The 72,089-nt window shown below is 36.5% G+C and overlaps 1 protein-coding gene and 2 long non-coding RNA genes across 9 annotated transcripts in view; 2 read left to right on the forward strand and 1 right to left on the reverse strand.

Moving 5' to 3' along the window:
• Positions 1–32,321: 32,321 nt before the first annotated feature.
• LOC113350007 lies at positions 32,322–35,414 on the forward strand. The gene is made up of 2 exons (XR_003360545.1): positions 32,322–32,632; positions 32,932–35,414. It is a non-coding gene; the product is annotated as an uncharacterized LOC113350007 (long non-coding RNA).
• Positions 35,415–38,988: 3,574 nt separating this feature from the next.
• Positions 38,989–43,103, reverse strand: LOC113350008. Of its 7 annotated transcripts, none has more exons than XR_003360547.1 (12): positions 42,885–43,103; positions 42,654–42,728; positions 42,467–42,540; positions 42,097–42,199; positions 41,666–41,721; positions 41,371–41,495; positions 41,118–41,250; positions 40,853–40,986; positions 39,811–39,901; positions 39,644–39,686; positions 39,417–39,429; positions 38,989–39,209 (listed from the first exon to the last, which is right to left on the reverse strand). It is a non-coding gene; the product is annotated as an uncharacterized LOC113350008 (long non-coding RNA). The 7 variants fall into 7 exon arrangements; XR_003360551.1 differs by adding an exon at positions 40,184–40,232 and having other exon boundaries at positions 40,853–41,250; XR_003360549.1 differs by lacking the exon at positions 41,118–41,250.
• A 26,278-nt stretch (positions 43,104–69,381) lies between these two features.
• Positions 69,382–72,089, forward strand: part of LOC113352503 (uncharacterized mitochondrial protein AtMg00860-like) — a 6,202-nt gene continuing 3,494 nt past the window's right edge. Inside the window, exon 1 of the mRNA XM_026596315.1 lies at positions 69,382–69,571. Within this exon, the coding sequence (XP_026452100.1) occupies positions 69,382–69,571 (190 nt within the window). The remainder of the gene's footprint in view (positions 69,572–72,089) is intronic.

Raw genomic sequence — 72,089 nt, forward strand, 5'->3', positions numbered from 1 at the left:
ATAAGTACACAAATAATCGTCTTTAGATATAACTAACTCAAGTTCGCGGACTTGAGTTCCCGGAAGGAATTCACAAACTCCAGCAGATATTTTCGGGATGAGAACCTCCGCCAGTTCGCAGACTGATCTCACATCTCTTGTTCCGGTTTTCCTGATCAACAAAGTATGCATACTTTAGTTAAAGGAATAAGGACTTATACATATATGTATTTCCACATAATGCTTATATCCAACAATGGTTATATTATCTAAACTCTCATTTCAATCATTGAAACATTCTTGGAGGATGTTATATAGTTGTTATTCACAAACGGTTTTTCGTCAAAGTGATTGAAAGATAACATGACTTTCGTCACTAGGTAAGGATGAACTTGGACAAAGCGAAAGCTTACCAACACATATTTCGAGAAATAGATAGGCGAGATAAACTCGGCTCGAAATAGCAAATGTGTATAATCAAAGTCTATATAGCAAAACGTCTTTTGTCTCAAGATAGGAGATAGAGTAGATAGAATTTGGAGTGATAGATAAGTTCAAGTCTCCACATACCTTTTAGTCGATGAAGTTCCACAAGTTCCTTGAATAGTCCTTCGTCTTGTATGATGATCGCCATGGAATTCTTGAGCTCAACTACACTTTCTATCCTAGTCCGAGACTTATCTATAGTAGACTATAAATCAAGACTTATAGTTTTGATCACTAACATTGACAAACATGATTGAGATAGAAACGCATGCGAGTTCGACCGAGTAGTGCTTTAAAAATCTCCTCTTTTGTCAATTTTAGTGAGAAAACTATCAATGCATATGGAATACAAAAATAAGTAAATAAACTTTTGTAGCTCCTATTCCACATGCCTAATCTTCAACATTACTCGAAATATTCGTCACTTCCAAGTACTCCAATGATCCCAAAGGTTGTAAGTTCAGCAACATCGTTGTTGAAAATCTGTAGCTATAACAATGAGAAAACATAATTCTCAATCATTGTTATACAGTGTCATAGTATCCTTATGCAGCATCAAAGTTCAACTGTATCACAACTTCGACAACAATACTATGGTGATATGTATCACTCCCCCCTTAGTCAATACTCCATCTCACATGGAAACCACTCCCCCTTACATAATGAATCCGAAAACCATATGTATTTGTAGTGTGAACTACATATTGATTCTCCCCCTTTTTGTCAATAAAATTGGCAAAGGTACGAAAACGGGATCCTAATGAAATTTCCAAAAGAGACATTTCATAACCAAAAGAAAGCACATATCAACTTGTTTATATGCAATCATAAAGCCGAAGCTAAATAAATTCATCAAGGAGTTTATAAAGATACAAGATAACCCCTATAATATTCCACAGCCGCACTCTCCACAAAGATTTGGCAATTAAGCACAAGTTCAATTAAGAACTGTCCCCCATATAATGTCATTCCTGAAAGAACAACAAGAGCGACCTTAATTTCAAAAGAAAAGAAGGATTTATTTGGATATAACAAATCACATACGAATATGAATTTGAATCCAAAAGTACTCAATTAGATTAGTCACAAGAGAACCCATAATTAATCTAATTGGAAATATACAACCAAATTAACCACAAAAAGTGATGAATTTAATTGATCTTGCTCGACATAAGAGAACTTACGGAGCCTCACAGTAATACATAAAAAATATGGATCAGGGAAGATCAATACTGCGGAATATACAAGGATTCATTCTATTTTCTATCACTATTCGCACAATGACATACAATAGACATAATCCTTGTCAACAAAATTTCATCCTATCTACCATCAATAATGACATCATAGGCTTCAAACTTTTGTGATGTCAAAAGAACATTCATTATTTTATCAATACATGCATATCGACTTACGAAAGACTTAACTTTTGACAAGGTATGGGACAATCACAGTTCACGGACGCAAACACACATATCCCATAACAAATTGCAATGTATGAAACCATAAATATTAATACTACAAAAATCATATTCCAAACAATTTTAGAATTTAAACAAATAAAATTAAAAACATGAAGATGAAAACGTTGGACATAGCTATGTGAAATCACAATAATGGCTATTCCAAACTCTAGTTATTCTTATAAATAAAACAAGAAAATAGAAGATTTACTAGGCAAATTAAGAATCAAATTTCATTGAGAACTTCATACCTTTCAATGAATCCATCAAAGAAGGTGTCACTGATTTCCTTTATTCTTTTGGCCGTAGTCACACCATGTTCGTGAGTTAGAACATTGACTTTGCGATCAACAACCCTAGAAAGTTGTCTAGCCTTGACGCAATCCATGATGAGCTTCTTTTTATTCCGTATTAGAATATTCTGATTAGCAAGGATTCTGACCTGACCATCTAAGAGTTGGTTTATCTGCAGTTGAAGATTTGCAAACTCGACCTTTGAATCGTTCTGAAAACGAGTTAAATCCTTGACGGAATCATCAATCCAGGAGTTGTGATCCTTTATTTCAAGCATCTTCTTAAGAACTAGCTCTTGATTCACGTCGTTGAGTGTCTTCCTCCATATCAAGATGCACAATCTCTTGAGATTTTGCAGAGTTCTCCATATAATTTTTTGTTAGGGAAGGAAAAACACAATATATAGTAATATATATATATATATATATGTTTATGTAAACAGGAGAAGGAAACTCTTGTTTTGGTAACCCTATCAACTCACAAGAGGAGGACACAAATTTTTGTGGACCAGTTAGCATAAAAACACAAACAGAAAATAATATACAACATACTTGAGCATTTCTCAACCATTATCCTTGCACCTCTCAAGCTATAAACAAGGAAAAGAATACTTGATATCAGGTGGTAGAGTGAGAGATAATCTCACTATTGAGAAAGGAGTTGTACATATCATCTGACAACTTGATCTTTGTGTTCTTCGCCTTTCTTCGGTTGACACTCATCCCAGAAGAGTAAGACACAACTTGTTTAACATATCCGTCAGAAGGCTTTCTCTGAGGACTAAGTCTAGGACCTCTCGAAATTGGTTCAAGGGGATCAAAATAGACAGGGTCCATTTTCTAGGCTTAGATTTACCAGAATCATTCTTATAAACACAGGGAATGTACTCATTATTGGCACAAAAATTTATACCATTGAGATGATCTTGTACCCTATGATGATTTCTAGAGTGGAGATCACTTTTATAAGATTTCTGGTTTTCTATGGGAACGAGATTCACTGCTGAAGTCGGCAAACTATTTACTCCATTGATAGTGGAAAGAAGCAAATTATAAAGTTTCGAGATTTGTTTCCTTCTGACAAAACAATGAATAGCATAGTGATTCTTTTTCCCGCAGAAGGTATAGGTTCGTGAAAGAGAAACAATGACTGGCACCTGTTTTAACTTCATATCCAAATGAGAAGATTGTAAGTCACGTAAATCCTTCTTGACACAACCTTCTTCTGGAGGACATTTCTTCATGTGTTGTAATTCATGAGAATTAGTTGGTACAGAAGAATTTCTCCTTGAGACAAAGTTTTCATTTTCCAAGGATCTGCACTGTTCATGGGCTAGAATAAGAGATGCATCTAGTTTCTCTTTTTTGACACGAAGTCTGTTAAGATCTGATGAATGCGTCTCGATCAAAAGTGTTTATCTGATTGAGTCTTTCTTGACAATATCCTCAGGAACACTAATCTTTTCACGCTGCAGAGTAGTTTCTTAGAGAAGTTTTTCAATATTGTTAGAGAAGGACTCAATGATGTTATAGAGTTCACGTTCTCGATCAAGAGACTTTTAAAATTCATCAATAAGCTGAGCATGATTCTGAAAATAAATAGCCTCAATATAATTTTTTGAAATTCTGGTGATCTCCATTTCAGCTTTTTCCATAGTGTCAAATGTCTCATCGGAAGGAGATATGTCAACATCTGATGAAACAACCTTTCTACCTCGGGATTCGGAAGAATCAGCTAAGGAGTAATCCATTGAGGTATTACCAAGACATTTGGAACAATTAAAATCTTTAAAAGACATCTTGGTATGTGTATATGTCAGAGAAGAGATTCTGTACTCCGACTCAGATTGCCACAAACACAGACTTCTAAGGTCTTCAAACGTGTTTGCCTGCTCTGATACCAATTGAAAAAGCGGGGGTACAACAACCACACCCAATATTTCGATTAGCAATCTGTATAGACTAACTCCAATATACTTTCAAGAGAATCAACTAGACTCAATCTTAATAAAGTATATCAAAGAGTTATATCTCTCTCTTTCTCGATTCAATTCTTACTCAAGAAAATAGAAATCTGCGAGTCTAATTGAATACAAGAGAAATCACTTGAACGACACCAAATACAAATGTTCAAGTATCAATCAATTTCAATCAACAACCCAAAGGTCGGATTTCCAATTGATTGATTCAAACGCACAACCTGTGATATTTCAATTATATAAAAAAATATAATGCGGAAAAGAAATAACACAGACACCATAATTTTGTTATCGAGGAAACCGCAAATGCAGAAAAACCCCAGGACCTAGTCCAGATTGAACACACACTGTATTAAGCCGCTACAGACACTATCTTACTACAAACTAACTTCGGTCTGGACTGTAGTTGAACCCCAATCAATCTCACACTGATCCAAGGTACAGTTGCGCTCCTTACGTCTCTGAACCCAACAGGATACTACTGTTAGAGCATTGCTCGGTCGAACTCGCATGCGTTGCTCTCTCAAGCATGTTTTTCAATGTTAGTGATCAAAACTATAAGTCTTGATTTCTAGTCTATTATAGCTAACTCTCGGACTAGGATAGAAAGTGTAGTTGAGCTCAAGGACTTCATGGAGATTCATCATACAAGTAGAAGAACTACTCAAGGAACCGGTGGAACTTCTCGACAAAAAGGTATGTGAAGACTTGAACTTATCTGTCACTCAAAAGTCTACCTACTCTATCTCATACTCTTTGAGACAAGAAGTCGTATGCTATATATATAGACTTGGATTATACACATTTGGTATTTCGAGCCGAGTATACCTTGCCTATCTATATCACGAAATATGTGTTGGTAAACTTTTCGCTTCTATCAAATTTATCTTTACCTAATATGTTTCAGTCATCTTGAAAATTGCTTTGACGAGAAATGGTGTAACAACTATATAACTTCCTCTAAGAATGTTTCAATGATTGGAATGAGAGTTTAGATTACATAACCAATGATGGACATAAGTATTGTTGTGGAAACAGATATGTGCATAAGTCCTATTCCTTGAACCAAAGTTTGCGAAATTTGTTGATCAAGAGAAACCGGAAGAATGGCTTGTTGCCAAGTCCGCGAACTCAGTCCGCGGACTGCAGAACTTCTCATTCCGAGAAATTCTGCTGGAGTTGACAAATTAGTCGCGTGAGTACCAGTCCGCGAACCGGCGGAAGGTCTTTTGCCGATATTTTCTGCTAGAGTTTGTAAACTCTGCCCGGTTGCTTATATCCGCGAACCTAGTGTGCGAACTTAAGAAGATTATATATCTAAAGATGATTTCTGAACTTAACCTTAAAAATACTAAGGAATGCAGTTTGCAAACCGTGGCTATAAAAGTTCATGAACTGATTCAAGTGAATCAAATCATCTTTGCTTCAATTGTGTCTTGTGTAGTACATGAGATTTCCTTGCAACTGAAAAACTCTCTAACTAGTTCATTTGAAGTCACTTGAACTATTTATGGTGAAGAAGAACATGGTTGATATGAAATGCTCATATGGATAACCAATTAGTGAGTTATTATTGAACCAACTAGTGCATACGTTTGGGTATGGTTACAAACATAGAAACGTGCATTGTCAAGTGTGTATAACAAGCTAAGTTTTTGATCTAACGATTGAGAAATATTATCTTGAATCTAAATCAGGTTTTCATCTGTGGATATTGATTGCTTTGTTACCAAGGACAAATCCTGATTTGAAATACTATATAAAGGAGACATCTAGTATTGTGCAAAACTAATCCCCACACCTTACGTGTGATACTAGTTTGCGTGCTAGAGTCGTTTCTCTTTTAACCTTTGGTTTTCTTTTTCTAAAACCAGGTTAACGACTTAAAGACTTCATTGGGATTGTGAAGCCATACTGATACTACTTTTATCGTAGTTGTGTGATCTGATATTGCATCTTCTATCGTACGAGTACAATCAGATTGATTGGCTTGAGATTAATATCTTCGATAGGCAAGATATAAAAAGTAATCACAAACATCTTCGTCTCATTGTTTTTGATTCCTCAACATCTTGTTTCCCTACCATACGATTAAGATTGTTGTGAGGTGATTGATAACTCTAGGATGTTCTTCGGGAATATAAGACCGGATTATCAATTGGTTCCTGTTCACATTATTATTAAAAGATAGAAGAAAACCTTTAGGGTTTATCTGTGAGAGACAGATTGATCCTTTGATAGACTTGTCTGTGTGAGACAGATTTATTTATTGTTAAAGCCTGCGATTTTGGGTCGTAGCAACTCTTAGTTGTGGGTGAGATCAGCTAAGGGAATCAAATACGCAGTATCCTGCTGGGATCAGAGGCGTATGGAGTACAACTGTACCTTGGATCAGTGGGAGACTGATTGGGGTTAAACTATAGTCCAGTCCAAAGTTAACTTGGAGTAGTCTAGTGTCTGTAGCGGTTTAATATAGTGTGTGTTCAATCTGGACTAGGTCCCAGGGTTTTTCTGCATTTGCGGTTTCCTCGTTAACAAAATTTCTGGTGTTTGTGTTATTTCTATTTCTGCAATATATTTGTTTATATAATTGAAATAATACAGGTTGTGCGTTTGAATCAATCTATTGGAAATCCGACATTTGGTTGTTGATTGATATTGATTGATCCATGGATATTGGTCTTTGGTACCATCCAAGTTATTCCTTGTATTTGATTAGAAATTGTAGTTTTTGCTTGAGTAAATAAAATCAAAAAGAGAGATATAAACTCGTTGATATACTTTTAATTGATTGAGTCTTGTTGATTCTGTTAAAAGTATATTCGAGGTTGTCCATACAAATTTCTAAGTGAAATATTGGGTGGTGTTGTTAGACCCCCGCCTTTTCAATTGGTATCAGAGCAGGCAAACACGTTCAAGACCTTACAAGTCTGTGTTTGTAGTGATCTGATTATGGACGAGTCTATCTCTAATAATGTACCAGTTCAGAAATTACCGGATGATTCTAAAAGCTTGGATTCACCTGAGAGAACTATCACATCTAAGTCAATATCTAAACATTCTCTTGATGTAAAACCTGTTGATTGGGAAACTCTCCTAGAAGAACAATTGGATGAACTTTCTGATGAAGGTGATTCAGATATTGATAGAGATGTTGATAAGGAAGTCTCAGAGTATGTTAAGTTTTTGGATTCGTGGAATATGAAGAAGATTACAACTTCTCATGTCTCACCTCTTCTGACTCCTCTTTGTCGAGAAAACAAGAAATTGAGAAGATGTTACGCAGGTGTTTATTTTGCGAATCGTTCTAACGAATCGATCCTCAAGGATTCTGAGGAAAACCTACGTATAAAGTCACTTGAATGTGATAATCTTTATCAAAAGTACTTTTTGTTGGAAGAGAAACTTGCAGAATCTGAAGCAAGGTTTAACTCTCAACAAATTAGTTTTGATGACAGAGAAAGTGCTTGTCTCGCTCGAGAAAAACACCTTGAGGCTGATTTAGCTGCTGCTCTTGATAAAATCAAGATGTTGGAAGATGACTTGAAAAAGTTCAATACTAGTTCAAGCAAATTAACCACTATGCTAGGAGCAAGTAAAAATCTGATACACGAGGACTGGGCTATAAGGGAATAGATGCTCCAAGTATTAGCAAAGAGGTAAAATTTGTCAAGGCTAATGATTCTTCTCAACAAAAGGTTTCCCACTGATGGCAAAAGTGAAACACCTTCACCGGCAATTAAGTTCCAAAGAGAAAATAATATCAACCTCCAAAGTCAGCACATACGGATCGAGGTAAGAACATTCCTTATGTTTGCCACTATTGCGGAAATAAAGGTCACCTGGAAAGGAGATGTCGTTTTCGTATAAGGAATAAGAAACTTCATGATGTTCTTGTTTGGGCATCACAAGAAGTTGTGAAACCAAGATCATATGCTAAGGCTAATCCCCTTAACATTACAGGTTGTAACTTTCCAACCTTTAGGCAAAGGAATCGTTGCTGTGATAAACCTAGATTTGCCTATAAACGTTATACGAAGCCTTTTCACAATCGTAATGGTTATCAAAAGGATAACTTCGTAAAGACGAAGACAAGATCCGATGTTCGCAATTGGATAAAGACTAACTTGCAAAAGAATAGTCAACCAAATTCTCTTTCGAGAAATCTTGAAGAGAGTAATGGGAAGAAAGTTCCGGTTTTTCCTAAACGCACTCAGAAGTGGGTACCAAAGAAAGCTAATGATTCTTTGAGCGTTAAAAGAAATGATCTTCCAGAAAATTCCATGACTATGGAGAAGGCAGTATCCATGATGTTGGAACTTAACAAGTTTTTTGGGGAAATGGAATTGGATGTGAAAGGCTCTAAAAGTAATCCCTTTCATGATAATCCAAAGGTCAATTATGGTGAACAAGACATTGTTCACCCCAATACAACTTTATTGTGTTGTAAGTGCATCCTCACCAAGGAATGCCCTGTTATGTATACGGTGAGGGAAGCACGAAAAGTGGGGCGCACAGATTATGTTCGGTAAGGCTGTAAAATTCAATTGGATTCATCTAAAAAGGTATGTCTATAAACTTGAGCAATATTTGTGCTTTATTTGTTTAGAGAACTTATAATGATTCACGTACCTTTCTTATCGTTCTTTTCTACCTAACTTGATATGTGTTTAAGGTTCTTAAACGTTTAGGTTTGAAAATAGTAGTTTGGGATGTTTGGAATTCATGGTACACCTACCAGGTACGCATAACATCTTTTAAAATCAAAATCCAGGGTTTAAGTTCGCGGACTTGAAAATTCGTTTGCAAACCCGTATGCATACTTGACATCGATATTCGGTAAACTTGTTTTGGCCATAACTTCTTCGTCCGAACTCGGAATGACCTCATTCTTTTTGCATTCTCTTCCTCTTTAAATTATATTCAAAATGGATATGATAATTATTGAATTTGTATGAGTTAAGATTGGTTTTTTTCCTGTCTCTTGTTTTTGAGTGTTTTGCTCCGTTTCGTTGCACTTGTTCCACTTCTCTTGGACTTGGGAACTTGTATTCCTGGAGTACTAATCTTCTAATATCATTGTAGATTTTACAAGAATGTTGTTGGTGAATCACAAAGAAGGAAGTTCAAGAATGGGCAGTAGTACGCATCACTATGGGATTCTTGAATGTTCACAATCATTTTATGTGAACTATGGTGCATGGTACTTAATGACTTTGTATGTTCTTCTTTGTTAAGAAAATATTTTTATACGCCTTTGGTAGCTATTCCTGGTGTAAATCTGGGCGAAAAAGATTGATTCGACCCTCTAAGGACAAATCATCTAATATGTGCATTACGAGTTTATCTTGATTCCTAAGAAACTTCTTATGAGAATTTATTCTTGTTTTTTGAGAAGAATTACTAGAGTTTGGAATAGAAATTATTGTGATTACACATAGCTATTGTCAAACGTATTCATCTTCATGTTTTTAGGTTTATTTGTTTAAATTCTAAAAATTGTTTGAAAGATGATTTTTGCAGTATTAATCTTTATGATTTTGTATATTGCAATTTTTTATGGGATATTAGGGTTTACGACTGTGAACTATGTTCGTCCCATAATTTGTCAAAAATAAAGTCGTTCGTGATCGGTATTCACGTATTGATAAAAGAATGAATGGACTTTTGAAAAATACAAAAATTAAGCCTATATTTTCAAATATTTGATGGAAGATAGGTTAAAATCTTTTGTTTTCAAGGATTATGTCTATTAAAAATCGTTACGCAAATAGTGATGGAAGATAGAATGAATCCTTGTGTATTTCACAGTATTGATCATCCCTGATCCATATTTTATGTATTACTATGAGGCTCCGTAATGTGTCTTATGTTGATCACGATACAACCAAGTTGATTAATTGTTGCTTAGCTTTGTTGGTTGCTCTGTAAGTTTTCTTATGTCGAGCAAAACATATATCAATTAAATTGGTTACTTTTGTAATTAGTTTGGTTGTGTATTCCAATTAGATTAATTATGGGCTCTCTTGTAATTAATCTAGTTGAGTATTTTCGTGTCTCCGTAAGTTCTCTTGTGTTGAGCACAATCAATTGAATTGATCACTTTTTGTGTTTAATTTGATTGCGTATTCCGATTAAATTAATCATAGGTTTACTTGTGATTAATTTGATTGAGTTTTTGGATATAGGAAATCATTCTCATGGTTTTTGGTGTCCAATAAAAATCCTTCTTTTCTTTCGAAATTAAGGTCGCTCTTGTTGTTCTTTCGGGAATGACATCAAATGGGGGAGAGTTCTTTTGAACTTGTGCTTAATGGTCATATATTTAGGGGTGTGCGGCTGTGGAATTTTAGAGGAGTTATCTTGTATCTTTAAACTCCTTGATGAATGCATTTAGCTTCGGATTTATTATTGCATCTAAATTAGTTGGTATGTATTTTCTCATTTAGTCATGAAATGTCTCTTTCGGAAATTTCATTATGATTTCGTTCTTGTACCTTTGCCAATTTTATTGACAAAAAGGGGGAGAATTAATATGTAGTTCACACTACAAATACATATGGTTTTCGGATTATTGTGTAACGGGGAGTGGTTTCCATGTGAGATGGAGTATTGACTAAGAGGGAGTGATACATATCACCATAGTATTATTGTTGAAGTTGTGATACAATTGAACTTTAAAGCCGTGTAATAATACTATGACACTGTATAACAATGATTGAGACCGATGCTTTCTCATTGTTATAGCTACGGATCTTCAACAACGGTGATGCTAAACTTACACACTTTGGGATCATTGGAGTACTTGGAAGTGACGAAGATTTCGAGGAATGTTGAAGATTAGACATGTGGAATAGGAGCTACTAAAGTTTCTTTATCTTTTTTGTATTTCATATGTATTAATAGTTTTGTCACTAAAATTGACAAAGGGGGAGATTGTTAGAGCATTTCTCGGTCGAACTCGCATGCGTTGCTATCTCAAGCATGTTTGTCAATGTTAGTGATCAAAACTATAAGTCTTGATTTCTAGTCTATTATAGCTAAGTCTCAGACTAGGATAGAAAGTGTAGTTGAGCTCAAGGACTTCATGGCGATTCATCATACAAGTAGAAGAACTACTCAAGGAACCGGTGGAACTTCTCGAAAAAAGGTATGTGAAGACTTGAACTTATCTGTCACTCAAAATTCTATCTACTCTATCTCCTACTCTTTTAGACAAGAAGTCGTAAGCTATATATATAGACTTGGATTATACACATTTGGTATTTCGAGCCGAATATACATCGCCTATCTATATCTCGAAATATGTGTTGGTAAGCTTTTCGCTTCTATCAAGTTTATCTTTAACTAGTATGTTTCAATCATCTTGAAAATTGCTTTGACGAGAAATGGTGTAACAACTATATAACGTCCTCTAAGAATGTTTCAATAATTGGAATGAGAGTTTAGATTACATAACCAATGATGGACATAAGTATTGTTGTGGAAAAACATATGTGCATAAGTCCTATTCCTTGAACCAAAGTTTGTGAACTTTGTTGATCAAGAGAAACCGGAAGAATGGCTTGTCGCCAAGTCCGCGAACTGCCGAACTTATCATCCCGAGAAATTCTGCTTGAGTTGATAAACTAGTTGCGTGAGTACCAGTCCGCGAACCCAGTCCGCGAACCGTTGGAAGGTCTTTTGCCGAGATTTACTGCTAGAGTTTGTAAACTCTACCCGGTTGCTTAAGTTCGCGAACCTAGTGTGCGAACTTAAGAAGATTATATATCTAAAGATGATTTCTGAACTTAAACTTAAAAAGACTAAGGAATGCAGTTTGCAAACCGTGGCTATAAAAGTTCATGAACCGATTCAAGTTAATCAAATCATTTTTGCTTCAATTGTGTCTTGTGTAGTACAAGATATTTCCTTGCCATTGAACAACTCTATAACTAGTTCATTTGAAGTCACTTGAACTAGTTAGGGTGGGTTGATATGAAATGCTCATATGGCTAACCAATTGGTTAACTATTGTTGAACCAACAAGTGCATACGTTTGGGTACATTTAACAAACCTAGAAACGTGCATTGTCAAGTGTGGATAACAAGCTAAGTTTTAGATCTAATGGTTGAGAAATATTAGCTTGAATGTAAATCAGGTTTTCATCTAACGGTGGATATTGATTGCTTTGTTACCAAGGCCAAACCCTGATTTGAAAGACTATATAAAGGAGACATCTAGTATTGTGCAAAACTAATCCCCACACATTACGTGTGATACTAGTTTGCGTGCTAGAGTCCTTTATCCTTTAACCTTTGGTTTTCTTATTCTAAAACCAGGTTAACGACTTAAAGACTTCATTGGGATTGTGAAGCCAGACCGATACTACTTTTATCGTAGTTGTGTGATCTGATCTTGCATCTTCTATCGTACGAGTATAATCAGATTGATTGGCTTGAGATTAATATTTCTGATAGGCAAGATATAAAAAGTAATCACAAACATCTTCGTCTCATTGTTTGTGATTCCGCAACATTTTGTTTCGCTACCATACGATTAAGATTGTTGTGAGGTGATTGATAACTCTAGGCTATTCTTCGGGAATATAAGACCGGATGGTCAATTGGTTCCTGTTCACTTTGATTATTATCAAAAGACGGAACAAAACCTTTAGGGTTAATCTGTGGGAGACAGATTGATCCTTTGATAGACTTGTCTGTGTGAGACAGATTTGTTTATTGTTAAAGCCTGCGATTTTGGGTCGTAGCAACTCTTAGTTGTGGGTGAGATCAGCTAAGGGAATCAAGTGCGTAGTATCCTGCTGGGATCAGAGGTGTAGGGAGTACAACTGTACCTTGGATCAGTGGGATACTGATTGGGGTTCAACTATAGTCCAGTCCGAAGTTATCTTGGAGTAGGATAGTGTCTGTAGCGGCTTAATACAGTGTGTGTTCAATCTGGACTAGGTTCCGTGGTTTTTCTGTATTTGCGGTTTCCTCTGTAACAAAATTTCTGGTGTCCGTGTTATTTCTATTTCTGTATTGTATTTGTTTATATAATTGAAATAATACAGGTTGTGCGTTTGAATCAATCAATTGGAAATCCGACCTTTGGTTGTTGATTGATATTGATTGATCCTTGGATATTGGTCTTTGGTACCATCCAAGTTATTCCTTGTATTTGATTAGAACTCGCAGTTCTTGCTTGAGTAAATCAAATCAAGAAGAGAGATATAAACTCGTTGTTATACTTTTAATTGATTGAGTCTTGCTGATTCTCTGAAAAGTATATTCGAGGTTGTCCATACAGATTGCTGAGAAAAATATACCTCGCTTTTTCAACTACGTACTTGATTCCCTTAGTTGATCTCACCCACAACTAAGAGTTGCTACGACCCAAAGTCGAAGAATTTAATAAAAATATTTGTATCACAAATTTTTGTTCCGTCTTTTGATAAATCAAGGTGAACAAGAACCAATTGATAACTCAGACTTATATTCACGAAGAACAACCTAGTATTATCAATCACCTCACAATAATCTTAATCGACGCGGCAAAAGAAGATATCGTGGAATCACAAACGATGAGACGAAGATGTTTGTGACTACTTTTATATCTTGCCTATCGGAGATATTAATCTCAAGGCAATCGTTACGATTGTACTCAACACGATAGAATACGCAAGATCAGATCACACAACTACGAGAAAGTAGTATCGGTCCGGCTTCACAATCCCAATGAAGTCGTTAAGTTGTTAACCTAGTTTACAAGAAGAAACCTAAGGTTAAAGGAAAATCGACTCTAGATAATACAAATAGTATCACACAGGAGGTGTGGGGATTAGGTTTCCCAGTTGCTAGAGTTCTCCCTCAAATCAGGGTTTGCAATCAATGTTAGCTTGGTAACAAAGTATTAAATATTCACCGTTAGATGAAAACCTAATTAGATTCAATATAATATTTTTCAACCGTTAGATCGAAAACTTAGCTTGTTACACACAAATGAAATGCACGATTTAAGGTTTGTGTAACCGTACCCAAACATATACATCTGTTGGTTCAACAGTAGTTAACCAAATGGTTAGCCATATGAGCACTTTCATATCAACCATATTCTTCTTCACCATAACTAGTTCAAATGACTCAAATGAACTAGTTAGAGAGTTGTTCAATTGTATAAATCCTATATAACTATACAAGACACAATCGAAGCAAAAACTATTTGATTCACTCGAATCGATTCATGAACTTTATAGCTACGGTTTGCAATTTACATTCCTTACTTAATATAAATATAAGTTCACAAATAATCTTCTTTAGATATAACCAACTCAAGTTCCCGGACTTAAGTTCACGAAAGGAGTTCACAAACTCCAGCAGATATTCTCGGGATGAGAACCTCCGCCAGTTCGTAGACTGGGTTCGCGGACTGAGCTCACAGCTCTTGTTCCGGTTTTCCTGATCAACAAAGTACGCATACTTTGGTTCAAGGAATAAGGAATTATACATATATGTGTTGCCACACAATGCTTATATCCAACAATGGTTATATAATCTAAACTCTCATTTCAATCATTGAAACATTCTTAGAGGACGTTATATAGTTGTTATTCACAAACTATTTTTCGTCAAAGCCATTTTCAAAGTGATTGAAACATAACATGACTTTGGTCACCAGGTAAGGATGAATTTGGCCAAAGCGAAAGCTTACCAACACATATTTCGAGAAATAGATAGGCGAGATAAACTCGGCTCGAAGTAGAAAATGTGTATAATCAAAGTCTGTATATCAAAACGACTTTTGTCTCAAGATAGGAGATAGAGTAGATAGAATTTTGAGTGATAGATAAGTTCAAGTCTCCACATACCTTTTAATCGAAGAAGTTCCATCAGTTCCCTGAATAGTCTTTCGCCTTGTATGATGATCGCCATGGAGTTCTTAAACTAAACTACACTTTCTATCCTATTCCGAGACTTAGGTATAGTATACTAGAAATTAAGACTTATAGTTTTTATCACTAACATTGACAAACATGCTTGAGATAGCAACGCATGCGAGTTCGACCGAGCAGTGCTCTAACACTTTGGTTTGTTGGTGAGGCTTGGTATTTATAGCCCCTTCTGTTCCAGGTATACCTTTGCTATATTTAGATCCATCGTTCACTGATATACCTTCCGTACAAATGGTACCTTCGTTCACCGCGTGCTTTCTCCAGTCGAACACTGCCACCTCAGCTGACCCACGTTCCTTCGGGAACTTCCCAGCCTTAGTACAGATTGTACCTTCGATCACCGCTAACCTTTGCCAGTCATATTCCTCCACATCATCTCTCTTCACGTGCTTTGGTTATGCGTGTAGATAAGAGATTTGTGCATTTAATGCTGATTAGATGGGTCATCTACCTTTGTCCCTTCGCCAGCTTCCTTTCTCTAGACTAGGCTTTGACTTTCTCCATCTTGGCCGTCGAGGTATCCCTTCTTGGGTTGAGATAAAGTAGATATACAAAGGTATCTTCTGCTACTCTGGTTTCTCTGTATAGCGAGGGATACACAGTTATCCTGTACGCGACCACTAAGATCGTGACACGTGCTCCGCGGAATATTGGTATTGAGATGTTTTATTGAAAGACTCTGCAAGAGCATGCAACTCTATTTAGCTTGAACACGGAATTGAGTCATTATCTCAACATATTGATCTTTCTTCAGCAATCTTTTCTTTTCCTTATTGCTATGACAATCTCTCTTTTTGATCTTGTTTTTAGAATTATTAGCATCAAGAGATTGTGCAGATTTATTCAAAAATAATTCCTTCAGATCAAGCACCTTTGCAAGAGACGACACCATATCCTGATTCATAGTTTAGTTCAATGAGTAATAGTGAATCAGAAATGTCCTATATATATCTCCGAAAAATATATTTCGATGATACCATACTTCCGAAAATATAACATTTCCTAAAAATACGAATACTTCCAGGATATATTTTCTTTAACTAGATTTATTCCCATAATCTACACATATAGTGACTTATTTTTCTTCCTCACACATAACTGTCACACTTAGAGATGATGCACTTCTAATACCGATTAAGTGGTATTAGTGTGAGAATTTCTCTCATAATGGGTTTCAGAACACCCGCGACATTCTAGATCTAGTGGAATATGTCTCTTAGGACTTGTGATACAACCTCGATACACATAAGATCTTAATTTATTTATTTTTCAGATGATCAGAAGCATAATTCTTTATCATGTTCATGACATGCTCAACTCTTTCTCTTAGAAGAAAAAATTCTCTTTTGAACATGACCCAGTGATCATCTTGATTACCTAAATTGCATGATCGATTCTCAGCAATTTTTGGATTTTTGACAGTTGATCACTTCGTCATTCTCTCTCTTATTGCATTGGTAAGATTCCCAAAATGGTTAGATTCTTAATTGTACAGGAGGGAAATAATTCAATAACTAGTACAATATTAGCTGTATTTTCTTCTACCGGGGTTATATGAGTCTGAGGTCTCATCAAGAGTTACATAAAGTTCCTTACTTGCAGTGTATTTTATCATATTTACAGTCTCTAGCCAAATGACCGAAACCTTTACACTTGAAGCGTGGAGGTTGATATTCATCATCTTTCTCTTGATCATTTATCTTCTTGATCGGAGCTCGATCAAGATGCCAAGTTGGATGATGATTATCCTCTACAAATCCCTTATTTAATTTTTTTAATAGATCTCGAAATTGTCGGATAATGAATGAAACCGTTGAATCAAAATCATCATCTGAATCTCCTGCAATAAATTCATTGAACTGTCCACCAATCTAACCTTTTCCTCTGACATCTTTGTATTTATTTCAACTTTAAAAGCAATACCCTTGGGCTGATTAGATTGGGACTTATGATCAAAGATTTTTAGCTCTCTAACAAGTGTGTTGAAAATCATTTGCTTCCATGATTGCATGTTTCTTAGACTCATATCTTGATGGTAACAATCTGAGAATCTTGCATACTATATTTTCTTAAGAAATAATCTTTCCAAGGGAGAAAGAAGCATTGAAAATATCAGAGAGCTTAACATGAAACTCTTCGAAAGTATCGTTATCATCCATACGAATTTTTTCCTAATCAGAAGTGAGGGTCATAAGTCTAGCTTTCTTTGCTGATTTCTTACCTTCGAAAGCATTCTAAAGATTATTCCAAGCTTCCTGGGAAGTTTGGCACGTGGAGACATGATATTGAAGATATCGGCATACAACATGGATTATAGCATTTAAACTATCTGAATTTTGCTTTGCAAGAGCCTTTTCTACACTAGAGTAGTCAGCTAAGCATTTAAACTCAGTTTCTGAATTTTCCACTTACGGACGAACAGACCCATCAACGACTAATAACCAAGTATTAAAGTCGCGTGATTGAAGAAAAAATCTCATAGCAGATTTCCACCACCAATAATCGGGCAGTACGTTAACTGAACTCGATTCATGTGATCCCGAACTCATCTTCTTATAGGTTGGATCGCACCAAACACAAATTGTTAAATATTTTCGTATTTTCCCGCTCTGATACCAATTAAAATTACAAGGGTTCCAAGTACACCACAATCTTTTCGATATCAACCCATAAGTCTGATACCTTGCATGGTCTAATATTGACAGAGACCGTCAATAAGATAGCAAACCACGAGGTATACACTTGGTATATAATATATGTCCAAAACCGAACTTTAAACTATAGGGATCAACCCAAGTGTTTGGGATTGGGATAAACGTTCAATGTATTTAATTTTAATTATAAATAAAACAATAATTATAATTGTGGAAAGTAAAAGTAAAGACACAACAAGATTTTATTACCGAGGAAACAACAATTGCAATAAAACCTCGGGACCTAGTCTAGTTTTGAATACTCTAAGAATTAAGCCGCTATACAAAGATCACTACCAACTTCGTATAGTTGAGACCAAATAAACTACCTCTAGTTACTTAGTTTCTCGTTATCCTTGCGCCTACAACCAATCTGGCCGACGCACGTGAATCCTAAGATAGAGTCCACTATCTTAAGTTTCTTCAGCAGTTGTGAAGACTCCAAGCACTCAACTCCCTTTGATCATCTTCCAAACATTAAAGGACTAATCTGTTTGGTTAACCACTCTTCTTATATCAAAAAGTAAATCAGAGATATCATAGTTAAGTTCCAACAAAGGCTCTTATGTTTATATCAATAAACTCCTTTCTTAGGTAAGATCTACAGAGATCCAGATTAACAATTTAATCAGATTTAGGTATACAAACTATCAGATTCAGATACTGAAGAATATCACTTAATGGTAGTTTTCCGATCTAATACGACTAGTCAATTAATCGTTTATCAAAGATAAAAAAGATCCAGTCGAATCCCATCCGATCAAGTTTGTGCACGAAGTAAATCACAAAGATACTAAACCAATAAGAAATATTCTTGCCTTTAAATATTCAATCTTCTTCAGTACTTGCACAATAAAAAACTTGATTCCAACTAATGATCGATCACGCGGAGAACGAAGTCTGTTAACGATAGATGATCATAAGTCAATGTCAGATCTGAACTACCACTAATCCCTTGATCTAGTTTGAGTGAACTTATGTCATAAGAGAAGGCTCTCAAGAATAATCAAACCAAGTGCAACCAAGATTTGACAATTGTTAGTCAACTAAATCAATAATCAAAAACTAAAATAACAATACAATTATAGTTTCCCACCAACGGTACTAGCAGACGCTTCTTAATCTCAAAGAAGTCTTTAAACTAGCGTACGTAAGATATGTCGCCTAATTAGGTTAATGTCCTCTCCAAGATACCTAGTATTGCGAATAATACTTTTAGTCGGCTACAACAGTAACTATGAAATGAAGTTCCTGCCTATATGAAGAACAAACTTCAGTATTTATAGACCAAGGTAGATTGGACATTAAGGAATTTCTGTAACAGAAAATATTCTCAAGATATTCAATAAACGCCTAGATTCGGTTTTGTATAATCTAACCAATATCCAACTGTATAATCGAAATCCCTCTTGGACAACTCAATATTAGCTAACACTTAAGCAATATATCTTTTCAAAGATATATTTTGTTTGTTGGTAAAACAAAAAATATATAAATCTCAAAAAGATTCTCAAGTATTTCGGTTTGGGATCTCACCTTGAGTATCGAGGAATATCTTTGAACAATAAATAAATAAGATTTCAGCTTCCGTTCAAATTACTCATTATGTCCACATCTTGAGCTTTCCTATTTTGCAAACCCAATTTCTAAAATCACACAAACCCTAAAGCATATGTGACTATAAAAATCAGTTTTGCATATGAGATCTTTTCTACCATGACTCCCAATGTAGGTAGGTGATATGTTTTCAAAGTTGTTGTAGAAAGTGATAAAAGGGTTGTTTTAAGACTTGTGAGGGCAATGAATTTTAGACTTAATAAAAATAAAGAAAATTAATTTTCAAAGAGTGATGTCAACATTTAAAATGGACTAAGGCTCCGGATTCACTATTACTTCAAGTTGATTGGTTACAAAAATATTTCATAATTATTATCTAGCTCTTTTTCCATTAAATCACTTATTAATCTATAAGGTGTCCAAATATTAAATTGTAATCCTTAAGCATGATTTATCAAAGAATTGATTTTAAGCATAAAACATCAAACTGATTCACAACTAATTAAGAAAACCATTTTTATCTCTTTTTTTATTGATCCAAGTGAATTAAATAAAATAAATAATTAAGAAATTATAAAAATAATTTACCAATCAAACATGAGTGAATAGCTCCTCCGTCGCCTTAGTCACCGGGTATTTTAGCCGCTCATCATGTTGGAAAACCTCTCAAAATATTTCATTGATGCTCACAAGTGTTTTAAAAATGATGAAAAGGAAAATAATTGAGTAAATCGGGTGTTTGCAACACTTAAAATTGTTGCAGAACACTGTTAAAGAAACAATAGAAATAAACTGCTGCTGACGGTAATTCTAAGACCCTCACGTGTTAGTCGTTATCACTGTTGAAGAACGACTGTCCTGGTCTGTCCGTTCTTCGTGTTCTTCAATGGTAGCAGCATCAGACACTTTCCTGTAACTTGATTTTCTCGCTCTGTTAATGCTCTATACTTCTCCCAAACTCTCCCTAAACTTGCTATCCCCTCCTTCTCGACATTAGGGACCTATTTATACAAAACAGGTCACTCAAATCCTCGTAATAATTCCAAGAATATCCGTCCATTAAAGAAAATATTCCGAAATATTTTTTCTTTAATTCTCTGATTTGTTACGGATTGTTCCCTGTTTTATCTCTTCTCACGCGTCATCCCTGAGCTGTAAGGATTGTTTCCAGCCAATAGAATCAACCCATGCACGTCTCTTCCATCCAAGAATTCCAAGAATAGAATATTTTCCCTATTTTAGAATATTTTCCTTGATTTGATTCCCACCGGTTATCTAACCAATTTTGACCGAATCCAACACCCATACCAGCTCTATCTAGGCCCTAGGAACAAACCCATTTAATTTGGGCCATTGAATCTCACTGGAACACCTTCAAATCCTCAACCCTAGTCACGGCAGTTCAAGAACAATTTTTCCCGCCAAAATTTGAAATTCAAAAAGGTTGAAGATGATATGCCCCCTATCCTGAACTGGGGTGCGAATAGCAGATGCCTTGAGGGTGACCTGGGGCTGACCCTTAGTAATTAGGTTACCCCTTATCCAAAAGTGAGAGTCCGAATAACACTTGTCCTTCGGGTGCCAAAATCAACTTTTCGAGCCGAATTTTCCAAAAATGTTTATTTCCTAAAAATACATAAAAACACAATATTAGTACAAAAATAGAGTTCCAACAATACAGACATTGAGGACAAAGTAGACACAATAATGTGTTTATCAAATACCCCCAAACCTATTATTTGCTAGTCCTCGAGCAAATCTAATCTAAAATAAAATGACTACACTTAGCACGTGCAGTAAGCCGTTAAACCACTAGGTGGTCCTAGTGGAGGAGTGTTGTCTCCTGAGGGTTTACCAGAGGTGTACCCACAAAACATTTATTCCAGACCCTAGCTATCTACAACGAACCTTGGAAGGCACTAAAGAATCTCTTTGGTTGGTATACAATCATTGACTATAGGAGGAAGTACCCTGATGCAAAATTCCAATTGTTGTACACGAGTTTGCACTCAAGCATACTAAAATTCATATAAAGTGACAGAGCTCTACTCAGATAGTTGCACTATGGACATCATATTCGGAGTCAAACTAATCATATAAATAGAAAAAGGAGATGGAAATAGAAAAATGTAGATGGTTTTGATGTTAACCAAATGATCGATGTTTCACATATCTGTTTGAAGGCCACTGCCAGAATGAACCTATCCTAATGGACTGAGATACCGGTCTGACTAATATCAACACAACTGGCATATACAAGGGAACCAGTGGTCAATAACTTAAATCTAGATCAACAAACTGGCAAATACAAGGGAACCAGCAGTTGACTACACAGAACAATAACCTTTTTTTTTTGTAACTTAACGGCATGAATAGATCTTTTTGATCCAAGCGCATGCTTCTTGTCAGCAGATTACACGATAGTTCCCACGGGTCCTGCATTCCACGCTTGCTTAGGCGACGGAAACAGGGAGAACACACGCATATTGCTATCCAAGTGTTAATACTTATTCCGATTGATCTAACTGGTCCGGTCTCTTTTTTTTTTTTAGTAACTCAGTCACTCTAATTCATCCTAGCAGTGGTAACAACTTGAATCGTGTGCCCCACCTAATCACTTAGAGAAACATAGTTTAAAATGAAAAATAAAATAAAATAAAAAAAAAAGAAATGAAAAGGACTCAACGAGATATGGTGCAACTATCATGTTATTTCTAACACCTGAGCTCTGTGCTTTTATGAATAGACTCTATAGATGTTTCCATCTAATCAGATTGGTTCCTCAATTCCTACAACCAAGATGCTTCCATCCACTTAGATTAGTTAGTGTCATCCTGAATACGCATAAATTTCTAGGCTCTGGAGTTTATTTATTGCAACTAAAAGCTAACAAAAAGTTTCTTCCCCACCCCCAAACTTAAATCTAACATTGTCCTCAATGTTTCTAATTAAAGAGCAGTACCAAAAGTAAAATAACACGAGGAGAAGTTGGAAAGATAGTACCTGGGTGAAGAAAATCAAAAACTAATATACAACATACAACTGCCTCGATGGTCAATCAAGGGTAAACAGGGTCCTCCAGAGGGACCTCCTCAACATCACCTGTAGGAAAGGGCTCTAAAAAGGGTTTCAATCTCTGACCGTTAACCTTCGAAGAACTACTACCATCCGGTGTCTCGATCTCAACAGCTCCATGAGGAAAAACAGTGCGAACAATAAAAAGGACCCGTCCACCGAGAAGGTAACTTCCCAGGGAAAAGATGCAAGCGGGTATCATACAGAAGAACTTTTTGACCTGGAGAAAATGACTTCCGTAAAATGTTTCTATCATGCACTAGTTTCATTTTGTTCTTATACTCCTTCACACTATCTTAAGCATCTATACGAATCTCGTCCAACTCATTGAGCTGGAGTTTCCTATGGGCTCTTGCCTCGTCAAGTGAAAAATTTAGCTGTTTAACAGCCCAATAAGCTCTATGTTCTAACTCAACAGGTAAGTGACATGCCTTGCCATAAACAAGCCGATAAGGCTACATTCCAATGGGGATCTTAAACGCAGTACGGTAAGCCCATAAGGCATCAGTAACCCTAGACGACCAGTCTTTCCGATTAGGATTAACTGTTTTCTCTAATATACGTTTTATCTACCTATTGGAAACCTCTACCTGACCACTAGTCTGTGGATGATACGGGGTAGCTATCTTATGTGTAATACCATATTTCTTCATCAGAAGCTTAAAAGGCCTATTAAAAAAGTGCGACCCTCCATCACTAATTATGGCTCGTGGTGTACCAAAACGTGTAAGTATATTATTTTTCAAGAACTCAATCACAACCCTATGGTCATTGGTTTTACACGCAACCGCCTCAATCCACTTAGAGACAGAGTCTACGGCGACAACGATGTATAGGTTACCAAAAGAATTAGGAAACGGACCCATAAAGTCAATACCCCACACATCAAAGACCTCAACAATTAAAATAGGGTTCAAGGGCATCATGTTCCTACGAGAAATGGTTCCTAATTTCTGGCATCGTTCACAAGTAACGCAATAACTGTGGGAGTCTTTAAACAACGAAGGCCAATAGAATCCACACTGCAATATCTTAGCAGCAGTTTTCTTAGCACTAAAGTGACCCCCACAAGTATGATTATGACAAAAGGAAATAATACTGGACTGGTCACTCTCATGTATACATCTCCTAATAATCTGGTCTGGACAATACTTAAACAAATAAGGATTATCCCAAAAGAAGTGCTTAACATCAGCTAAAAATCTAGAACGATCTTGTTTACCCCAATGTTGGGGCATTCGACCAGTAACAAGATAGTTCACTATATTCGCATACCAAGGTAATTGGGTAACAAAGAACAATTGTTCATCAGGAAAGCTATCCCTTATAGGAAGGGAATCATATGGGGAACTAACAACTAGCCTAGACAAGTGATCTGCTACAAAATTTTCGGCACCCTTTTTGTCTCTAATGTCTGGAGAAAACTCTTGCAACAACAGAATCCACCTAATCAATCTAGGTTTAGTATCCTTCTTAGACAAAAGATATTTTAAAGCATCATGATCAGTATATATGATGATCTTAGAACCTAAGAGATAGGGTCTAAACTTGTCTAAGGCAAACACAATGGCTAATAGTTCCTTCTCGGTAGTGGTATAGTTCAACTGGGCATCATTCAGAGTTTTGCTAGCATAGTAAATCACATGAAGTAACTTATTTTCTCACTGACCTAGCACAACACCAATAGCATAATCTGAAGCATCACAAATGATCTCAAAGGGTAGGTTCCAGTTGGGTGCCTGGACTATAGGGGCGGTAGTGAGTAATGACTTAAGTTTCTCAAAAGCCTCTAAACAAGCATCATCAAAGACAAACTTAACATCTTTTGCAAGCAAATTGCAAAGAGGTCTAGACATCAAGCTAAAATCCTTAATGAAACGACGATAAAAACCAGCATGCCCTAAGAATGACCTAATATCTCTTACGGTTTTTGGGACCGGTAAAGCTTTAATAAGGTCAACTTTGGCTCTATCTACCTCTATACCCTTTGAAGATACAATATTCCCTAGAACAATTCCTGAACGAACCATAAAGTGACATTTCTCCCAATTAAGCACTAAATTCTTTTCCTTACACCTAGTCAAAACTAATGACAAATGATGAAAGCACTCATCGAAAGACGAACCAAACACTGAAAAATCATCCATAAAGACCTCTAAGAACCGTTCTACCATGTCAGAAAATATGCTCATCATGCAACGCTGAAAAGTCGCAGGGGCATTACATAGCCCGAAAGGCATGCGTCTATACACAAAGATACCAAAGGGACAGGTAAAAGTGGTTTTCTCCTGGTCTTTTGGAGAAATAACGATCTGATTATATCCAGAGTATCCATCTAAAAAATAGTAGTGACTATGTCCAGCTAATCTCTCTAGCATCTGGTCGATGAAGGGAAGGGTAAAGTGGTCCTTCCTAGTGACCTTGTTCAATTTCCTATAGTCAATACAAACACGCCAACCCGTGGTCACTCGGGTCGGGATTAACTCATTGTTATCATTCTGGACTACATTAATACCAGATTTCTTGGGAACAACCTGAACGGGGCTGACCCACTTACTGTCTGAAATAGGGTAGATAATGCCTGCATCTAATAGCTTAAGAACCTCAGTTCGAACTACTTCTTTCATATTGGGGTTTAGTCGACGTTGCATCTCCCTAGAAGGTTTGGTGTCTTCCTCTAAATAGATCTGATGCATACAAACAGTAGGACTTATACCCTTAATGTCTGCTATGGTCCACCCTAAAGCTTCCTTGTTGTTTTGAAGGACGGTTACTAGCCTACTTTCCTGATCTCTATCCAAGTCGGAAGAAACAATCACAGGTAAAGTCTCAGACATGCCTAAAAACACATACTTCAGGGTATCTGGAAATGGTTTTAGGTCCAACTTAGGAGGCTCTTCTAAAGAAGGAACTAGGGTAGACTTAGAAACTGGTAGTGGTTCGAACTTAGGTTTCCATCCATTACTAGTATCTAACAAAGGGGTTGAATCTAACAAAGCATTCACCTCATTAATCACCTTATCATCATCAAAATCAATCCCAAAGTGATCTAGGCATTTCTCTAATGGATCTTCTAACAAAGTGTTTGGTAATGACTCCTCGACAAATGTTCCTATCATGTTCACCTCTTCTATATTCGAGTCATCTAGTTCAGAGGGTAGCTTACTAATATTAAAAATGTTCAGGTCAATAGTCATATTACCAAAAGACAAATTCATAATACCATTTCGACAGTTAATGATCGCATTGGATGTAGCTAAAAACGGGCGACCTAAAATCACTGGTATTTGGTTCTCTAGGTCAGGGATAGGTTGGGTATCTAGGATAACAAAATCCACCGAATATATAAACTTGTCGACCTCTATGAGAACATCCTCGATCACACCACGAGGAATTTTAACGGACCTATCAGCTAACTGAAGTATCATCTGTGTAGGTTTCATCTCACCAAGTCCTAGCTTAAGGTACACATGGTATGGCAGTAAGTTCACACTGGCTCCTAAGTCAAGCAACGCTTTCTCAACACGGTACTTACCTATTGTACAAGCAATGGTAGGGGACCCTGGGTCTTTATACTTAGGAGTAGTGGTATTCTGAATAATAGAACTCACATGACTAGCTATGAAGGTTTTCTTCTGGACACTGAGCTTACGCTTTCGCGTACACAAGTCCTTAAGGAACTTGGCATAAGAGGGAATCTGCCTAATTGCATCTAATAATGGAAGGTTGATATTAACCTGCTTAAAAACCTCCAATATATCATTAAAGTTGGACTCCCTCTTAGTCGGAACTAGCAGCTGGGGGAACGGGGCTCTGGGAACAAAGTCGGGCTCATCAGAACCCTCATTGGTCTCTTTGGAGACTCTATCAGTCTCCTCATTTTCTGGCTCATAAGGGTGAACTACAGCATGTTCGCTATCAGGCATGGCAACCTTATTGTCAACTCCTAAGGGTTGTAATAGAGTTCACATGATTGTACGATTTCTCTGCTTTAGGATTGGGTTGAGTTTGACTAGGAAACTTACCTTTTTCCCTCAAAGACTCATTTATATGACTAACCTGGGTTTTCAAGTCGGAAATAGCCTGAGAGTTAGACTGACCTATTCTCTTATTTTCTTCTATACCTTGAGCCACAGATTGCCGAAACTGCATAGTGTTACGAGTTAACAAAGCAAGAGACTCTTCTAAACTCATAATCTTCTTATCCGAAGGGTTCTGAAACTGTATCAGGGATGAAGGATTCTTAGGATAGCCAAAACCTGGGGGAGCTTGAGAGTTACTAGACTGACCTTGATTCTGGCCCTTAGACCAAGAAAGGTTGGGATGGTTTCTCCAGCCAGGGTTATAGGTTTCTGAATAAGGGTCAAACTTCTGACGGTTATCGAGTCTAATGTTGTTATAAAGACCATTGGCTTGCTTTTCAACATTATGGTCTTCCCAAAAAGGCTCTATTCTACCACTAGTACCACTAGAATGACCTAATTCCAACGTTTCTAACCTTTTGGCTATGGCTGCTATTTTAGCATCTGACTCATAGGATCCTTATACCCTATTGACATTTCCTCTACTTAGAAGAATTGTTTTCTGGGGTTCCCTATTATTTTCCCATTGTTGGGTCTTATTGGCGATTTCATTCAAAAATGTCATCGCCTCATCAACAGTTTTATTCTCAAACCCACCTGTGCATAAGGACTCAACCATGGTCGTTGTTGAATAGTCTAAACCCTCGTAGAGGATCTGAACTAACCTAACCTTCTCTAAACCATGATGAGGACATTGAGAAATTAAGTCATTGAACCTTTCTAAGTACCTATATAAAGATTCTCCCTCTTGTTGAGCAAAAGTACAAATTTGTGTCCTAATAGACGATGTTTTGTGCCTTGGGAAAAACTTATGTATAAAGGCAGATGTAAGTTGTTCATAGGTTTCAATTGACTCAGAATCCAAATTATACAACCAAGATTTGGCTTTATCTTTTAAGGAAAAGGGGAATAACCTAAGTTTCAGTTCATTATCACTAAGGTTTTTAATTTTCAGAGTACTACATACTTCCTCAAATTCCCTAACATGAAAATAGGGGTTCTCATCTCTTTTCCTAAAAAGGTTGGGAGCATCTGTAAAGTCCCAGGTTTGAGTTCATAATTTGCCTCGGTTTCAGCTAACTTGATATAAGACGGACGAGAGGTCCTAGTTGGGTTCAATAAAGCTTTTAAAGTTGCCATTTCTGGCACTACCAAAGGACTAGGAGAACTTTCTTCACAAAGACGCAGATTCTCAAAACTGAAGTTTCCAAAAACGGGGCTCTCTAAAGAAGAGTCTTCGAGCTCCCCGCCTTCACAAGAAGAACTACTAGGTTTATCACTAATCAGACGACCTAGAGTTTTTCTTTTCCGAGCCCGTTCTACCTCGGGCATACACTAGAAAAACAAAAATAAAAAGAAAAGCCCTAAAAGGGAAGGGAAGTTCTATGCAACACAAACAAGGCTGACTCCACCACAACAAACCTACTGAATTCTAGAAAACAAAAAGCATGATGGCTCCACTTAGATTGTTTCTAGACCAGCTTCTAATCCTTCGAAAGGGAATTCGTTACAATTCAAGCAAACCCCTCTGGAGTCAATCCGAGTCAAAGTAAGTTGAATTGAGGCGAGGGAAGCTCAGTGGAGCTTTGATACCCAAGGCCTCACAGCTATCACAAGGCGGCGCAGTCACGCATTCAACTCACAGAGACCATCATGAACTTCGAAGTATGCTAAAAGATTAACCAATATTTTTCGAACGACTTTCCTACTAAGCTCGTTACCCTATAGGTCTCGTTCTATTCCAAATTTTAAAGCTTAGGTTCGCGTTTGGTTTGGTTTTCCTAAGGCGGGCAAGAAGAGAACGGTGATGAAATCCGAACCCTTATCTTGTATGGCCAGTCCTTGCCCTTTACTAGGAATTTAAAGCAGCCGTTTTCAGTTCATCAACATATATGCAAACGAAGGAATACAGTAACTCGCTGACAGGGGATTCGCGAGTGTTTCGACAAACTTACCTCTCGTTTCAGACGGGGGATGAACCGTTGTCGTCGACTCGGGCCACAACTCCTATGTTGTGTACGAACCCGAGGGGCCGAGGTGATATCGTAATCACTTTCCTTCTCCGCAAACAGTTTAATATTTAATCTACCCTTCCGTAGGGTTTAAAAAAAAATTAATGTCCAAAGTCCAAAAGAAAGGTCCAAAAAATAAAGTGCAAAAAGAAAAAGAAAAATACAAAATAAAAAGAATTCCTAATACAATTTAATAAAATAACACTCTTTTTTTTCCTCTCTTTTTCTATAAAATAAAAAAAAATCTTCTTCTTTAGCTCCTTTCGCTTTGCCTTTTACTTCAAGTCTTTAAATATTAGCCAAAAGCTTTGGCAAAAAAAAATTTCGCTCCAAATTCCCAAAATCTGAAAGGAAAAGACAAAAACCCAAAAACGTAAAGAAGAACAAAAAAAAATAAAAATAAATAAATCTAAAAACTCTATCCTAAAGACAAGCCCGCGTCGGCGGCGCCAAAAATTGATGTATTTTCAAAGTTGTTGTAGATGGTGATAAAAGGGTTGTTTTAAGACTTGTGAAGGCAATGAATTTTAGACTTAATAAAAATAAAGCAAATTAATTTTCAAAGAGTGATGTCAAGATTTAAAATGGACTAAGGCTCCGGATTCACCATTACTTCAAGTTGATTGGTTACAAAAATATTTCATAATTATTATCTAGCTCTTTTTCCATTAAATCACTTATTAATCTATAAGGTGTCCAAATATTAAATTGTAATCCTTAAGCATGATTTATCAAAGAATTAATTCTAAGCATAAAACATCAAACTGATTCACAACTAATTAAGAAAACCATTTTTATCTCTTTTTTTTATTGATCCAAGTGAATTAAATAAAATAAATAATTAAGAAATTATAAAAAGAATTTACCAATCAAACATGAGTGAATAGCTCCTCCGTCGCCTCAGTCACCAGGTATTTTAGCCGCTCATCATGTTGGAAAACCTCTCAAAATATTTCATTGATGCTCACAAGTGTTTTACAAATGATGAAAAGGAAAATAATTTAGTAAATCGGGTGTTTGCAACACTTATAATTGTTGCAGAACACTGTTACAGAAACGATAGAAATAAACTGCTGCTGACGGTAATTCTAAGACCCTCACGTGTTAGTCGTTATCACTGTTGAAGAACGACTGTCCTGGTCTGTCCGTTCTTCGTGTTCTTCAATGGCAGCAACAGCAGACACTTTCCTGTAACTTGATTTTCTCGCTCTGTTAATGCTCTATACTTCTCCCAAACTCTCCCTAAACTTGCTAGCCCCTCCTTCTCGACATTAGGGACCTATTTATACACAACAGGTCACTCAAATCCTCGTAATAATTCCAAGAATATCCGGCTATTAAAGAAAATATTCCGAAATATTTTTTCTTTAATTCTCTGATTTGTTACGATTGTTCCCTGTTTTATCTCTTCTCACGCGTCATCCCTGAGCTGTAGGGATTGTTTCCAGCCAATAGAATCAACCCATGCACGTCTCTTCCATCCAAGAATTCCAAGAATAGAATATTTTTCCTATTTTAGAATATTTTCCTTGATTTGATTCCCACCGGTTATCTAACCAATTTTGACCGAATCCAACACACATACCAGCTCTATCTAGGCCCTAGGAACAAACCCATTTAATTTGGACCATTGAATCTCACTGTAACACCTTCAAATCCTCAACCCTAGTCACGGCAGTTCAAGAACAATTTTTCCCTCCAAAATTTGAAATTCAAAAAGGTTGAAGATGATATGCCCCCTATCCTGAACTGGGGTGCGAATAGCAGATGCCTTGGGGTGACCTGGGGCTGCCCCTTAGTAATTAGGTTACCCCTTATCCAAAAGTGAGAGTCCGAATAACACTTGTCCTCCGGGTGCCAAAATCAACTTTTCGAGCCGAATTTTCCAAAAATGTTTATTTCCTAAAAATACATAAAAACACAATATTAGTACAAAAATAGAGTTCCAACAATACAGACATTGAGGACAAAGTAGACACAAAAATGTGTCTATCAGTAGGGATCGGTCCTATCTTGACTCCCAATATAGGTAGGAACCGGTTCTACCTTGACTCCCAACATAAGTAAGGATCGTTTCTACTTTGATTCCTTATATAGGTTACGATCGGTCTAACCTTAGATCTTCAATGAAAATCGGACCATCAATCCTATTGATTTCTTTAATCTACGAAACAAGTTTGTAAGTCTACTTCCTTAAACTAATCTAATTAAACATAGTTTTATAGGCATGAAATCAAATCTAAGTTCACTACATAATCAAGTAACAAGTTACAAAGATTATGTCGATGTCGTAATTACAAAGTTCCAAAGTTAAGCATTATACTTCGTAATATAGTTTACTAATACAAAGGATTCAACTATTGATGTGTTCTTCCTTGACAATTTGATCATAATAAGATGATTAAATCTATAATACTAGAGTTTCATGTATATAACCATGCATGTTATGTTTTCAATCTAAGCGACTTGAAAGCAACGTTAGACAAATGAAAACGAGTCAAGTCATGTATTACTAACCTCAAGTGGAAGGATGATGTCTTCGTTGATGTCGATAGGTCTTCGGATTATTCAAGTCATCATAGTAATACTTCTGTGTCTCAACATTTCTAGACTTCCTAGTCTAATCTAACAAAGTTGACTCTAGTAATCGAATCAAGCGACTTGTGAGTTTTGCACTAAAATAAGACAACAAACCTTGACATACCAACGGTTAGCAGGTTCAATCGAGCAGTCCCCTAACAATAAAGATGTGGGATGGTCCCTGATATTGAAAAAAAAAGTTGTGCACCAGTTCTTTGATAAGCGTTAGGGAATGTGAAAAACGAAATGAATGTAAATCTTGAAAGTATTAGGGGCACATGCATACAAAATGCTTGAAAAGCATCTCAGATATGAGCAAAATTTGAATGAAATCACCAATAAAGGGATTGGGACGACGTTCCCATAACTTAGCTAAACACCCGAGCAAGGTAGTTAATATCGCGTGTCGGTATCGTATCAGTTGGGTCCTATACACAAATACAAGTGACAATATCTGTTTTTACAGAAGATACATCAATATAGAATTTCAAATAATTATAAAACCATAGTAAAAAATAATAAGAATCATACACATATCTCAAATTTCCAACATACAAGGTGGCTTATTAGCCAACGTTGTGATTGTTGTCCCATTATGCCGGTAAATCTTTTTTATTATCCTTCATATTTATCTTTTATATTTCTAAACCCTTGCAATCGAAATATGGTTTCCATCTTATATCTTACCACATAGTCATTGATTTTATATTATAAATATATTAGGGATTTTTACCTTCTCCAATTGACATTGTACTTGTCTCTAAAGACTAGATACATGTTGATGAAAAATTTATTCACGAAACCGATATTATCGGTGTACAAATAAAACCGATATATCGGTCTGTACCGGCATGTACAACCGATAATATCATTTCGTCTTTGTATCGCTGATATTTCTGATATCGTATAGGTATTTTCTGATATCCAATAAAAATCTGTAATATCGGCATGTACAACCGATGTTGACTACCTTACACCTGATGTGCCAAATAAAACGACTATTGGAGAAGTAAAGAGGATAAAGCGTGGGAATTGAATAAATGGCCCTACTATCCTATATTGACTACGTTACACCCGAGTTCTTTAAAAAATATCCTATATGAATACCCCTAATCTAAAATCAAGGAAATTTAATTAATTACGATTCCTTTAATACCCCTCTCAGACTGTAGTGTCATGTGTGTACTTATCTCTGAGATCTGAAAGAAACGAGGTCCCCTTTTGTTTCTTTTTCGGCATCACCACCACCCCCTCTGGCCTCTGCCGTTACCATCCCCTTGCAACCGCCACCATTCTAATCTCTACTAACACCACTACCATCTCTATCCCCACCACCGGAACCACCAAAACCATCTCCATGTCCACTATCAACCACATTCAAAATTACAGAGAGAAATAGAATCAATCACAGATTCATAAATCAAGCTTGATAATCATCATCAACAGTTTATATTCTTCTTCTTCTTCTTATACTCCTCATCGTAACAATGATTTCCAAGGTCAGTTGAACATTCAGTAATTCAGGAGATTTGATTTTAGGTTTCGATTTTGTGGTGATTTTGAACTGTCCGAAATTTAATTAATCTTTTGTTTTGGGTTGTTGATTTTAGAGATTTGAAACTAAAAATCCAATCAGAAACTATAATTTTCAGATTCAGAGATTTTCTAACATGATTTGATGTATATTTGTATTAAAAATCAACTTGAGATTATTGATTCATCATTGAAATAAGTATAATCTGCTCTTTTTTTTTAGGTTTTTGAATTGATTTTCGTGTATATATTTGATTCATTGCAGTAAATTGGGATTGTGGTGAATGTTATTTTTGGTGGTGGACTTTTGTTGCACTGGAGGTGATGGTGGTGGATTTTGTTGTATTAGTGAGGATGGTGGTGTTGTTGCATATTGTGGTGGTGGTTGCTGTGTATACAATATAGGCGCAGAAAGGTGCTACTGCTAATAAGGGAAGTGACAAGAAAATAGCTAAGAAAGATGCCGTGGAAGAAAATCTCAAGGATGACAAAGCTGTATTGTCCAGCTGCTGTGGACAAACCGTAAGTATTTAAACTCTGTTAGTGGAATCTATTGCTTTTTATGTTCTTCGTAAGGGTATTTATACTATTTTTTTTTCGTTTTGCTGTGTAATGTAAGCTCTTCTGTCGACACTTGCAAAGAAGCACACGGGAGTGTGTATAGGGCAGTGGGAAAGACCTAAAAAGTTTTTGCCGTGAGCCACTGAGCTTCAAGTATCTTTATAGATTTCCTTATTTTGTTTTATTGATGTTAAGTACACATTTATTTAGTTTGTTAAGCTTAGAATGAACTGAACGACTGGGAGATATTGTCCTTTGCTTTATTTAGGAAACTGATCATATGCCAAGCCATTTTACGCACACTATAGTGTTAAGCTCCGTTTATCTAAGATGAGAGCAAATCAGGCTATAATGTGCATAATCCATCTTTACTTATAATGTAGTGTTAAGCTCAAATTATCTAAGGCGAGTTAATGTGTCTATAATGTGCATAATTCATCTTACTATCTTGTCACTAAAGAGCTTGTGTATGAGAAAATGCATATCATTTTTCGAGGTTTTAGTTTAGTGCCAAAATGAAGACTAGAAAGAGAAATGGGAAGGTGAATATCTGGACACATATTGGGGTTAATTTGGAACTTATAGAGCTATTGTTGGGGAACTAGACTGTAGGTTCTTACTTGTAGTTAGCTGGTTGTCATCATCTAAGTTGAAATGGTTTGAATGGTTACATGATTAAGGTTATGTCAAATAGTTGACACACTTGCTGGTCGCGGGAGTTCTTTATTTTTATTTGGTGGTGATTTTTGTATTTATTTTCTTTGCCTAGTGAAGGAAGTTTCGGAGAGTGTTTTTTTTTCTATAGATGATAGGTAATAAAATTCAACAGTCGCTACCATTTAATTAAGATTTTTCTGAACTATTTTATCTTGATAAGTTAATTCATTGTTTTTAGGCTTCTGGATACTATATTTGCTTTTTCTAAATGACATTAACCTTTATGTGCTTGTTTGGTTGCTCAATTTTGTTACTTCATATAGAAAAGTTAGTGGTTGAGCTCTTATTGCATGTTGTTTTCTTGTTCTGATCATTACTAAGGAATATATGGATCTGAAATGGGTTTTTAGGTTTAAGTCTAAGTACAACTAAGGGTCTGGTATTCTAAGGGTCTGGTATTCGTAAACTTGATTGCTTTACTGAGCTTAGAGTTTCTCATAGTTGTTTTCCATTTTGTGCTTGTCTTTTATGTGAATTTTTACTGATCTTTTATCTAACTTGCTTGTCTTTTTTTTTTGTATTATTTTGTTTATATCAAGCTTTTCGAACTTGTGGTGTAATGGTAACACTCCTGACTCTACGTCAGAAGATACGTGTTCGATTCACGCCAAGTTCACCAATAATTTTAGTATAATCATTTTTGGGATCAATTTTGGTTGTTGACATAGTTTTTTGGGATCAACTTTGGTTGTGATACATATATTGGGATCAACTTTGGTTCTTGATACACATGTTGGGATCAACTTTGGTTGTTGACACCGTACCTAATCTGAACATTTTCTGAAATTTTAATTTGGGATCAACATTGGTTGTTGATACCAGATTTTGGGATCAATTTTGGTTGTTGACACCATATATAATTTGAGCATTTTCTGAATTTTTAATTTTTTGGATCAATTTCGGTTGTTGATACCATATTATTTTATTTTATGATTTTTTTGGGAGTCAATTTTGATTGTTGACATCATATTATTTTTTTTCCTTGTTTTCTGTTTTTTTTGGATCAACTTTGGTTGTTGACACCATTTATGTTTTTATTATTTTCTGATTTTTGTTCTTGGGGTCAACTTCGGTTGTTGACATCATGTTATTTTTTAATTATTTTCTGATTTTTTTTCCGATCAACTTCTGTTGTTGACACCACCCCCACGATGGTGGTGGCGGTGGTGGTGGTGGACTTGTGGCGGCGGCGGTGGAGGTTGTTGTGGCGGCGGCGGCAGCGGTTGTCGATTGGTGGTGGATTGCTCGTGCTGAAATGAGAAATTTTTTATTTTTAAAAATGGAGAAACATGTTCTTGTCATAAAACAAGAAAAGATTATATAATATAGAGGGTATTAATGTAATCTATCTTTAAATGGATAAGGTGAGGGGTATATTTATTATGTGATAGGGGTATATCTGTTGGTTAAGAAAATTAGAGGCATATACTTAATGTACCGGAGAATAAATGGACTTTCTAGTTGGGCCAATATAAGCTTGAATCGCGGACTTGGAGATTTGGTATTAACTAGTCCTTGTTAGCCAAGTCGTGATAATAGAATAATTAGAAGATAAAAAATTTACCATGTTATCGCCCGGTTTCATAAAACCCATCGTTACTAACATTTTCGCAAATTACTCTAATCATGCATATTATTGCCTAACAACCATAATCGCTGAGATCTGGCAGTCTGGAAGCGCCTAAGTTCCACGATCTATGCACTATAAGCACGGAGTGCGGCTAAGAGATATGATATCACATGAGTATGACTGAATGACACAATAAAATGAGCTTGACTACACCATGACCAGGGGCGGAACTGCATATTGACTTGAGGTGAAGTACAGGAAAACTCAAAGTTTTACCGTGATTTTTAAGTTTGGCAAAAAGAATTCATGCCTAAAACATCAGTTTAAGCCACCTCACCAATCCAATTAATTTTCAAACCACCCCACTTTTATTTTTTATCTCCGCCACTGACCATGAGCGGAGCTAACTATAAAAACTAAATGATGCATGCTAATAAACAACAAAGAAAAATGCGGTGATAATAACAAACCTGAAAACACTCGAGTTTGGGCGCTGACTATAAATATAAACAAGAACCAAAAACAAAAAGGGGGGAGGAAACTTTCTACGGCAAATGCAGCAAAAGCTGCACGCACCTCATTAAACGCCGTGCTTACCGTTTGTTTCGAGTTGTTTCGAGTTGTGTACACTTAAACGATGGAGATATGTAATCATATGCTGCTAACGATAATACCCATGCAACTCGAGGAGCAAAAAACAGGGAAACAAACCCCTACCACTGGATTCCATAACAAGCGGATCGACTTCCATCAAGCGGGAATGCTAAAGTGTATTCTTGCTATCAAAGTTATCATAGGCCACGCGCAACACGTCTACCGGAAAATTTAGATGCTTGATCTCCAACACCAAACGAACACGAGTCATAATGATATTAACACAAAAATTTTAAAGCTATAAATAAATACAAAATTGGTAAAAAAGACCAAAATCAATGATTCCTGGGTGAAAATGACACTTAGATTTTGATACTTTTAAATGGACAAAAATGTAAAAATAGCCAGGATGTAAACAGTTTCATCCTGCCAATTTTCAAATACTTTTTAATTACACATGATGCATCCAGTTTCATCCTCACTATTTTTTAAGTTTAAGCCATGATGAATCAAGTTTCATCCTTGCTAAAAAAAATTTGTCCATTTCATCCTTACTAATTTTTACTCGTCCATTTGAACCATGTTTTAAAAATATTTGGACAAATTACCCATTTTCCGATAAATAAATAACTAGATTTTGTGTCCGTGCTACGCCCGGGCGGCATCGCAAACTTGGTTCACCAATTTTATCTATAACTACAACATTAACCAACCATAAGAGTAATAGTCCAAAAGCTTCGGTATTATGCATGAACATCTGAATTCGAACCATATTAAAAAATATTGTATGTCCGTGCTATCCATCGGGCATCTTTTTCTTTGAACCATTTTTTGATTTGGTAAAGCTCGGCTTCGCCTCGTCCCGTTCCGTCCCGATTTAATTTGGTAAAGCTCAGCTTCGCCTTACCGCGACCCGTCCTAATTTGATCCTGATGCATTTTCTATTTGTTGTGGCTCGGCTTCGCCTCCATTGCGATGCATTTTTTATTTGATGTTTCAGAACCAAAGTGACGCTGGTTTCTGTTTTATTGCAAATTTAAATTATGAAATTACACCGTTATCTAAGTTCCAAACCAAGAACTGAAGAAATCAAAAACAGTATCTCAGTAAAACATCCGTCGATATCCCCTTTAATCCTATGGTGATTACTATCTCTGACCATATCCCCTTTATAGATTCAGTTGGTAGGATCTATATTAGTGTCAGCTGATCGAGGGGAAGTTTGTAATACATACAACAAATGACTTGTGAAGGTAAATATGAACTAAACCCTGGCGTTGGTTAAAAAAATAAGTTACCCATTGCAATAGGCAGAACAGCCCAAAAACACCTCTGATTCCTAAGTCATAAGAAAATTCAGGGTATAGGCATGAATCGTTGAATCGAGCTCATGGCACCTCTGCTTATGTCGAGTTCAATACGCATGTATGTATTTGATGAGGTATTAGCAGCAAGGACAAAAGTCCACAAAACAGCCGCCCCATGAATCCATTTGTGTACATTGGCTGGTAAAACTTCAATGACACATGAAACCTTTAGTTTCATTCACAACGATTTGTAAATTACAGTGAGAATCGATAGCTAGATACAAATGTGTATTCCTTTAAATGTAATAGAATTACAAACGAAAAGAATATATTTGGGGAAAGTTGAAAAAATGCCCCATACTTCGATGCCCCATAGGAAAAATGCCCCACGAAAACAAAGTTATGGGAAAATGCCCAACCGTCACCTTTTCGATCCAAATGGTCAATATGCCGATATTGACTGGTCAACATCTCTTTTGAGGATATATCATTTAGGGATATAATTACCGTATTAGCCTTATGTGTTTGTAGGGAAATGACAACACGTGATCTTTTTCACCTACACCTCATCTGTTGTTCCTGATGTGATACGTGGATTTTGGACGCCTTGATCTTGTTCGGGTTTCACGGAATATTTGTCACGCGCATATCACTGTTGTCTCCATTTTCTACGTTTCTCCGTTAACAGAAATAGAATCTGAAGCATCTACACAATCGGAGGAGACATGGTGATGAGTCAATCCGGAGTCTTATGTGTATTTGAAGATGGAGATTTAGTAAAGACAAAGAAGACAACACCAAGTAAGTAAAAGAAGAAAATTGAAGACAAAGTCACGAAGAAGAATCACGATTAGGGAAAATTGACAGATTTAGTTTGCTTTATTTTTACTGAAAGCTTCGTGTGAATATAAATTAGGGATTTTTCTATTTTGAATGATGAAATTAATCTAACCATTAGGGAAATTACTTGATGGTGTTACTATTGTTAGTGGTGGTGTTCTTCCAAACATTAACGTTATTTTGTTACCAAAGAAGAACAGAGACTGCCGGTACTCCGTATTCTTCAACGAAATCTACCGCTGCTAAAATATAGGGTTTCATATTTGGGGTAATGAAATCACTTTTATTCATCTTAATCATATCTTTTGGATCAGACTTTAGATTTGTGATCTCTTTTTGTAGAGGGTTTTCATGTTTATATCATATCAATGGTATCAATCTTAAATTCAGATTCGGTATTGAATTTGCTTGAATCCTATTTTCCCGTCAAGTATCACATGAAGGACTCATCAGGACTCATCTGCCTTAACATCCTGAATGAGGGGTTTTTTTGTCTATTTTTTGCACGTGCAAACACACTCGTGTGCGTGGTTTGACCGCTTAACGCTTTTTGGATGGGAAAATGGATGGTGGGGCACTTTCCCATAACTTTATTTTCATGGGGCATTTTCCCTATGGGCACCGAAGTGTGGGGCATTTTTCCAAGTTTCCCATATATTTGTTACCCAAAAAATTGTTACGAACAATATTCGATCTCACTTTGTGTCTTTTTATTATTCAAATTACCACGAAATGCAGATATAAAATCACTTAAACTTCTAAAGGTTCTGAACAAAGTTGATCATAGACATCTACAGCCAACAGTGTATAAGTATACTACAAAAGTATTTCTGAAAATGAACCATGTTATCCGTCTTGTTGCCTTCGTTGTTCTCCAGCATTAGTAGCTTGATCCATCTGGCTGTTGTGGAGTGCGACATCTGGTTGTCTATGGCTGAAGTCCAGTAGATGCAGCTGGGGCACCATAGTACATGTTGCGGTTAGAGGAGATAAGAGCATGAACCAATATATCTTTACAGTTGCAAACACAACATCTTATAGAAAACAATCAACCAAGTTCGAGAAAATAGTCCCTTGATTATTGAATCATTAATCAACGATATTATTGGCATAATAGAATCGTACTGTAATCTCGAAGCCTACTTGGGACAAAAAAAGTACCTCTGTTACCTCCCTGTGAACAAAAAAGCCACAGATAGCGGTCAATGAGTGTACTTAATAATAACCTATATATATAGTGCAAAACAATTAATGATGAGGTAGGCTATTGTCAATAGAGGGACTTAGATCGATAATGCATGATATAGGCACTTGTTTGTCATTTATTAATCTCATTTGACAACACAAACAGGGAATGAAAATTCAAATAAGAGAATAGAGGGATCAACCTTTGGTTCTCCATTTTCCACCTTCAAAATTTGAAGCAATCTCCTGAATAGCAGAGCAAACAAACAAAAATTTATTAGTATCTTAAAGAAAAATAAATATTGTAGATTGTTTGCAATTTATAGCGATATAGCGGTAATCACGATATTAACCATCATCATTCACCAACCTTTTAGGTTTTTGCACCTTGTCATATTTGAGATGAGAGCAACACTCTTGTTCACTTTCCGTGATATTGTGTGCAAGTGTCTCGATACTGCCTGCAAAAACCATGAAAGAAGAAGCTTGGTAAGAAGTAAGAGTTAAATGTAACAACATGAAAACAGAATATGTCTGTAAATCGCTAAGTACCAAACATAATGTCACCAATTATTATTATATGAATACATGGTTTACATCTCCTAATAGACATATTTGCGACGAACAAATGCTATATAACTCTATAATTTACTTCAGAAAAGAGTGTTAGGATTTAAAATGAATAATTATCTAATTCTGGAATAGTCACGAAATTCAAGTTCCGCACTGTCAACTCAACTCACCCCTCTTCATTAAGGCTGGAAATCAAAACTGAAAGGCCTAAACCTGCTCCTGTAGTGAAACCATAAAACTGACTATGCTAAGAAAATATAATTTTTCGAGCAACATAAATGAATAAAATACAATGACATCAATCTAAGCAATACGACACAAACTCGAGAAAGATGATTAAAGACTTTTCCATGATGACCCAAGTAAACTGAAATACTGACTACAAAACAGAAAAACCACAAATTATTAGAACAGATGCAAAACTTTTACTTTACCAAAGCCTTTTACTTTTACATGAGTTGCATGGGTACGAAGATGTTGGCCATCTTAATAATATCTATTTTCTGACAGTCAATTCAACTAACTACGATAAAGGGTTGAATAAGCTATCTCATCTCTTAAATCCTATAGGAATTGTGCACCACCCAAAAAACAGAGAACTAATATTGTGTGATTTAAACTGAAACATTATGGAGAAATAACTCTATCTTATGATATAGATAATTGCCATAAAGCAGAGTACCACCAAAACAATGCATCTATGCTCAAACAACACGATTTCCTTACAAATCAATCTACAAAAGACTTGGCAATCTAACATCACAAAGAAACACAACAAACTTACACTTTTGAGAACAACAAATGGTGATCTAACTTAGAAAAGAAAGCAACCAACTTACAATTGATATTTTTCAGAATCGGTTTATCGTCCGCCAAAGGTTTAGGTAACTAATAATTGATATTTTAGTAAGATCAGAAGCTTCATTTTGCTCCAAGATTGCCCTTTCTTCTGGTCCCAAAAGTTATTCAACTTCTGCAAAAACCAAAAATTAACTACATCTTTAAAACATGTATAGTAAAACAGCCTATGATCATCATAGGAAGGCTAATTACGCTCTAGCAAAGTATGTATCTTAGAGAAGATGGAGTAAAATAGCCAGCAACCAATGACTAATAATCCAAAGATTGATCCAAGATTTCCCTTGACACTGAAAGCAGCCATGCCTCAAGCAGTGTCGTTTGAATATCAGCTACAGTAAAAGAAAAAAGATATTCTTTAAAACACAAAAACTCGCACCTGCAATACAAAACACAAAAAATCAAACACGGAAAAATTAAAATTAAATAAAAAAACGAAAGAAAAGCAAACCCAATTTTGTTTCACGCAGAAGAGAATAGGTTTAGCCATTTAGGTTACCATAGATTCACTTGCAGAAAAGGCAGAAAAAAATGGAAAAATGGCATTCTTGACATCCTCAATATAAAGCTCTTAATTAGTCCTCGATCTTACTTGAGTTGCAGCACCAACTTAAGTTACAACAACTACAAATAAAACTTAAAATTTAGTTTCATAGACAGTCTATCTTAGACTACTCCTTTTTAAATTGTGCGATTCTTGATATGACTTCATCTTGTTATGCAGCAAGAGAGTGCTTCAAAAAAAGAAGCAAAACAAATCGAAGAATATAGTTCTAAGGTTTCTCTTTATATACCTTTTTCTTCTATTCCTCGTCATCATCTTTCTGATTATGCTTTTCTTCCGAAAACCCTGAAAAAAAACACCGAAAACACAAAAAGGTATATTAGCTACAAAACTACAAAAGAGTTATAAAAGTAGAACAAAAGAGTTATTAGGGTTTACAATCTTAAAAACCCATAATGGAAGATTAATTGAATCTAGAAAAATAAGCATAAAAAGAAAACCCTACAGAGAGACGTAATAATGGACATGAAGAACAGAGATAAGAATACCACTGACTCACTGAGAAACAATATTCCTCCTTCGCCTGGAGAAATGAAAATTCGGTGCCAGTGGCGGATTCAAGTTTTAACATTGAGGGGGATAGAAAATTAATTTTATAAATTTGGGTGGACTAAGTTATGGATGTTTTGAAAATAATGTAAACCATAATGAAAGCCGTACCTGTCGTGCACCATAGGCTGCATCCAGGGTAGTTGTACTGCAAACCAACCCCTCCACTTTAGACTGTGAAAAGCTTATGTTTCAATGCCATTAGTTCTGCAACCTGCAAGCAAAAAATAATCAATCAGTTCGAATGATTCTCAAGATGTGCTTACTTCCGGTACTTACTCACTGCATCCACATAAAATTTCCTTCAAAGAGTACCAAAGTCAAAAATAAAGCAAATCAGTATGCATCGCAGATAACTTTAGCATTATATTGGCCCCTTGAAAAATCATAATATATTTAATGATTGTCTTCATATTAGCCCCTACTGCAAGAATTTTGTCTATTTAATTTGTACATCACCAAAAGCATAAGCAACATATACCCTTGAATTGAGAGATCATATCTTGAGTGGGTATTAGGGTTTATCCATAATTTAGCTTGGAGGAACAGATATATCTGTAAATATCAGAACAAAGACTATGTCACGATTGTGACAAAAAATAGACAACTACGTATATGAGCAGAACAAAGACGGACAAACACAAATTGCAATCAGAACAAAGACTTACCTCAGATGAGCAGCAACCATACATGACTGTAGATGATGCTCTATCCCTCAATTATTAGGGTTGCAGAAATCACCTCTACAAAATCAAACAAATCAAAACGAACCCATTAATAATTAACCTACGGATTACAATATAAACCGAGTACAACACAGTGTTTCAGAAAGTATTACGGCTAGGGTTCTTAATCATAATCGAATAAATTACAGATGCTAACAAAGATAGATATGATACCCGAAGGTAAATCAACGAACAAAAGAAGAGAGGTAAACAGGGCTACGCAGATTAGGAAGAAGGTGGAGGCGTAGCTAGATCGAATAATATAAGAGGGGTGGTTTGGTTCTAGGGTTTTAGGTTTTTCTTTTCTTCTTTTTACGGCACAACACATAGTTAAGCCGGGTTTTTGGTTTTGTGAGAGAAAAAATTCGAAGCGAAAAGAGAAAATTTCTCTACAATTTGGTGAGGAGAGAGAGTTTTGGAGGTGAGGTGGGTGGTGTTTACTTTTAATGCTGAGGAAAGTCTCCGTTACCGCGCGACGTGAGGTCTCATATGATTTAGGATTTTAAAGAACGGTCCGCGAGTTATAACCCAGAGGTGTCACCATCGTTCCACAAAAAATCCATTAAAATAAAAGTAACACAAAAACCCCATCAAAACAAAATTAACACAAAAAGTCCAAATTTTATTTTGGTTTCAACAAATTTTATGATTAAACCAACATTTAAATTTGGGGTATTTGTATTAATTTTTAAAAATTTAGGGTTTTTGTATCAATTTTGTTTACGATGGAGTTTTAATGGATCCCAACATTTGAGTGGGGTTTTCGTACCACAAGTTTGGTCACCTTGGGTTTTTATGACTAGTTTTGTTTAAAGAAATTAGATAATTAGATAATGAGTGATCAAGGACAGCCACTTCATCATGCTTATTAGCCCGCATAGCGTCTGCCATGAGCTTGATTGAGTAAATGATAAACATCTCACCTAATATGCACAACCAACCAACTAAGCACTCGTATCGGCATGTATGATGTACATTTCCTCCTTGATAAACTAAGCGTTTACTATACAGGCACGCATGATAAACATCCTACATAAAGTAAACCTTATTGAGCCGACCTTTTGGCTATTTTGCGGGCTTCAAAAAGAATATAAAAGAGGAGGAGATGAGAAAAAAATAAGGAATAATATCATCAACATAAGAATGAGATTTAAGGAATAATATTCGCATCATACAACTTAAAAAAATAATCAAGGGAAAACAAGGCATGTCTCACATTATAGGCGCAGCTCATTCTCTAACATCTTATTCAAATTCAAAAAAAAATATATATATGGTAAGGGGATTTACCCCTAGAAATGTATCATCACTTCTCAAACCCTTGCACAAAATTTCTTGACTAATTTCCCTACCACCACCATCCCTTATTTCTGGATCTCTACTGAAAGATTAGTCACTATGTTGACAGAACACAACTATGTATTAGCTTAGTTTCCACGAGTCCAGAACAAACGAGGATCATGATTATGTTTGATCGATTTAGAACGTCCTCATCAAGATCCAGAGACCGTATGATAAAATAAAACTCTGCGCTACGCGTATCGATCATTCACCCAGTTCTCATAACACACGACAAACACAAAATTCCTCTATCATTACAAAGTCGAACGAAAAATCTAAGGTAGTTCTAAAGAAAATATGTAATTGACACAATATCCAGTGTATCAACTTGAAGCGCATGCGCTAGGGAAGCACCTTAACATATCCTAAAGAGTGGGAGTTGATCTCTAAGTCGATCTTAAAGTTTGTCGCCCATGCGAGTGAAACTAATGATAAAAAAAGGTCTATTGCGCGATCAACCTTACCATTTCTTAAGACCGTTAAATATACACACCTATTCTATGTAAGATTACATATCCTCTTGAGCCAACCGATCGATATGTAACCATTTGGACGTTGTAACTAATACCACTCTCTGTAAGCCGCCTCACCATACATCGTAACTTTCACATACTTGCTCCTTACGTGGCATAGCGGCATATGCGAGTACATTAAACATAATTTACTCGTCATGATTTAGAACTTGTTCACTTTGACACATGGGGACACTGCTATGGAAATGTCAACAATACCATGATTTCCCGCATTTTTCATATATTATGCTAAGGATACCCGGCGTATACTAGGATGAAAACAAGAAACCCACAAGTGACATATGATAAGCTTATCGTGATTGAAACAATATCAACATTGATTCAGATGCTAGTGCAGGGGACCCGGTATCATGGATTTAAATCATTCATCATGTTTTACCAACTTGCGTAAATCTTTCCAGTTCATACCTAAGCGGTTTACATGCCTCAAGTGATACTTCACCAATTGATATAACAGTTGATAAGACTATGCCACTCCAACAGTCAGGGGATTAATGTTGGTACATGAAAATACACTACTTGGGCCAGAAGGTCCTTATGTGGTCTGTAAGCCCGAGTCCATAAAGGGACTGGGGACTTGACCCTGTCCAAAAAGGACCTTGGCCCAACCCTAAGTATAATATCCGAGGATAGAAGGGAGAATTAGGTAGTTAAAAGAGAATAAAAAGCTATTGAACAAGGAGTCGAGGATAAGGAATTTATTATTTGGTAATCAAAGGAATTAGAGGACATGTGTCTCCATGAGGTAAGAGAGAGAACTGTATAAATAAATGATCCCATTGCATTTTGGAGAGATCCCTTTTTCTCTCTCCTTTATCCATTCTCCTTCTTTTATCTCTCTTACCTTTAAGGGGGATGAGACCTGATGTGACTTGGACTATCTTCTCATACCCAAGTTTATCCTAACAACAAGATCAAAGTCCTAATTTACATTACGTTACTTATTTTGTTTATGATTTTATTGCAACGGATATTGAAAACAAAGATAACATATAGTTTGTTCAGACCTTGAATTATTCTTAGGAATAACGACTATGAACAGAGATAATTATTCAGATCTCGATTTACCGATTATAAATAAAAATCAGAAAACTTGAACAAGCTCAATAAAAATAAAATTTATTAATCAATCAACTGTCTAAAATAATAACTAGAAGACTCTTAAATTGACTTTGGAAAAAAACTTGACTTGTGTGACAACAGAGGATGAGAACAACCTGAAACCGATATGAACCCGAAATTTGCCAAAAATTTTTTGGCAAATTTGAGATTTTCCTAAATAATGAAAGTGCTAATGAAAAGAAATTACGGGCCACAAATGGCAACGCAAACGGACTCCTAATAAAGGTGTTATTAACAAAATAAAACTTTTCTGAAACGACAAAAATTGGGTCTTAGAAACCCTAGCAATGAAATATGGCTAAATTTAGAGGCATTTATAGACCCTTGTCATAATTATTGTGCAGTTTCCATCAAAATAGACACCAATTGGTTGTTTCACAACATCCAAATCTTTTGCCTTCAAATAGGCTATGGCGTGCTCTTTTGCATCAAATGTTCACATAATTGATGACTTTATGGATTCACAACACAGGTTTATACCAAACAAATTTGTTGCAATAGGAAAGCTCTAATATCTCGTGAAACATGAAATGGACCGTGCATCATAGAACGACTTAACATGGATATATATATATATATATTAATATATTATATATATATGCACATGGTTATTCTTAATATAAAATAAATTCTTAAATGTTATTGTAAATTATGTCTCTTTTGTTTCTGCAACGGAGGTACTATTACTTAAAATGAAAAAATGACATTATATTTTTTTTTTGGAAACAGAAATAGTATACATATAAGGTATATTTATGTACTTATAAATTATAGTAGTTGGAGACTAAAATTGATATAAGAATGTTGTCTCTAATAATTGTGAGCCAACATGTGCTTAAAGTGTACGCTTTGTATGGATATATACAGAACACATGCATTTTGGTTTGCTGCTACAACGGGTCTTTGTGACATCTCCTTTAACAGAGTGCGAGATAATGTTTCATAAAAAAAATATTAAGTTTTAATTTGAAAACCTAATTCAAATTTAGTTTAAATATTGACACGTAACTTTCCTATAGTCACAATTGATGCCTCTTGAATGTGTCTGTTGGGGATAAAGAAGCATCTCTACTTAACTTGATTCTCCCTGTAAATTTATAGTGGTGATTGTTTACGATAAAAACACATAAAAAACTTATAGTTTCTTTCTCTTTTAAAAGATATCATCAAAAACTTCTATATAATATGTTTTTGGCCGGGTCAAAGAAGTACGATCCTTAAATTCGATCACATTGTTAGGGCTTCATTAAATTCTAAAAGAATAATTCGTCGACTTGTTGTTCACGTCAATTATTTAGGAAAAATAGAATTATTATCTAAATGAATCGAAAGATCCCGTAAGTCAAAGGTATCACCATTTTCTCTGAGTATTTTTCATCCTCTATAATAACTCAAACATCCAACACTTCGGGTCGTCGGGTTCTCCCAACCCCACCCTTATGAAATTGTGGAAAACTATCATTAATGCGTCAAATTTGAAATAAATATTTCGGTTTTCAATGTATTCCGCAACAATTTTTTCATATGGTTCATCAATTGCTCATCCACTAGACTAACTCGACACCTGAATACGCTACATGGGAAGATGCAACTAATATCCGTATTCATTTTCCTAGATTCAATCCTTGAGGACAAGGATATTACCATGAGAGGGTATTGTCATATCACTGGGCTGCCAGTAGTAATGTTGCGGGTGTATTTATCAAGTTACGATTAGTCAGTTATTATTAATAATTATCCGTATTAATTAGTAGGTGGATTAGCCGTTAAGTAAGTATTAGGGTTGCTTTTATCTAACGGTCAGTTGTAAGGGTTATCGTCATCTGACGGCCCATTTGCATTAGGGTTTTGTTTATTTCATTACAAGTGATGGTTGTAAGGATTTTGTGCACAGTTAATGAGAAAATAGAGAAGAAGGCTTCTCTTTGTATTTCAGAGGAAAATAATTGTTACTTTCAGATAAGGGTTCTTATTATCACTTGTCTTAACACGACAATTGGTATCAAGAGCACGTTGGATCCATCATGACTGGCCCATCTATCAAAGAATTAGATAGAAATTTTGAGAATCACAATAAAGAGATGAAATATCTGTTTTCAAAACTATCAGAAGATTTAACATTGATTGCAGAACGTGAATGTGCTCAAAGGAAAGAGGCTTTTGATAAGAATGACAAATTATTGTCATCAATCGAGAGGTTGCTTGTTCAATCACATGATTCGCAGAAGAGTACTGAAGATGTCATAAATGAGCTCACATCAAAGTTAAAAACTAAAGAGATGGATCACCAATCAGGGGATTTCGGGTACAATGAGTCACCACGAGAAGGAGGTACGAATAACTTTAATAAATCTAATTATCTCTCTCACAGACCTCCAAAACTGGATTTCCCAAGGTTCGATGGAGACAACCCAAGGGGGTGGATTCGAAATGTGAAAGTTTTTTTCCTATCAACAATAATATAGATGAAAAAGATTATGTGGGTACTGCTTCTTTATACATGGAGGGTAAAGCAGATGTTTGGTTCTTTGACTACCAGATACGTAAGGGTTTTATCTCTTGGAATCACTTTTCTCTTGTTGTATGTACTCGTTTTGAAGACATAGCCAATGACAATTATGTTGGAATGTTTAATAAACTTATACAAATTTCCACTGAGGAAGAATACTTTGAGAGGTTTGAAACTCTCAAGGCTATCATGCTTAGTAAAAACCCTTAGATGACTGAAGCTTATTTTGTGTTGAGTTTCATGAGTGGGTTAAAAGAAGAGATAAAAAACACCATCCAAATGTTCAAACCTTCCACCCTATCTGAGGCATTCCGACTAGATAAATTACAGAAGCTCTCTGTTCAAATCCTCTTTTAAACCCCAACCCACCACCACACACTTTCCCGACTCTTCTTCTAAACCCGTACCAACCCCTACTTCCTTCAAAAACCCCACCAATCCAGTACCTAATAAACATTTTAACAATAAACCCCAATTCAGATACCCACCTATCAAGAGGCTTTCTTATGAAGAGATGAATGAGAGAAGGGCTAAAGGGCTTTGTTTCAACTGTCATTCTCCATTCAAGTTTGGTTATAAATGTAAACAACAACAAACTTATATGCTGGCTTTAGAAGAGGGTAGAGAAGAAGAATAGCAAGAATGCATTGTTGACATTATTGAAGAAGATGGTAATATTCTTATTGAGTCAGACATGGAGATTTCTCTCCATGCCCTCACTGGTAGATCAAGCAGTGAGACTATTAGAATTCCAAGCTTCATAAAAAAGAAATTTATTTATGTACTAATTGACACTGGGAGTACACACAGTTTTATTGATACAAAATTGTCTCAGCAAATACAATGTGAAGTTGAGCCAACAACTCAACTGTAAGTCACAGTAGCCAATGGTGATAAGACTGTTAGCTCTGGAGTATGTAAACAATTACCATGGTCTATGCAAGGGAGCAAATTCAGTGGAGATCTGAGGCTTTTACCATTGGGTGGTTGTGACATGGTACTTGAGGCTGATTGGTTGAGAACCTTAGAGGATGTGATATTTAACTTTGAGAAGCTTTGCGTCAATTTTTTGCATCATGGGAAGAAGATTACCTTAACAGGTGCAAGAAAAAAACCTACTTTGAAGATGATGAGTGCTTGGTCCATCAAGAGATTCATTAAGAAGAGAACCCATGGCATAGTAGGACAACTATTTTCTATCTCTACTACTTCAGCTAAACACCCAATTCCTTCCCCCATCCAGGAATTGATTCAAGAATATTCTGATGTTTTCATTGAACCCAAGACCCTTCCACCCTAAATAAATCTTGATCACACCATTCCTATCAAACCAAATTCAATAACCCAAAATCAATGTCCTTACATACAAAAGTCTGTGGTGGAATAATTGGTGAAGGAGATGTTACAAGGTGGTATCATTCAAACAAGCCATAACTCTTTTGCATCACCAATCCTCCTAGATAAGAAGAAAGACAACTCCTGGAGGTCTTATGTGGATTATAGGAAATTAAATGATAGTTTTCAGATAAATTTCCAATTCCAGTAATTGATGAACTATTAGATGAGCTACATGGTTATATGGTGTTCACTATGCTAGTTTTCAGATCTGGGTATTATCAAATAAGGATGTTTGGTCCTGATGTTCACAAGACAACCTTCAGGACTCAGGAGGGTCATTATGAGTTCAGAGTAATGCCATTTGGGTTAACCAATGCCCCATCCACCTTCCAGGCACTCATGAATGAGGTGCTCAAGCTATATATGAGGAAATTTGTGCTCGCCTTTTTTGATGATATCATGGTTTACAGCCTGTTAGAGCATAGCTCGGTTGAACCAACCAAGCGTTGGTACGTCAAGTTTGGTTGTCATATCTTAGTGAACCAAAACTCATTTAAAGAGTCGCTTGATCATGTACTAGAGTCAACTTCGTAAATGTTAGCTTGAAAGTATTAGGATATGAGACATTACAAGTATTACGTGAAGACTTGAAGAAGCGAAGAAGTAAGGAGCTACAACGACAACATCATCCTTCCACTTGAGGTTAGTGATATTTGACTTGAACTGTTTCGTGAAGATTTCATTTTAGACAACAATGTTTTACATTCGTTTAAAGGAAGTAAATTCATGAACTTGTTTTATAAATCGAAAGGGAAATCGTTAGGCTTATTGGTATTTTTATTCATTGCATAACTTTTGAACTACCAATATGTGTGATTAGTATAACCGCTCATGACTTGTTTATGTTCTTGGTAAAATTATTCACGAGGCCTGACTTTTGTATTGGTATGACTTTTTTTAGTGAAATCGATCTTAAGTAATCATCTGAGATGGCATGATCGATTTGTTGTAATTGGTATGAACAAATCTAGGCAAAGGGGAACCAATCCTAGTAATAGGTGCAACTGAACACAAAGGGGAATCGATCCTTGTATGAGGTGCAACAAGTTTCTAGATATTGGGAACCGATCATATGAACATGTCCAACACGTTTTTAGATATTGAGAACCGATCCTATGGACATGTGCAACAAATACAAGTTAGATACTATATAAATGTGGGAACCGATCCTAGTACCTAGTCAATCGAATTTTGGAAAGCTAGTGTGACTAATTCCAGTACCCACATGGAGGTAGAACCGAAACTTGTTTTGGTAAGAACCGTGAAACACATGTTTGGTGATCGAGTGTTCTTAGTAAATCACATAGTTCTTGGAAGCCAGATGAACCAATTTTAAACTTGTTTGGAAGTGTGGCAAATCGATTCCAAGATAGTAAATATGAAAGATGATTTACTAAGTTAAGATGTCGACATACTTTGAACACGTGCAATAACGCTTATCTTTTATTGGTCAAAGATATTCCTTAATAGCTAAAGGAAAATCTCGGATCAAAAAAATAAATTGAGAATCTTTTAATTAAGGTTTTTAACTTTATTTTTGGAAAAAGAAAATTAGTAATGTGCATTTTTAGTTGGTGAGTTTCTAAGATATTTTCGGTCAATGTTTGGACAAAGCATTATATTGCATATCTTGAGAATATTTTCGGTTTTGGAAATTCCTTGGTGTCCAAACTTCCTTGGTCTATAAATATCAAAGTTTGCATTTCGAGCAAACTAATCCTTCGAGCCAGCAAAACTAACTAGTTGTGTTGTTACTGGTGGAGCTGCCTATTCGGAGAGGAAAGTAACCTAATTAGGCGAAATCTCTTATGGTCGCTTGGTTTAAAGACTTCTTTGGGATTGAGAAGCTCTATTAGTACCGTTGGTGGGAAGCTAGATAATTGCGGTTTATTATTAGTTTTCGATTGATTTGATTGACTAGCGGTTGTTGAACTTTGATTGCACCTAGTCTGTTTATGCTTGGGAATCTTCTCTTCTGATATAAGATTCACTCTGAAAAAGCGGGGGTCTAACAACCACACCCAATAATTCGATTAGCAATATGTATGGAATAACTCCAATATACTTTTAAGAGAATCAACTAGACAGTCAGACTCAATCTTAATAAAAGAGAAATCATTTGAACGGTACCAAAGAAATCATTTGAAGCAAATAGAAATTTGCGAGTCTAATTGAATACAAGAGAAATCATTTGAACGGTACCAAAGACCAATGTTCAAGGATCAATCAATTTCAATCAACAACCAAAGGTTGGATTGTCCAATTGATGGATTCAACACACAACCTGTGATATTTCAATTATATAAACAAGTATAATACGGAAAAGAAATAAAACTGACACCAGAAATTTTTTTAACGAGGAAACCGCAAATGCAGAAAAACCCCGGGACCTAGTCCATATTGAACACACACTATATTAAGCTGCAAAAGACACTAGCCTACTACAAACTAACTTCGGTCTGGACTGTAGTTGAACCCCCAATCAATCTCACACTGATCCAAGGTACAGTTGCGCTCCTTACGTCTCTGATCCCAGCAGGATACTACGCACTTGATTCCCTTAGCTGATCTCACCCACAACTAAGAGTTGCTACGACCCAAAGTCGAAGACTTTAATAAAAAAAATTATATCACACAGAAAAGTCTACGATAATAGATAAATCCGTCTCCCACATAAATACCTACGAGTTTTTGTTCCGTCTTTTGATAAATCAAGATGAACAAGAACTAATTGATAAACCAGACTTATATTCCCAAAGAACAACTCAGTATTATCAATCACCTCACAATAATCTTAGTCGACTAGTGAAAGAAGATATTGCGGAATCACAAACAATGAGGCGAAGATGTTTGTGACTTCTTTTATATCTTGCCTATCGGAGAAATCAATCTCAAGCCAATCTTACGATTGTACTTAGTACGATGGAAACAACAAGATCAGATCACACAACTACAAGAAAGTAGTATCGGTCTGGCTTCACAATCCCAATGAAGTCTTCAAGTCGTTAACCAACAGGGTCTCAGTAGAAACCTAATGTTAAAGGATAATCGATTTTAGATAATACAACTAGTATCACACATGAGGTGTGAGCATTAGGTTTCCCAGTTGCTAGAGTTCTCCCTTATATAGTCTTTCAAATCAGGGTTTGCAATCAATGTTAGCTTAGTAACAAAGCATTCAATATTCACCTTTAGATGAAAACTTGATTATATTCAAGATATTATCGTTCAACCGTTAGATCGAAACTTAGCTTGTTACACACAAATGAAATGCACGTTTATTTATTTTTGTGTAACCGTACCCAAACATGTACATCTAGTTGGTTCAATGGTAGTTAACCAAATGGTTAGCCATATGAGCACTTTCATACCAACCATATTCTTTTTTATCATAACTAGTTCAAATGACTCAAATGAACTAGTTAGAGAGTTGTTCAATTTCTTAGATCTTATAAAAGTATATAAGACACAATCGAAGCAAAAACGATTTGATTCACTCGAATCGGTTCATGAACTTTATAGCCACGGTTTGCAAACTTGCATTCCTTAGTTTATATAAGTTTAAATTCACGAATAATCGTTCTTTGAAAATAACCAACTTAAGTACGCGGACTTAAGTACCCGGAATAAGTTTGTTTTCAGTTCACAAACTCCAACAAAAATTCTCGGGATGAGAACCTCTGACATTATGCGAACTTTGCTTCCGGTTTTCCTGAGCAGCAAAATACGCATACTTTGGTTCAAGGAATAAGGACTTATATACGTATGAGTTACCACACAGTTTTTATATCCAACCATGGTTATATAATCTAAACTATCATTTCAATCATTGAAACATTCTTAGAGGACGTTATATAGTTGTTGTTCACACACTATTTTTCGTCAAAGCAATTTTCAAGTAATTGAAACTTAATATGACTTTCGTCACTAGTAAAGATGAACTTGGCCAAAGCAAAAGCTTGTCAACACATATTTCGAGAAAAAGATAAACGAGATAAACTCGCTCGAAATAGCAAATTTGTAATCAAATTCTATATAGTTGTTTATGGATGAAAATCGATTCTGCTGATTTTGGTAATTTCGTGTGTGTGGAAGAGAAACTAGTCTAAACCCTAAACAATATACTGCACGGGAGTACTTTTGATTCGAGAGATCAATCTGTAAAATCCTGGACTAAACCAAGAAATGGCCGTTCCAGGCTTGCTTCAGTCACAAAGTGAAAGAGAAGGGTTGGTCTTAGGGGGGGAAGCGAAGAAAGTGTTGAGACCAGAATAGTTGATTCCGTAAGTGTGGGTGTTTCGGGACTTGTATCAGAAAGTTGAACTGTCTAGCTGAATGAAAAGCTATCAGATGATTTCTGGATGTTGTATTGTTCCTCTGACCAAAACTTTTTGTTTGATGGAAATAGGTGAGACCTATTTATATAAGTCGCAACAAAATGTACCCTGGTCTCGTAGGAAGTGGAAACGATTGAGTAGTGGAAAAATGGAGTAACGGGTAACACCTGGAATTTATGTTTCCATAATGAAGGATACGTTTACACCATTACTTCTTGCCATTACTAACAACCCCGCTTTATGACACTTTCCTGTAACGGGCGTATTTCACGCCGCACGCTGTAAACCGCCAGACCAATACCCTGATGAGTATCCCCCAGTTTGTGACATGTTTTGATGTCTCGAGTATTTTCGTGGAAAACATGTAGCACTTTGCTACGTGTGGCAAGTTAAAATTGAGAGGCTTGCCGCAGGTAAATAACATGTGATGCTATTAGGCTCGTCTTGGCTTGTCGCCTAAAACTTGCCACGAGCTTGCCGGCTCGGTGGCGAACTTCGATGGCCGAGATCGCATCTTATGAATAAGTGTAGCCGTTGATTGTGGATACCTTGTGTTGGCGCCTGAAAATGGCGCAGTGGCGTTTTGGTGTACGCCGGTGGCATTACGATATGTATCGTGCATGCCAGTGGCACGGTGGCGGCGCCTGCCGTAGCCATGGCCACTGGATTTAGGCGGTCGGTCGCCTAAAAGTTGCCACAAGTCTATCAGTTCGGTGGCAAACTTGGATGGCTGAGATTGCATCTCAGGAGGAAGGGTAGCCGTCGATTATGGATACCTTCTGTTGGCGCCTAATAATGGCGCAATGACCCTTTTAGGGAATGCCAGTAGCATTGCAGCATGGAAGGCATGGCTCGTGCAAGTTGTGCCTGGCGTAGCCATGACCGCTGGATTTAGGCGGATGGTCGCCTAAAAGTTGCGACAAGTCTATCAATTCGGTGGCGAACTTGGATGGTTGAGATTGCATCTCAGGAGGAAGGGTAGTCGTCGATCGCAACTAACTTTTGTAGGCAGTGGCGCCTTTAACGCGCGCTGGCGATGTTGCGTTATGGCTCGCATGGTTCGTGCATGCCATTGGCACGGTTGCGTAAGTGGCATAGCCGCTCCTGTGGCATGGCGGCATGGCCAAAGTTGGGATTTGGTGCCGTGGCCAAATTAGGGTTTGGCACTGTGGCCGAAATTAGGGTTTAGCGTCGTGGCCAAATTGGGATTTTGGTGTCGTGGCCAAACTTTTGGCGGCATGGCTTGCATGGTTCGTGCATGCTAGTGGCGTAGTGGTGCAAGTGGCGCCTGGCGTAGCCATGGCCACTGAATTTAGGAGGCTGGTTGCCTAAAAGTTGACAGAAGTCTATCAGTTTGGTGGAAAACTTGGATGGCTGAGATTGCATCTCAGGATGAAGGATAGCCGTCGATTATGGCTACCTTCCGTAGGCAGTGGCACCTTTAATGCGTGCCAGCGGCATTGCAACATGGCTGGTACGGTTCGTGCATGCCATTGGCACGGTGGCGCCTGATGTAGCTGATGTGATTTGTAGATAGTGGTAAAAGTGGTTCGATTCTCAGACTTGTAAAGGATATTAATTAGACTTAAATTCTAATATTAAAATAGAAAACTCACTAAAAATTATAGCAAACTCAATCAAAGATGATATCAATACTAAAAGAAACACCGAGGCTAAGATTCCACTATTTTCCAAGTTCAAAGTGATTAAACCAATACTTATATTTATGCAATTTTCTTGTTTAATTTGATTCTAAAATATTGCAACAAGTAGATTTTCAAAAGTAATAATTGTAAATACCAAGTATGAAGCATCAAAAGTCTTAAAACTAAGCATACTCTATCAAAATAGATCAAAATCACTCAAATAAAAATCATATTCAATAATAGTTCAAGGTAAATAATCATATAATTATTGCAAATAAAAAGATAAAATAGAATATACCACTTTTTGTTGGAAAAATAGCTTCCTCTATCGCCTCAGCAATGGGGTTTAGCTCCTCATATTAATCATGATTTCAAAATGTGTGTTTGTTGCTCAAAAGATGATTAAAAGAGTGAAAAGTAATAACACAGACTGTTTGCAACAGTGTATTGGTGTTGCAAAACAGCTGTTACAATGGAACTGTTACAGAAAAACTGTTGCTTTGTCGCTGATTTTAAGACCCTAAAATAAGATTGCCCTTAACAGCTTAATGTTCTACGACTGTTTACCGAGCGTCAATGTTCTTCGCGTTCTTCTTCTTCAGCAGCAGCAGCAGCAGAAACAGAGTTTGGTAAAGCTCTGATTTCTTCTTCTCTGGCTCTCCTTAGGTTCCCAAACTCTCGACACCTCTTCTATATGACCCAAGACATCTATTTATATCAAAAATACAAATTAAATCTTTCCCAAATCTTCCAAAATCTCTTTCCTTCTCTTCACGGCCAAGTTTCTACGCGTTTCTGAGCTTTCCTTTTTATTCTAAAATCTTCCTTAGATAGATATAAATCTTTGGGAAGGTTTACAGCGTTTTAATCTCTCTAAAATTCCCTAAAACAGGTCACACACGTGATTTTCCATATTTTCTTTTGTGAGAAAAATCCGTCGATTGAGCCTAGTCTAATCGATTTAGACACCCATATCAGATTCCTAGACCCATAAGGAGTCTATCCTATGAAAATCAGAGGTTTAATCGACCTCAAACTCCTCCAAATCACGATTGCCAAAACTGTTCTTTAACTGCACTTTTTTCCCGCCAAAATCCTGGTTTTTGAATGTTGAAGATGGTTGCCCTTTATCCAGAGTAGGGGTGCGATTAGAAACTGCCTGGAAATAGGATGCCCCTTAGTAATTAGGTTACCCCTTATACAAAGTGAGAGTCTGAACAACAAATGTACTCCGGGTGCTTTCCGACAACTTTTCGAGCCAATTTTTTCCAAAAATGTTTATTAGCCAAAAATACCTACAAATAAATAAAACACCATAATAAGTACAAAAATGAGCCCTCACAATATATAGAATCGATACAAATCGGACACAAAAATGCGTCTATCAAATACCCCCAAACCTATTATTTGCTAGTCCTCGAGCAAAAATAAAATAGAAATAAAATCCTAACTCACTGTCGCAGGCATCGTCGATTGCATTTGGCGTATGCAATAAGCCTTTAAACCCCTAGGTGTCCCTAGTGGCGGAGTGTTGTCTCCGGAGGGCTTACCAGAGGTATACCCACAAAAACTTTATACTCCAGACCCTATCTATTTATACAGAACCTTTGAAGGAACTAAAGAATCTCCTTGGTTGGCATACTTATTGACTACGGGAGGAAGTACCCTGATGCGAAATTCCAATTGTTGTACACGAGTTTGTACTCAAGCATACTAAAATTCATATGAAGTGACAGAGCTCTACTCAGATAGTCGCACTATGGACATCAATATCCGGAGTCAAAACTAATCACATGGACTGATCAAGAAGATGGATATAGAAAAACATAGATGGTTTTGATGTTTACTAGGTGAACGGTGTTTCTCATATCTGTCTGAAGGCCTCCGCCAAAATGAACCTATCCTAATGGACTGAGATACTAGTCTTAATAATATCAACACACTGGCATATACAAGGTAACCAGTGATTGATAATCCTAACTCTAGGTCAACACAACTGGCATATACAAGGGTTCCAGTGGTCGACTTTATTGAATTTATTCCAGTTGGTCTGATGGTCTGGTCTCTTTTTTTTTTTGGTATCTCAATCACTCTAATTCACCCTAGCATTGGTAACAACTTGAATCGTGAGCCCCACCTAATCACTTAGAGAAACACAGTTTAAAAACAAAACAAAATAAAAACAGAAGTGAAAAGGACTCAACGAGATATGGTGAAACTATCATGTTATTTCTAACACCTGAGCTCTGTGCTTTTATGAATATACTCTTTAGATGTTGCCATCTAGTCAGATTGGTTCCTCAACTCCTACAACCAAAATGCTTCCATCCACTTAGATTGGTTAGTGCCATCCTTAATAGGGATAAATTTCTAGGCTCTGGAGTTTATTTATTGCAACGAAAAGGTAACAAAAAGTTCTACCACACCCCCAAACTTAAATTTAACATTGTCCTCAATGTTTCTAATCAAAGACAAAAATAAGTAACATGAGAAAATAGTAAAGAGAGAAGTCTGAAAGATAGTACCTGGGTGAAGTGTAACCAACAACCTACAAAAATATTATACAACATACAAAATCGCCTCGATGGTCAATCAAGGTAAACAGGGTCCTCCAGAGGGACCTCCTCAACATCACCTGTAGGAAAAGGCTCTAAAAAGGGCTTCAATCGCTGACCGTTAACCTTCGAAAAACTACTACCATCTTTCGTAAAATATTCCTATCATGCACAAGTTTCATTTTGTTCTTATACTCCTTAGCACTATCGTATGCATCTCTACAAATCTCGTCCAACTCATTGAGCTGGAGATTTCTTTGAGCTCCTGCCTTGTCAAGTGAAAATTTTAAGTTTTTAATAGCCCAATAGGCTCGATGCTCTAACTCAACAGGCAGGTGACATGCCTTGCCAAACACTAAACGATAAGGTGACATTCCAATGGGTGTCTTAAACGCAGTACGGTAAGCCCATAAGGCATCAGTAAGCCTCGACGACCAGTCTTTCCTATTTGGATTAACTGTTTTCTCTAGAATACGTTTAATTTCCCTATTGGAAACCTCTACCTGACCACTAGTCTGAGGGTGATATGGGGTTGCTACTTTATGGGTAATACCGTATTGTTTCATTAAAAGAGAAAACAGTCTATTACAAAAGTGTGAACCTCCATCACTAATTATAGCTCGCGGCGTATCAAAACGTGTAAGTATATTCTCTTTCAAAAACTGGACTACGACCCTGTGGTCATTCGTTCTACACGGAACCGCCTCAACCCACTTAGACACATAGTCTACAACGACAAGTATGTAAAGATAACCAAACTAAATAGGAAATGGACCCATAAAATCAATGCCCCACACATCAAAGACCTCGATCACTAAAATAGGGTTCAAAGGCATCATATTTCTACGGGAAATGGTTCCTAACTTCTGGCAACGCTCACAAGAAACACAATGACTATGGGAATCTTTAAACAACGAAGGCCAGTAAAATCCACACTGCAAAATCTTAGCAACAGTCTTCTTAGCACTAAAATGACCCCCACATGCATGTTCATGACAGAAGGAGATAATACTAGACTGGTCACTCTCAGATACACATCTCTTAATAATCTGGTCCGGACAATACTTAAACAGATAAGGATCGTCCCAAAAGAAATGCTTAACCTCGGATAAAAACCTAGAACGATCTTGCTTACCCAAATGTTGAGGGGTTCGACCAGTAACAAGATTATTCACTATATTTGCATACCAAGGTGATTGGGAAACAGAGAACAATTGTTCATCAGGAAAGTCCCTTATAGGAAGGGAATCACTAGGGGAACTAACAACTAGCCTAGACAAGTGATCTGCTACTACATTTTCTGCACCCTTTTTGTCTCTAATGTCTGGGGAAAATTCATGTAACAATAGGATCCATCTAATCAATCTAGGTTTGGTATCCTTCTTAGATAAAAGGTATTTTAAAGCAGCATGATCTGTATAGATTATGATCTTAGAACCTAATAGGTAGGACCTAAACTTATCCAAGGAAAACACGGTGGCTAAAAGTTCCTTCTCGGTAGTTGTGTAGTTCATTTGGGCATCATTCAGAGTTTTGCTAGCATAATAAATCACATGAAGTAATTTGTTTCCTCGTTGTCCTAAAACGACGCCTATAGCATAATCTGAAGAATCACACATAATCTCAAAGGGTAGGTTCTAGTTAGGTGCCTGGACTATCGGAGCAGTAGTGAGTAAAGGTTTAAGATTCTCAAAAGCCTCTAAACAAGCATCATCAAAGACAAACTTAACATCTTTTGCAAGAAAATTGCAAAGAGGTCTTGAAATCAAGCTAAAATCCTTAATGAATCGATGGTAAAAACTTGCATGCCCTAGGAATGACGTAATATCTTTTACGGTTTTTGGGACCTGTAAAGTCTTAATAAGGTCAACTTTGGCTTTGTTTACCTCTATACCCTTCGAAGAGACGATGTACCCTAATACAATTCCTGATTTAACCATGAAATGGCATTTTTCCCAATTAAGCACTAAATTTTTTTCCTTACACCTAGTCAACACTAATGTCAAATGATGCAAGCACTCATCGAAAGATGAACCAAACACTGAAAAATCATCCATAAAGACCTCTAAGAACCGTTCTACCATATCAGAAAAATGCTCATCATACAACGCTGAAAAGTTGCAGGGGCATTACATAGCCCGAAAGGCATGCGTCTATACGCAAAGGTACCAAAGGGACAGGTAAAAGTGGTTTTCTCTTGGTCTTCTGGGGCAATAACGATCTGATTATAACCGGAGTAGCCATCTAAGAAGCAATAGTGACTATGTCCAGCTAATCGCTCTAGCATTTGGTCGATAAAAGGAAGGGGAAAGTGATCCTTCCTTGTGACCTTGTTCAATTTCCTATAGTCAATACACACACGCCATCCCGTGGTCACTCGGGTTGGGATTAATTCATTATTATCATTCTGGACTACAGTGATACCTGATTTCTTGGGGACAACCTGAACAGGGCTGACCCACTTACTGTCTGAAATTGGGTAAATAATACCCGCATCTAACAACTTAAGCACCTCTTTTCGAACTACCTCTTTCATGTTAGGGTTCAGTCGACGTTGCATCTCCCTAGAAGGTTTGGAGTCTTCCTCTAAATGAATCTGATGCATACACACAGTAGGACTTATACCCTTAATGTGCTATAGTCCACCCTAAAGCTTCCTTATTGTCTTGAAGTACATTTACTAGCCTACTTTCCTGATCACTATCCAAATTGGAAGCTACAATCACAGGTAAAGTCTCAGATGGGCCTAAAAACACATACTTTAGAGTATCGGGTAGTGGTTTAAGGTCCAACTTTGGGGGCTCTTCTAAAGAAGGAATTAGGGTAGTCTCAGAAACTGGTAACGGTTCGAACCTAGCTTTCCATCTATCAGTGTCTAACACAGGGGTAGAATCTAATAGAGCATTCACCTGTTCAATAGTGCTATCGTCGTCAAAATCTAAACCAAAATGGGATAGACAACTTTCTAATGGGTCTTCAGACAAGATGTTTGGTAATGACTCCTGAACTAAGGCTTCTATCATGTTCACTCCTCAACACATGTGTCATCTAGCTCATGAGGTTGCTTACTGACATTAAAAATGTTCATCTCCATAGTCATATTACCAAAAGATAAACTCATCACACCATTTCGACAGTTAATGATCGCATTAGACGTAGCTAAAAATGGGCGACCTAAAATCACAGGTATCTGGTTCTCTGGGTCAGGGACAGGTTGGGTATCTAGGACCACGAAATCCACTGGATAAATAAACTTGTCGACCTCAATAAGAACATCCTCGATAACACCTCGAGGGATTTTAACAGACCTATCAGCTAACTGCAGTGTCATCTGAGTAGGTTTCATTTCACCAAGTCCTAGCTGTAAGTATACATGGAATGGCAGTAAGTTCACACTGGCTCCTAAGTCAAGTAAAGCTTTTTCTACCCGGAAGTTACCTATTGTGCAAGCAATGGTAGGAGAACCTGGGTCTTTGTACTTTGGAGTTGTGGTGTTCTGAATGATTGAACTTACGTGACTAGCTAAAAATTTCTTATGGACGCTAAGTTTTCGCTTTCGCGTACACATATCCTTAAGGAACTTGGCATAAGCAGGAATTTCCTAATTGCATCTAATAAGGGAAGGTTTATGGTAACTTGCTTAAAAACCTCCACTATGTCATTAAAGTTCGATTCCTTCTTTGTTGGTACTAATAGCTGAGGAAATGGGGCTCTAGGCCTAAAATCAGACCTTTCAGGAACCGAATTCACATCATCAGAAACTTTATCAGTCTCTTCAGCTACTGGTCCTGAGAGGTGAGATCCTGAGGGGTGAACTACAGTATGTTCACTATCGGGCATGGTTACCTTATTGTCTACAACTCTACCACTTCTAAGGGTTCTAACAACATTCAATTGATTCGATGGTTTTGCACCTAATTCATGAACTCCTCTAGGGTTGGGTTGTGTTTGACTAGGAAACTTACCTTTTTCTCTCAAAGAATCACTTATCAGACCAACCTGGGTTTTTAACTCGGAAATAGCCTGACTATTTTCTTGTCCTATCCTGTTACTAGCTTGTAGACTCTGTTCTACGGATAACTGGAATTTTGCAGTTTGCTGAGTTAACAAGGCGAGAGATTCCTCTAAACTTAGGATTTTCTTATCTGACTGATTATGAAACTGAGCTAGTCCTGAAGGATTCTTAGTATAGCCAAAACCTGGGGGAGCATTAGAATTATTAAACTGACCTTGACTTTGGCCCTTAGACCATGAAAGGTTCGGATGGTTTCTCCAACCAGGATTATAGGTTTCTGAATATGGGTCAATCTTTTGACGGTTATCAAATCTAGTGTTATTATAAAGAGCATTGGCCTGCTATTCAATATTCTGTCCTTCCCAAAAAGGCTCCACTCTACCACTAGTCTGGCCCACTTCTAAGGCTTCTAACCTTTTTGCTATAGCAGCAATTTTGGCATCTGATTCACAGCCTCCTTCTACCCTATTAACGTTTCCTCTACTTAAAAGAATTGTTTTCTGGGGTGCCCTACTATTTTCCCATTGCTGGGTTTTTTCGGCGATTTCATTAAAAAATTTCATCGCCGCATCAACAGTTTGGTTTTCAAATCCACCAGTGCATATAGACTCAACCATGGTCGTTGTGGAATAATCTAAACCCTCATAAAGGATATGAACTAGCCTAACCTTTTCTAAACCATGATGAGGACACTGGGATAATAAATTATTGAACCTTTCCAAATACCTATATAAAGATTCTCCCTCTTGTTGTGGAAATGTGCATATTTGCGTCCTAATAGACGATGTTTTGTGCCTAGGGAAAAACTTATTGAAAAAGGCAGATGTAAGTTGTTCATATGTCTCAATTGACTCGGAGTACAAACTATACATCCACGACTTGGCCTTATCTTTCAGGGAAAATGGGAATAACCTAAGTTTCAAAGCATCATCATCTAAGCCTCTAATTCTTAGAGTACTACAAATTTCCTCAAAATCCCTAACATGGTAATAAGGGTTTTCATTTTCTTTCCCTAAAAAGATTGGGAGCATCTGTAAGGTCCCAGGTTTCAGTTCATAGGGTGCCTCCGTTTCAACTAACTTAATACACGAAGGACGGGTAGTCCTAGTTGGATTCAACAAAGCTTTCAAAGTTGCCACTTCTGGCGCTATCGGAGCAACATGGATTCTCTCCTCAGTCAAAGAACGTTCAAAAACAGACTCTTCAAAAGCCGGACTTTCTAGATTAAGGTAACCGAGACGCTTCGAACTACTAGCTTTCTCTTTAACAAATCACCTAGTGCGTCTCTTTTACGTTCAGGCATATAATAGAATTTTCTAAATTGGAAGGGTAAGCAAACACAGATCAAGGCCGACTCAACCAAATCAAACCTATTGATTTCTAGCAAACAAAAAACATCATGGCTCCACTTAGATTGTTTCTAGACCAGCTTCTAATCCTTCGAACGGGAATTCGTTACAATTTAAGAAAACCCCTCTGGAATCAATCCGAGTTAACGTAAGTTGAATAGAGGAGAGGGAAGCTCGGTGGAGCTTTGATACCCAAGGCCTCACCGGTATTACAAGGCGGCGCAGTCACACATTCAACTTATAGAAACCGTCAAGAACTTCGAAGTATGCTTAAAAGAGTAACCAATATTTTTCGAATGACTTTCCTGTTAAGATCGTTACCCTATCGGTCTCGTTCTAGTCAAAATTTTAGGCTTAGGTTCGCGTAGGTTACGTGTTCTAAAGCGGGCAAGAAGAGAACGGTGACGAAATCCGAACCCTTACCTTGTATGGTCAGGCCTTTCCCTTTACTAGAAAAATAAATGTCTGTATTCAGTCCTCAACATATATGCATACGAAGGAGTCCAGTAACTCGCTGACAGGGGATTCGCGAGTGTTTAGAATCTTACCTCCCGTTCCAGATGGGGGATGAATCGGTTGTAGTCGACTCGGGCCACTGACTCCGATGTCTAGTGTACGAACCCAAGGTGCAGAGACAATATCGTAATTGTCCTCCTTCTCTGCAAACAGTTTATATTTAAAGTACCCTTCCGTAGGGTAATAAAAAAAATAATGTCCCAAAGTCCAAAAGTCCAAAAGTCCAAAAAAATAAAGAAAAATTACAAAAATAATAAACCCTAATACAATTTTTTTTTTAAATAAAATAAACAAACCCTAAACTAAAATTGTCTAAAATAAAATTGTCTTCTTTTCTGTTCTTTTTGCTTTAATCTTTAGCTCCAAGTCTTTATGAAATCACCAAACTCCTTGGATCAATTTTCTTTATGATCCAGAACCTGTAGACGCAAGATAAATACCCAAAAACATAAAAAATGGCAAAAATAATAAAAATAAAAAAAAATAAAAAAAATAAATCTAAAACCCTAAAAACAAGTCCGCGTCGGCGGCGCCAAAAAATGATGTGATTTGTAGATAGTGGTAAAAGTGGTTCGATTCTCAGACTTGTGAAGGATATTAATTAGACTTAAATTCTAATATTAAAATAAAAAACTCACTAAAAATTATAGCAAACTCAATCAAAGATGATATCAATACTAAAAGAAACACGGAGGCTAAGATTCCACTATTTTCCAAGTTCAAAGTGATTAAACCAATACTTATATTTATGCAATTTTCTTGTTTAATTTGATTCTAAAATATTGCAACAAGTAGATTTTCAAAAGTAATAATTGTAAATACCAAGTATGAAGCATCAAAAGTCTTAAAACTAAGAATACTCTATCAAAATAGATCAAAATCACTCAAATAAAAATCATATTCAATAATAGTTCAAGGTAAATAATCATATAATTATTGCAAATAAAAAGATAAAATAGAATATACCACTTTTTGTTGGAAAAATAGCTTCCTCTATCGCCTCAGCAATGGGGTTTATCTCCTCATATTAATCATGATTTCAAAATGTGTGTTTGTTGCTCAAAAGATGATTAAAAGAGTGAAAAGTAATAACACAGACTGTTTGCAACAGTGTATTGGTGTTGCAAAACAGCTGTTACAATGGAACTGTTACAGAAAAACTGTTGCTTTGTCGCTGATTTTAAGACCCTAAAATAAGATTGCCCTGAACAGCTTAATGTTCTTCAGCTGTTAAACAACGACACTGTTCTGCGACTGTTTACCGAGCGTCAATGTTCTTCGCGTTCTTCTTCTTCAGCAGCAGCAGCAGCAGAAACAGAGCTTGGTAAAGCTCTGATTTCTTCTTCTCTGGCTCTCCTTAGGTTCCCAAACTCTCGACACCTCTTCTATATGACCCAAGACATCTATTTATATCAAAAATACCGATTATATCTCTCCCAAATCTTCCAAAATCTCTTTCCTTCTCTTCATGGCCAAGTTGCGGCAATTTCTTGTTTTAGGATTTCTACGCGTTTCTGAGCTTTCATTTTTATTCTAAACTCTTCTTTAGATATATACAAATCTTTGGGAAGGTTTACAACGTTTTAATCTCTCTAAAATTTCCTAAAACAGGTCACACACGTGACTTTCCATATTTTCTGTTGTGAGAAAAATCCGTCGATTGAGCCCAGTCTAATCGATTTAAACACCCATATCATATTCCTAGACCCGTAAGGAGTCTATCCTATGAAAACCAGAGGTTTAATCGACCTCAAACTCCTCCAAATCACGATTGCCAAAACTGTTCTTTAACTGCACTTTTTTCCCGCCAAAATCCTGGTTTTTGAATGTTGAAGATGGTTGCCCCTTATCCAGAGTAGGGGTGCGATCAACAACTGCCTGGAAATGGGATGCCGCTTAGTAATTAGGTTACCCCTTATACAAAGTGAGAGTCCGAATAGCAAATTTCCTCCGGGTACTTTCCGACAACTTTTCGAGCCAATTTTTTCCAAAAATGTTTATTAGCCAAAAATACCTACAAATAAATAAAACACCATAATAAGTACAAAAATGAGCCCTAACAATATATAGAATCGAGACAAATCGGACACAAAAATATTTCTATCAGTAGCCATGGCCACTGAATTTTGGCACGTTAGTGTGGAAATATTTCCTAAATTAAGGTTTGGCTTGTCGAAACCCCAATTAGTATATATGGCATGTCGCATGTGGTGAGTGGCCATGTTTGGCGCGTTTGGCATGTGTGCCTAGGATGCGCGTTTGGCGCGTTCGGCATGCGCGTTTGACATGTTTGGCATGCCGTTTGCCATGTTGGCGCGTTTTTGGGAAGCCAATTGGCTTTGCGTCCATGTGGCGCTGTTTTTTTCTTTTCAACACTGTGGCGAGTTTAAAGCAACCTGATTGGTGAATGTAAGAGGGCCGGCCAGGCATGGGCGTGGGTACACTTCTGTGTGAGTGTGGAAGGTTTAAAGCGACCTGATTGTTCGATGTGAAGTGGGGACGGAAAGCTAGGGCGTGGCCACACTTCCAGTGCGCTGTGGCGGATTTAAAGCGACCTGATTGGTCGATGGGAAGTGGGGCCGGCAAGCTAGTGCGTTGTTGCGGATTTAAAGTGACCTAAGTGGTCGATGGGAAGTGGGGACGGGCCGGCTAAGGTGTGGCCACATTTCCAGTGCGCTGTGACGGATTTAAAGCGACCTGATTGGTCGACGGGAAGTGGGTCTGGCAAGCTAGGGCGTGGACACACTTCCAATGCGCTGTGGCGGATTTAATCGCCTAGTTTGGCTAAGCATAGTTTTTCGACCAACGGGGTCTAGTGCATTGCGCGGGGCGCGAAACCCTGATCTTGCAAATTAGTCGGGTTTATGAGTTTTTTATGAGTTGTCACAATAATTGGATGGATTTCGTATGCTGCCACAAAAATCCTTATCTACAGAATGCAGTGTGATTTCCGTCTGAGCATTTCGTGCGATGGCTTTAACTTTGGTACTTGGAGGTTCATGCTACTCCGCTGCGAGTGAACATAAATCTGTCATGCCATACCGATATTAAGGGTTCTTCCGGGGAACAACTCAGTAAGTATTGTATTGGCGAGGTGCCGAAATACAGAGCGTTTGGGATGGTTGCTACATTCGCCAGTCTAGATAAATTTCATGTAAATATATTGAATGGCTCAATAAATATGCCGGTGGAGAGGTTAGCACTCACCGCACAGTTTCCTTGCAGAATGACATCACATCAGATGCAAGGTTTTACGATTTTAACCCTAAGCTAAAAACCACCATCAACCATAGCAAAACGACTTTTGTCTCAAGATAAGATATAGAGTAGATAGATTTTTGAGTGACAGATAAGGTCAAGTCTCCACATACCTTTTAGTCGATGAAGTCCCACCAGTTCCTTGAGTAGTTCTTCGTCTTTGTATGATGATCGCCATTGAGTCTTGAGCGCAACTACACTTTCTATCCTAGTCCGAGACTTAGTTATAAGTAGACTAGAAATCAAGACTTACAGTTTTGATCATTAACATTGACAAACATGCTTGAGATAGCAACGCATGCGAGTTCGACCGAGCAGTGCTCTAACACAGTCAAACTAGATTGAAGTTTCGATGGTGTGCGTCATTGATCACAAGAGACTCAAGTTGATTGTGCGCAGGTATTTATTAAAGATCTAAGAAGATTTGAAGACGAAGAAGATTTCTGATTTGGATTCATAATATTTGGTGTGCACAATACTTGTTTCGGTTAAAGAGGATCCAACTATAATCGGTTTATCCTTGTGGTAGATTGGATTGATTAGTTGAGTATATCGGCATCAATACAATTCTTTGTGATTCAAAGTATTGATTGCAAAATATTGACAATTAATTTGGTAGTTGTTATTAGATAGATCTAATGACCTGACAAAGAGTTTATTTGGATAAACGGAAGAGCCTTTTGTCGAACTCACATCACTTGGTTGAAAAGAGTTGTTACCAAACATATTTGTTGTTCCTTTACTGTTTAGAATATGAACCAAAGGAATTGTTCCAAGTACGTGACTTATTACAAGTTGGAGGCGTGGGAATACAGACGGAACTAGGTTAACTATATGTTTAGTTGCTTGGTCTCAACTATACGAAGTTGGTTTGATTTTGTATAACGGATTAATCTTGAGAGTATTCAATTCTGGACAAGGTCCCGTGGTTTTTCTGCATTTACGGTTTCCTCTTTAACAAAATCTTGCTGCGTCTTTTTTACTTTTTTATTTCCGCAATTATAATTGTTTTTATTATAATTAGAAGTAAAATACACAAACATTAATTCTTATTTACTTGATAGTAATCCAATTGTGTTTGGTTAAGTCCGAACCATTTATCAAGTAAACATACTTCGTTGTTTTATTGTCTCGATCTTGTATTTGTAGTAAATCACACAAGTTATCTTGTTGTCTTATTGTATCGATCTCGTATCCATAGACGATCACACGAAATGTGAACCGATTAGTTGTGTTGTCTCAACTCAGTGCATAGACAATCACTTTCAGAGAAAGGACTTATAGGTGGAAAAGTTTTAGATTGAGGTATATTTGGGTACCCTCGTCATTTCAATTGGTATCAGAACAGGCAAACACGAAAATATCTAATAATTTGTGTTTGGTGCGATCCAACCTATAATATATGAGTCAAAATAATAAAAGCAAAGCTAAACTTATGAAGAACTCAGTTTACGCATGTCAAAATAATGAGAATAATATCTCAGAGAAGGTCAATGGAAATTGGTCTCGTAAGCCTTTTCTAAAATCAAAGAAAAAGTCTATGACTAATAACTTGATTGCGAATCAGGTTCCTGATCAGAAAAGAATGAATACGAAACTTAAACATGTTTTGGATCCGACTCCAATCTCTAGTGAAAAATCGTCTGAAAAGAGATTAGATTCACTAGACTTCCCAAGTTCTGTTTTTCGTAAAATGTTAGAAATATTATTCAAACATGTTGAAAGCTATGCAGAAAAGGGAAAAATCATTGACATTCTAGACGATGTCCTAGAACTTATTGTTCAATTGAATGTAAGAATTTATGAAGGAAAGCGTGAATCACTCAGTCTTCAAAATAACCTGGCAGATTATCTGAAACAAAAATTGGCTTTATTCAATGAAGTTCATCAGCATACTACAGAGTTAGAAATTCTTATATAATCGCTGGAGCATTCACAAATAAGGAATAAGATCCTTACTGAAGATCTTCTTACAAAGATATGTCGAAAACTATATATAGACAAGTGTTTAGAAAAACATTTCCAATAAGGAATGGATACCTTAAGAGGACATATAGAATATCTTGAACTAAAGACATCAGCACTCTGTCGGATGGCAGATCTAGACCACACGGGGTCAAGTTCAAGGAACGTACCATTCTGGGCACAAGATGTAATCAAGGATATAATATCTCGCAATATTCCTGATGAAGAGGATGGGTTCGAAACCCATACAAGGGATCATGATAATGTCCCTAAAAGTAAGAAGGAAGAAATTCCTCGAAAGGCATCTGGTGAGGAAGGTTCTCACCCCAACGCTTAATTGCGTTGGAATGTGCATCCTTACAATGACCAAACTTCTGATGTAAGATATCTGTATCCTGTCAACAATCTCTTATTCAACATAGAGAGTTTACACATTCTACCTGAAGATGTTTAAATCTGTCCTTCTGTGTAGAAAAGCTGTCTTACAAACAACTTGTGTAAATAGGATAAGTTTCTCTATCTAAAGCGGTTTTAGATATGTGATCTAAAAGTTTGATTCTTTCTAAAGAATCGTGGTGATTGTCTAACACATTAGATGCGAAAATCTTTTCAAATCTGGTCAGAAATATTTATTTAAGGCTGACTCCTATGTTTGGTATTGTTAAAGGTATTTCAAGTATATTTACTCAACGTGTCTGAGAACTTATACTAAAGGATGTATTATCAAACCAGATCTCAAGCAAAACTTCTGAAAGCCTTGAGTGGAATGACTTCTAAGGAATCATTTCATCTTGATGATACCTTCAAGAAATATGGTTGTGAAGATATCGAAAATGAAAAAGAAGATGTGGCTCATCTCCTTGTCCAAACAGTTTGGATGCTAAGATTGATATTATCAATCTACGTCAAGTCCTCCTCAATATTATTGAAACTCATCATAGACAGGAAGCACTACTAGAACTGTTATCCGTAACCAAAGAAAGCTGATTAAACTTGGAATTGGTAACAAGAAGTATGCTCGAAATATTAATCGAAAGGTTAATGCTTTAGCATGTGAACATAATCAAGGTACTGTGTGCAGAATCTGAGATATCAGTCGATATGATGTTGATGAAGATCCTTAAAAATTTGAGGAAATTAAAGATGATCTTTGAAAAATCTGTTAGTTTTTGATTATTTCAATTTGGTCTATTATGAATAAAACTATCTAATTATGAATAAAATTATTGGTTTATAATTTTTTTTGTGATAGTTTATGATTACATAGCCTATGCTTGAATGCTTTAACTTATTGTTATGTATGTTTATGGGATGTTTGATTTCGGTTTTCTGACCTTAATATTCGATCTCATATGTTGTGAACCCTTATGGTTTGGGTGACTTTTTGGTTTAGCAGGATTAAGTTCTAGCCCATGTTGGTAGGCTTTATCAAAGGATCATGAGGGGTTCTGATTGAAACAATATGTGAAAAAGTCACAATATGTTGAATCGTTTGGTTTAGCATAAAAGCATAAGTGTTTCGGGGTTTTCAACTTTTTCTTGCAATAGTTAAAAACCGGTTTTCAACATTTCTCTGGTAAAGGTTGTTTGTTGTTATTCTTTTATTTTGCATAAGGATGACAACATAATGATATTTCGGCATCAATTCTCCTTGGAAAAAAGATGCAAACATATTGGAGAAGAGGATGCGAAATTTAAGGTAACAACTTTGTTATTTAATCGTTTTCCTATTAAGAAAAGCCTGATTTTATTGCATATGTTTATTTCTTTTGCTTAACAAAATTTCGGTACAATTGATGTTTTATTCCATTATTGTGTATGGATGTGTGTGTGATTCAATTATTTACGGTTAAGAAAAACTATTGTTATCTTTCTTTATTGTTTGGTATCAATCGTTTAGGTTTACAAAATTTCGGTGCAATTGCGGTGCTTTAATGTCTATGTTGTTTCAATTGCTTCCGGTTGAGGTAAATAATTATGCAAGTTGATTTATTTGGTTTGTATAAATTGTTTATGGATTAACAAAAGAAAAGGTTTTGTGGATGAATTTTTTAGTCCAATTCGATTCCGGATAAGAGAAACTAAGTTAATTATAATCTTAGTTACACTTATCAAAGGGGAGGTTTCGGTTGTTCAAGTCTAATCGAATGCCTTAACAATAAATTCTAGTTAACTAACCTAGTAATTGTCTTGTTTAAAAGTGAAAAGTCTAAGTTATATGGATAATTATAACCTGATGAGAGAAATAAGAGTTATCTTTATTTTGGTCTTATCGAACAAGCGATTGTATTTGTACAATCGGTTTAGGAAAGGATCTAAAGTGCTTAGTCGATTTTTGGTTTGCTAAACTATTAGGGAAAATTGCTTCGGGCAATTGTTTCCTTGGTAACATATAAAAATAAAATTACTTTGTAGTTTCGGTTTTGATATTGGTTATAAAACATGGTGTGTGAAACCCTCGTGCTTAACTCTATAGGTTGCAAGTCTTGTGAGATTTGTAAGATCCTTTCAGTTTGTCCTTTATTTGCTCGTATCTTTGTCATTTTGTGACAAAAAGGGGGAGAAATATATGGAGTAAACAAGTGATACTGTTATTTATTTATATTGATTGGTATCACTAAGGGAAAGGACATTGGTGCTTAAACATTATATCTGACGAAAGAGTAAAGCATATACTAAGGGGGAGTAGCATATCATATTGATACTTGTAGTTATATGGACTACAAAGGAATAAAAAAGACGTGCGGATTAAAAATCTACCTATCTTACCTTTAGGGGGAGTATTAACTTTGTTATTATAATGTCAACAACGACATTTATGGATTGAATGTATAC

Source organism: Papaver somniferum, chromosome 2 (genome assembly GCF_003573695.1).
Source record: "Papaver somniferum cultivar HN1 chromosome 2, ASM357369v1, whole genome shotgun sequence".
Classification (NCBI taxonomy): Eukaryota; Viridiplantae; Streptophyta; class Magnoliopsida; order Ranunculales; family Papaveraceae; genus Papaver; species Papaver somniferum.